Here is a 72,089-nt window from a genome sequence, read left to right as displayed (position 1 = left end):
GAATACAAAAAAAACCACTTTCAATGAAAGGAGGTTTATTTTCAGGCAACAGCTTTAGAAAAAAATGACTGAAGAAGAATAAAGCCTGAAATGTGCCACATGGAGTTCTCCACATTGTCCATTAGGTGGCAGCAGAGTGATGCGAGTGGCGGCTGAAGTATTGCAGTGTTGCACGATTGATAATACACATTCTGTATGTGTAGCTTCTTTTTTTAATTTTTTCGAAATGAATCATTTTTAAGTCCTCATTTTGAGGATGTAGATGTTTGTTTTTTTTGTAGAAAACATTGGACCGCATATGAAGGTCTTAGTTTCTAAAAGCTAAGTTGTTCTCCCCGATAGATTTTTCAATAAAGTGCCGGTCTTGCTTGTGGCCATCTATTATTTTTACACTCAAGACTTCAGCACTTAGTATTTGCAGAGATTGAAGGCTGCACCTGAATAGGAGGCTGCCATGAACAGATGACCATTGATTTCTCTCTCGGCACTAATGGCTCCGCTGATGCAGACTCCGGCTCAGCGTGGACACAAACTCGGATGAAGTTTGCTTGATGGGAGGAACTCTTTGCAGGCACTGAAAGTTCACCTCACAGTTGGTTTGTGTTGCAAATGGTACACAAGCAAAGGAAGTATAGACCACAGCCCCCTTTTGTTGCTTTACATTTAAGGTGGCGTGACATGTTGGATTGAAATCCATATATTTTAATCGTTGATGCCTTTTTATTCTAATTGCGTTTACAGTCTGTGAGTGGTAGTACATTTTCAGTTCATACATTTTCTGGATGAGAAGCTATTGATGGTAAAATGGAACAAAGTACCTTAAGTGCTACAGCTATTATTAGCTGGACTCCTAGTTATTTTTTGCTGATTAAAGTGTGGCACTTTGTAAAATACGCTTATTTGCTTTCTTGTTGAGAGTTAGACATTGAACATTGATGCATTTCTCTGTTCACAACGGTGTCGATCTTCTCATCTAACTCTGCAAGAAAATGCAAAAATGTCAAACTATACTCTAGGGATTCAACCTATGTAACCTATAATCTAGTATAACTGTTAGAGTTTAAACCACTGAAATACTTGAAAGTATTTCAAATGAGCCCCACTGCAACGTTGAAATACTGCGTCCCTAACAGTAATCCAGTGTTGTGATATGTTAAACAAGGGGCCTGCTGCTGCTGCACAATTTAACTTTTCTTACTTTAAGAAGTCTACATTCTGCAGATAATACTTTTGGACTTTGGACTTTTGCCTGTTGGACTCCTTCAAGTCGCGGCAGATATTTCATCTGCTCTGCTGCCCACAATTAATAACCAACTCATCCATCACAGCTTCAGGAGCGTTGAGCATGTGAAAAGTGAAAAAAGCGCGAGGCGTTCATAAAGAGCGCCTTCCTGTGATTGGTGGTCTGCTCTGGACCGGGATGAGTTTCTGCTCTTACATTGTCAGTTCCTGCACTTGAGCTCGCATTCATATTTTAATCGCACCAGTGATCTGGGCTGTCGCTGGTCAAAAAAAAAAAAACTTTTCAACATTGTGTGTGATTCAAGGACCAAAGTCTTGTCGCTTGATCTTCAGGTGGAACTGCAAAAAAAAAAAACTCCTGAAATTCCATCATGTATGAAGATGAGCGATACGTGGGAAAAGTAAGAAGTGCTCTCTGGTGTGTCTCTTTGATCTATTATCGAGCAGACTTCCAGGCCCTAATCCTGAGCACCCTTGAGGAGGAGAGCCCGTCCCCCCCCCGTCCCCCCGTCCCGTCCTGTTCCAAATGTGACGACATGGGTGAGTTTAGTGCTTCTTCTATGACATAAAACATCCTTAAAGCTGAAATGTTAGTCATACTCGCCTTAATATATATCTTTTTGTTGGTTTTTGGTTGCATTATGAATGAATATGTCACCTTTTAAGGTTTCAAATATATATATCACATCCGTTCTATCATGAAATCTTTTTCTTTGCTTGAAAGAAAAAGTCCTCTACCTTCAGAAAGGTAGAGGACTTTTAAACGGACCTCTTGATACTGTATTGCACTTCTTCTCACTTCCTTCCTTCCTGTGTTTGAGATGTCTGCCTTTGAATGGGGGGGGGGGTCATAAATGTCTCCCCAAAAAAAGCCATTTCCACTCACAGCTGCTTAAAGAAATCGTAAGTTGTGATGCATTCCTTCTGGACATAAACATTTCCAGGGAGGGCCAGGTGGTCGGAGGAGGAGGACAACAAGCAGAGCCAGATCAACGCGTCAGCTTTGGCAGAAGAGGACAGGTACTTTAAACAGTGTGAAAAAACCCGTCAAAGGGCTGTAAAATAAACTGTCATGAATTTAGTATTACGGCTCATTTCTTTCATCAGAGGTGGTTGTAAATCGCTCAGACAGCCACTGAGTGCAAAACAGTTTTTCACACTCTGTCACTGCAACCATACATTTCTGACCTTTGCTTTGTTTGCACACAATTCTCGCTATCCCATCAGTAAATGGCACTGAATGCCTTTAATGAAGTTAACTGATTGGCAAAGTATTGATATTTGGATTTGTTTTCCCGATGCAGGCATCTCTACACCGGCGACACTATTGACATCTTAAGTGAGTTTTTGATTCCTCAGCGCTGCTGCAGGCTTTCATCTTGTCTCTTGTTTAATTCTTTTTGTCTGCGCGACAGAAATGCAACACGATGGAGCGGATTGATCAGCCGTGTAACAAAGAACGACGCTTTGATTTGCCTTTCTGAATGCGACGTGATTATTTGCAAAGACATAACGAGGCTATTGTTGTGTCCCATGGGTGAAATCAATAGCAGAACTTTAGGGCAAATTCAGGTGGTAAGAGCCTCTGTGGGTGGTCGTGTGTTTCATCTTCTATTTTTTCTTTGTCTCTCTCAACAAAATGATGCAACATTTGAAGTGATTGCTCAAACTTACACATTCATTCCTGTTGGAGGTTTTTTTCCCACATTTCTTGAAAGCTTTGTCATCTTTTTTTTCCCTGGTTCTCATTTGTCATTTGAGTGTTCAGGGCGTTGTTTTTGTCTTTTTTTTTTGTCTATCTTGGGTTGTCAGGAAGCATTAACCTGACAGGTTCTTTTGTTGTTTCTTTAAGATTGAAAGCAGTAGTTTAAAAGCAGTCCTCGGGGGGCAGAAAAATAAGTATAATTTTGAGCCAATAGGCATGGCTGGGGTGAGAGAGCCAATAGCCCATAAAGGTCCTTTGATGGACAAAGGCACGCGACAGTATCTCCTGGCCTCCAACACAGAGCCAGTGCCTTTTATAACAAAGTCCTTCATAACGACGTGGGTTTCCCAATTTAGCAATGAGCGCCGAGTGTGATCTTGTGAATGCAAATAAGCAGCTATCAGCTTTTATGGTTCGGTAACAAAGACATTTAGCCATTGTTTCCCCAGCCCTGTTTCTGTGCCACTAACCCTAAACAAATGAATGTTTGCATGGTTTTAACCGTGCACATGGTGCCATGTATTCAAGCTGGAACAATTGCTCAATTGTTTGCTTTCATTCCATTTTGTTTCTTTTTTTTGTGGGATGCAAGTTGTGTTGGGGGGGACACTGGCTAAGTGTTTGCCTTGTGCCATCAGTTTTTTTTTAGCTCTGCATGGATACAGGATTTGTTTTTTTGTTGGTTTTTTTTATGCTCAGTTTTTGTGACAGCCTCTGGTCGTTCTCGCACGTCAGCATGTTGCTTTGTGTGTTTTCTCTATCCGGGGTTCTCATCGCTCGCAGTGCAGGACAGTCAGTTTTTTGTGTGGTTCGACATTTGTTTTCATTGCCAGCCTGCCATCGTAGAGCGATTCGATTGTTCTTCAGCAATAATTAAATTAACGCACGCTTGTGAGGAACTGGAATAGTAAAGCTGATGTAACAATACAGACAAATGGGGTTCAGTGGGGTTATGTGCACATTTGGAATGAGGCCATACTAGTTTAGGCAACAAACAAACAAAAACCATAAGCAGCTGGTGGGATCCACAATTCAAACATTTAACTTTTAAATTCATACGTATTTGTCACCTCAGTCAGTGGCCAGTCTTAAAACAGTGTCGCAATCAAACAAACCTATTTACAATTTTACAAATTCCTCTGGTTTCAACAGATGGCTGAGCAAGCAAAAATATTTTCTTTGTTAACACATGCCTTATCCTAAGAAAACAAACATGATGGGAATCTGATCTTTACAGACACAAGCCATTGTTGTGTGTCAGTGTGTGTGTGTGTGTGTCTGTGTGCATGTGTCTCTGCTTAAGTCTGTGTTTACCTTCCCTGCATTCAAAGCACTTAATGCGCACAAATACTGCTGCTGCCAAATTCATTCTTATGCAATCTGAAAACATTTTTAAAAAATAGAAGTGTGAGTCACATTAATCATTGTTGATACTCAAAGGATTAAGCCCAACACTGCAATGTTTTTACAGCATCAAATATATACTAATGTAATATATAAACGTATCATATATGTCTCTTGTTTACCATGTTGTTTCCCTGTTCTCAAACAAAGTGAGAATTTATAATTTCTCATGCAAACGGTCAAGAAATATTCTGAACGTCGTGAATGCTGTTTGGTTCATTAAGGTTGCATGTATATCCTTTTCATCGCTGGTGATGAGTCAGCACACCCCGACTCAGGAAATGTTTTCATTTTGATATGGCGTGGTGTTTTTTTGAGAATGGAGGCGATAGGGGATGGTGACGGGAGGAGGAAAAAAAAGATAAGATGAAAGCTGTGCTTTTTCAAGTATTACTGTTAGCGTAACTTATGTGCTTCCAAAAAAGATTCACTTCTCTTTTTGTTGGTACCAGTGAAAAAAATAAATTGTGCCTTCATCCCTATTGATGCCCATTCTTTCTTTCCCCTTAAATGAAGTTCTCTTTCTGCCACCATAATGTCCACCACATGATCTAAGTCATAGCCTGTCCATATTTGCTGTTTGTTTGACCCCATAAGGGCACGAACCCTGGCTGATCCTTCATCTGAGGACAAAGCTTATGTTTGCTGTGACATCATAAATGACTGTGCAAAGAAAACAATGGCTGATGAATTCAGTGGGAGTCGGGCACAGTGGACAGCAGAGACACAGGGACGTGGCCGAAACTTCCAGTGTCATGGAAAGTTTTTAGACAAGGACCCACACCTTGGCCAAACACACAGAAAAGCTCCCAAAATGAGGAGAAGCTGCAAGTCTGAAGGGATCGAATTGCGGGGCGGTTGTTTTAGAGACAGTGGCAGGGAGGGGTCTGGGCATTGCTCGGGGATCATCGGGTTATAACACTAAATGTTTATATGAAGCTCTGTGGCTGTTGGAGACAGTCAGAGATGGGACTCTGCTCCTTGGGGAAGAGAGACGCTTTGTTTTTATAGGCAGGCTGGAATGTGTTGAGGACTGTGGACATCTGCTTTATTAGCATATATGCGAATCCCCCCCCCAGCTATGAATCTGCTAGTGGTCAGATACTGCACCATACTGTGTCCTGGTATCTGTAAATACAGAACGTGTGAATGATTTACACCAGTTGATGAAGGGGTTTGGGTTCAGAGTCATATTGAAAAATGCGCTTTTTAACATGTGACTGAGACAGGAAGTGAGCTTTCTCAAAAGGCAGGTTTTTTTTTGAATAGAGTGTTTTGTTTTCAGTTGCACCACTCAGAGATTAGCACTATATGAATGTGTGGTGGTGGAAATTTTTAGTCTAGCTCTCCTGCAGCTTATGGGTGTGAAAATTCCTCAGAAGCATTCTCAGCTCATTACAGATGCATCCCACCCCTGCACTCATACTGGCTCATGGATTACCATTTCCTTTGTTGGGCTAATTGCATTATTGTGGCTTTTATTTTTTAAATCAAGCATAGGGGTCATTTGGGCCTATGCATGAATGTACAATCACGTATGGATGAGATACGTTTTCTTCAAATGGAAAGGAAAGCTTTTACTGCGGACACCAAAAGCTTTCTTGTGGCTTGCTTGAAATTTTTAAATTGATTGAATATTTTTATTAGCAATTAAAAAATACATCATCTCAACTCTTCCCCTGATATTAGCCTGGTTCACACAACTTTGGGGGAGTTTCCTGTTGTCACAGCTTCACACCAGATAATTAATTAGTTTATGAAGGACGCACCATTTCTCAAAAAGTGCAGTGATAAAGATCACATGGCAAAGTCCCTTCAGACAGATATCATCTATTAAATAGAGCAGGCCTGTGTAACCTAACACCTTTTAGGGAATGCACTCAATCAAGCCTATTGTTTCTGCTCACATACAGTTCCCTCTGTGAGATAAGTGTGGCCCGGCCACAGAGATAACAACAATGCATTAAAAGCACGGATGAGACGGTCACTGTCAACACCTCAGTCTGTAAGAATCCTGCACAGATCACTGTGCTAGTTCAGCTAAATCAGCCCATCATCTGAGAGGAAGGACATTATTGTAACTCTCAAAGTTATAGTGACTCTGCAGTAAGCCATTGTTGGCAGCATCACATTATCCCTGACTAATATTCAGAACGTTAGTCAGGATGAAATGAGGTGCGCTGGAGCCTGTGGTGTGATTCACATTGCAATTTGATGAGGGCAGCTCCTGAATGGGCAGCATAAATATTATGGCACGGAGGATGTGAGTCAGGACGGAGAGAATCCAGTTCATTGGGCCATTATTTGAGTTGAAAAGAAAGGAGAGGAAGTTGGTTTGAAGATTTGTCACCGGCAGATCTCTGTCTTTTAGGAAGGGGGTGGACACAGCTCTGGAATGTAAAAAACAAACAAAACAAACCTGGGTGTTGGCAGGTTTTTCATAAGTAAGACTAGTTACCAGATTGTCTGTGTAATTTCATATATTTTCAATTATGCGTTGCATCATCACGCCCGATAAAGCCTGTTGTTCCAGAAATACATATGCTTCATGTATGTCTTGAACAACAGGTTTAGTCCGCTTTCAGACATCTCAGAGCAACAGGTAAATCAGACACTGTCTGCATTCTCTTCGGTTATGATCTCCTCCGGCTGGCTCATTATTTCATTTCAAGTATTTCGACTGCATCCACATTCCTGCTAAAAGCTCATTTGACTGCAGTTGTCCTGCTCAGACACTCATCACAAGCGGTCGGAGGCTGATATATCCATCTGCGCCTGCGAAGGGCCGCTAATCCTTGACAACTGTGCCCCTCTGGCACCATATCCGTTGCACTGCTGGTTGTGTGATACAATAGACTCCCCTCTTTTGTCCTTGAAATTGTTTTAATTAGCCCCACGGCGGGGGGTGGGGTTGCAAACATAGGACGGACTCAATAGGATTGACAAAATCACAGGAGCATGATACTACGGGCTTGGAGATGACAGACGCGTGTTAGAAATAGACCATCTGTAATAAAATGGATAAAAGTGACAGTGCAGGCCTTTAACTCACAGTGACTCAGCTAGAATGCTAGATAAATACAGGTTATCAAAAAGAATATGAATCACCGTGGACATTCTTGAGTCTAAATCCATAAAGGTGTTTTAAAACAGTATTACCATGTCATCAGAATCTAATTGTCCTGAATTAAGTCATTTGTCTAATATGAGATGTGAACACTTTACTATGAATACACTTGTAGAGTGAACTTAAGGAAGGATTTAAGTGGGAAAGGATTCATATTTCCTGTATGAAAAAGACTTGCCGCAAAGCACACAATGAGACAACCCCCAAAACAAATTTCAGCATAGCATGGTCACTTGCAGCACTTATTGCAAAACTCTAAAACCTGTTATGCTTGCTGGCCCGTGGTTCACTAAACAAAGGCAATGCAGGTGTGTGTGTGTTTGTGTGTGTATGTGTGTTTGAACGTGCACATGTAGGGTCCGATAAGCCAAAGCCACATGCTTTTGCTTGTCCCACCACCACACTACTTGCAGCATGGACCACGCTTGGACCTCCCAGCAGCCAGCTGGCCCCGGCAGCAAGAGGTGACAAGAAGCCAAGTCTTTACCTGATCCAAGAGGGATCATGTGACCTGTAAAACGCCACTATAATCCAATGTCCATGTCTGCTGTGCAGGTCACCTTCTATTGGACAGTTAATTCAAGGAATCTCCGTGGAATGCCAGCCGCAGCATTAGCACCAGTTCTTGAAACGGGGGGAGAACAGCTGTTATTAAGAGCAAAGCTTGTCTGACAACAAAACAGTAACTCTCTGTGGGTGAAACTTGGAAGCAAAAAAAAAAAAAAACTTAGTTTGGCCTTTTATGTAAATGCTAATTCCCCCTTCCAAATTCAGCCCTCCTAAGTCAAACACACCCATCCCCCTCAAGTTCTCCTCGCCTCATGGGAGGAGGGGTGGTAGAGAGAGAGAGAGATCCCAAACCATCTGAATCCCTTTTAACTAAGTGGCCAGAGAGCAGTAAGGGCAATTATTCCACCATGATGCATTCCTTTTCAAAAGAGGATACCATCACTGTTCAACACATGGAATGCAAGCTGTGTTATGGGCACTGAAGGCATGTCACATCCTCCTACTGCTCGTGGAAAAGCAGAGCTGTGCGTCAGAAACAGCAAAACAGGTGCCCACAAAGTGCTGCATGCGCAGTGGGGTACAAAATATGTGTGTGTGTGTGTGTGTGTGTACGGGGTGCTTACATGTAAATGCTTTTACAGTATGCTTAGTGTGGTTATTTACTCTATGCTCAAGGGTTATCTATCAGAACAGCCAAGTGGATGTATGTTAGGGTGATAATCTGCAAATATGCGTGAGCAGGAATATTCAGAACTCGTCACCAAACGCATACACTAATTAATTTCACAGATTTGTTCATAACCAGGGTTTCCCTGCATAATCGGAGGGTGTAGCTGTGGAGTTTAATGCCGATTATATACGACTCTTCATGTACTATTTCACGTTTGTAAAAACAAAATTGTGTACTTGAGATCTGAATATAAATTGCTGATGTTGTAGGTGAGTTTCCTGCCACTATATACAGGCTTAATGATGACAAATACAGCTGCGGGACGTTTGAATGGAGAAGTCTACAAATGAACAAAGATTAATAATGGCGCGCTTGTGGCGAGGCGCCTCCTCATAGTGGCTCCCTGCAGGCAAAGGTTCTGTGAGGAAAAGTGTTTGTTTATTTTCACTCTTCATAGTCATGCTGATTATAAGAAACGGGAGACGTCGCATTCTTGTCTGCGTGGAATTTGAAGTGCCCCCCCCCCCCCCCCGTCACCTTTCATCATCAGTTCATTGAAAATGGAACAAAAGAGGGCATGTTGTTTTTTATAAGGCAAAATGATAAGGGGCATTGTATGTACTTTTAAGGCGGGACATCTACACCTACAGGCAAAGACTTGTTTTTTTTCATGCACTGATCAGTTCGAGATGTTGGGCTATTTTGCTTCCGTGGCATGTCTGTGTCAGAATAGTGGAAAGAAAACAAACACACACATTTAGGTGTTTATTTTACCACCATGTCTATTTACGTCTGAAGATTTCTCCTAAATTCACTAAACGTCATTCAAACTTTCTCAAAGTTTTCTCAAAACTTATAACACAAAAAATAATTGTAATCAACCAAGTCATTTTCATGATAATATCTATTAGTTAGTCTCAGAAGATTCACTTCTGTATGGCACTTACCGACACAAAACTTTCCAGTGTCATCCCCTCTGTATTCTGAAGGTTTTTACAGAGGAGTTTGTGTCCTTCAGAGCCTGATTTCGACTTCAGTCCTGAAAACATGGCGGAAAATTGATTTCTTTTTTTAATGGCTGAGTGATAAAAACACATATTTACAATCCCCTCTGTCAAAACCTTTTACTTTGAAATTTCAACAAAATGAAACAAGAATTTTGAACCTGACTGTATCAAGTGTGTAGATCTCTGTTCTGGAAAGTTCTGCGAGATCAGCACATATTTGATGAGATAATGCTTCATTTGCATATTCGAACACAACATTTCAGAAACTTCTAATACAAAGAAATGAATCCTCTTAAATGGCAGCATCGGTTAAAACTGGTACCCCACTCGCTTAGTGTCTCCCCCTAAATGTAACACATTCTACATATTACTAACTAATTACCTTTTTTTTGTTCTGCTGAGCTTTCATTTGCTCAAAATCATAAACTCCTGCATAACTGCCTTTAACATGATATAACGCACACTTTCCTTTGACCAAAGTGCTGTGTTGCCTCGCTCCTCATACCCCACCTGTAGCTCGTGCAGTGTTGATTGCTCCTGCGGACGCCACTTCCCCAGTGGTGTTTAATGGAGCTCATCGTGCCCTACCAATTCTCTCACCGTTTCCTCTGAAACTGGACACTTCTGCCCATGTTTCATCCAACGCCACCTTTCTTAGGAAGCGACTGGAGCATGGAGCGAGAGCTTTAACACTTCTGTTAAAAAGAGTACGACAATGAGCGCAAGACACATTTCCAACAGAGCAGCTGTGTGGTGGAAAACACTTGCTTTTGTCCGAACCTTCCCACATGTCGCATAGGGGCCGTCGTATGTTGAACATTTGTTTGACTGTTTCGGATGGGTTTTTGAATGCATGCGCGGTGGAACCAAACACATTCTTATGTGTGTGGAAGTCACTGGGCATAAAGACAGATGTAGCATTGCTCGACTACTACTTTCCAAACCTCATCTGTGATATTACTCCACCGTGACCTGGAAGAATCAGCTGGTGTGAAATCAGGTTTCAGATATGTGCTTTGTTTCCCCTCATGTAAGCACCTATGTTTTTCTCCAACATAAATATGAATCATCCATTTCACGTATTGGGAAATATGTTGATTTGCTGCTTTGTCTGTCAAAGCACTTTGTAAACTCTGTTTTTAAAAGTGCTATATAAATAGTTATTATTATTTGGCTATTATTCTGGCTAAAAGTTAGGAAATCGATTCATGTTCATGTCGGTGTGGTAAATATGAAGTTTCTGCCAACAGTTGGTTAACTTAGCTTAGCATAAACACCAGCAACAGGGGACAACCGTTAGCATGGCTCTGTGCAAAAGTAACAAAACCTATACCATCACCTCTTAAGCTCACAAATAACACAGCAGAGCCAGACCAGTTGTTTCTTTGTGCTAAAATAATCTCTCGCTTCAAGCTACATATTTACTCCACAGACATAAGAGTGGATGGATGTTCTCATCTAACTCAAGGAAACAAATTCGCGAAATTCCCAAAGTGTCAATCTTAACTCTGAAAAGCGGACATGTTTGCCATTTTAACGTTTGAAATAGAAGACATCGGTCAGAAATCGCCGTTGTCTTTGTCTCATATCGAACTTCACAGTGTCTGCGTCATGTGCTGACACACAGACAGCAGCCAGTTAAATGTGTCTGTGTGATAAGTCCGACTCGAGCCTTTCATCCTCTGGACGTTGGGACGGAGACACAGACGGGTCAGGGTTAATGACGGGTTGTCGGTGCACCTTTAATGTACTATGTGTTGAGTAAAGGGTGTTTATGGATAATGGTTTTGAAAAGAAAGAAGTCATATCTTATACATAAAAGGATTTTTGATAATCACATATTGAGAGAGCTGCAGATATCACTGGTTGATTGTTCAAATAAAAAAGGTATTGTCTGACTTATAATAAATCTCCCATCATACACCACAAAGGTGAGTTTATTTATCCCATATCTGTGCCACCTACCTCCCCTCTCTCCACACAACGACAGAGTGTGAGCAACATTTCCTTGAGATTAGTCCGACTGTAATGGAATACTTGTTAAAAAGGCAAGAATGTGCTTTAATTTGTCAAGGGGATCTGAGCTGACAACTTTAGTAAAGTCCACTATAACAACCTTCCAGGGCCCCTGACCTAGGGAGGGAGTGACCCCTGACCTTATTTGGGCCTCTTTTATGAGGACCTTTTTTTTTTGGCTCTGGCCAGATGGCTAAACTATCAAAGGGTTTTTTTATGAGAAAAATCTGCGGGCAAGAGAGGAGAAGTATATTTATCTCATTGTGTGGAAAACGAATCCTCTGTAACTTCCGACTCGGTGGGTCAAGAGAGGATCAGATATACACAGGGTGGGTGTGTGTGTGTGTGTGTGGGGGGGGGGGGGGGGGGTGCCAGCCTGCTCACCACTAAACATCTGAGGATATTTCACTTAGCCTCTCTTTCATAAATAATATCAGCGAGCGAGCTTTCCATTAAATTCACCTCCATATTTTTTTCATCTTTCAATGTCTGCTCTTTCCGATTCAAACCCGTTCATGCTCACAACATGGATATTGTTACAGTGTGATATCATTGCTGCAGATCTTTTTGCACAGTGTTTTGGATGGTCTTTGTGTCTCCATTATCAGCAGCTTACAATTGGCTCAGCTCTCCATATCCAGAAGCAGCAAACACGAAAAAAAAATATATATATTGATTTTATGTCTTTGCAACTGAAAATCAGCTGCTTGTCAATAGTTGCAATCAGACAGTTTAATTATATGAACCGCCTGTTGGTTGAATAAAGCTGCTGCTCTTTTCAAACAAACACGGTTATTTTTTTTACAGGTAATGTAAAAACATGACATCATAAACGCTACCCTGAAACTGATGCGACAGTCGCCCGAGATCACAGATGAGAGCAAAATCAGGGTAATTTGTGTGCTCGAGAACAGGGAAGAGTTGTGTGTCCCAGGGTCACTATTAACTCGCTCTGCTCACATCACTCATGTGGCGTCTTTATGAGCGATGGGCTGTTTTGTTGGATTAGGTTTCAGGGGAAGCATTTAGGGCCCGGCCTATTTGCAGAGCAATACAGGAACAGATTCAAGACCCCCGTAAATGTTTGCTGTGACGTTTGATATGCATATAATCCAACGCACATCTTTGCACGAGTCCCGACTTTGTGAATGATAGCAATGCTGCCGTATTTGTGTTGGCGGTGGAAACCCCGCTCAGCAGGAAGCGGGTGCCTTGTAATACTCAGGTGAGCAGTCACACACAGCTGTTATAAGCATTTACCTGTGTGTTGTCCTCTGCAGACACCAAATCAGCTGCTCCCTCTGAGCCTGCTCATCGTGCATCTTTTGACCTCTGCATGAACAGAAGCGAGATCATTTCCAGACATGTGTTCCCGCACGAGTGGCAGGGCGATAAACAAGAGTTTTAAAGTCAGTGTGCCACCAGATTCATCATGTACATGGTGAATGTACATGATTTTTTTTCATTTCCATTTAGTAGCTCAAATTATGTCACCAAAATAGGAAAATGTTGCATGTTTTGGGTGTTCATAGCCCTTCCGTAATTATTCCCGGAGACAACACGGATCAATCATTGATGCACATGAGAAGCTTTTTAGAGTTGTATCTAATCTTTCATAACTGGGGTAACCTAAGCTGTTGCTTGTTTTAATGTGGCCATTCCGTCTGCTGATTGCACTCAGAGGTCGCGCAAGATCTGAAGTCACTGGAAGCAGTTTAAAATAATAGGAGCTGACCATGTGTTTGAGGTTATGAGGAGGGGAGGGACTGCCCCTTTACACAGAGCCCAAACAGTCGCAGTGGAGACGGCTGCAGTTTGTCTCAGCGTTACTAGAACCTGGAGATTATATGATGATGAAACATCAGTATTGTCAACGCTGCAAGGGGGAGGGGGGGCATAACTGATTGAGCCAATTGTTATGATTGTATTCTCTCCTTCTACATCGGTTGCCATTTTTAACATCACCTACAGCTTCAGTTTTGATTTGCTGTTGATGATTCTTTAATTTATTAGTAGCCCCCAAAAGGTCATTTTACATTCTGATTTAGTATTCAACATAACTGTTGCGGAACACCTGAGCTAAATAAGATACAAGAGAGTAAACTGCAAGCCAGGCAAATCCAGGAATTGAACTTTATGCAAACATAGAAACTAAAAAAAAAAGAAATCAATAACAACTCAATTGGTTGTTCGTGTTTTGGTATGTGCATTCCCTACAGTCTGTACACACGGCCTGTTTACTTTCCCCTGCAAGGAAACGGCTCAGCACATGCACATGCACACACACTCGCCTGCTTTCAAAAATACTCACCCGCACACATGTACTCTACATATACCCCACCGCATAGCTGTCTCCACCCATTTTCATTCACAAAGAAGAGCGTGGTGAGGGGGGGCTGTGAAGCAGAGTCAGCTCACCAGGCATCTGCTGTGTGCTGCAGGGAAAGTCACTTGTCAGTCCAAGTGGTACTTTTATTGTGAAAAGAACCTCGACGCAAAATGTTTACCATGAAGATGCTTATCGGTGTGCTTTATGAGTACTTTGCTCCGTGCCATTTTGACTTCACAGTTGGATTTGTGTGTCTTGCAAATGAGCTAGAACCAGAATCATGAGGGGGATCCTTCACCTTCAGATTTTTTTTTTCCTCTCTCTCTCTGTTCCACTGTTAAATCTCCTGAAGTTTAAAACACAAAGACCCCTCGGCGCTAGCCAGCCCACCCTGCAGATGGCCGGAGGATCAGAGGCTGTCAGCACGCTTAAACGAGCCAAGAGTCGAGGCTTCAGCCCTGCGGGGGAGGACAGAGCATGAATGGGCTATTTCCACCAACTTCTATAGCCCCCCGCTGGGCATTTGTAATATGATTTGTGGCAAATTTGTTTAATCAATATGGATGCGGGGGTTTCGGATACCCTCCTCGGACAGAAGTCTTTCTTTCCCCCATTTTTTTCAGGCCTATAAATGCATCAGTGGTCACGATATGTGAGGATGAACTCAGTTTTTTTTTTTTTATAGTATCTGTGTGAGTATACAAACGTGAGTGGATGCATACCTGAGAGGAAAATTGGTGATATGGAGGGGAGTCGTCAAATGGCACAGGGATTCAAACAAGTAATACAAGTTTGGACACTTGACACGACAAAAGACTTCTCTACTACAAATATTGCATCGTCTGTTGCTCCACCTGACATTGTTTGTGATGCCAGTTGTTGTTGTTTTTGGGGGCGGGAGTCACACTTTTTAACTAAAATCCTTCCTCCATCATGTCGGGAAGCAACAGTCGTCTCTCTTTTCTCCAGACAGGCAGGTGGCTTCAATCCAATTCTACCGTGGCTGCTGTCCATGAGGAATCAAAGGACAAAAGGCACGATTGGGTTTTCTCCTTTTTGTCAAGCTTGTGATTTACAGTTGTGCCTCCCATAAAGTAAACCACCCTCTCCCTCTCACACGCACACACTTGTGCTCATTTTTCCTCGTCAGACAGGAGAGTGAGGTTGCTGTGGTTTTCACATCCGTTGAATTCATTCTTTCAGTGACTTCAGGAAATCAGAAAAGTCTGCATCGACTCTCACACCGACACATTTAACACACCCTGATCTTTGAAATATCTTACTTGTGTCTTAATTGTCTGCTTGTATGTTCTGCTTATTCACCTGTTGTGTTTATGTCCCATTAGATGTGACCAATAAAAGACAAAAAGGACACAAGAGAATCCTGGAAGCATACATATTCTACCTCTGCGTACCCCTCTTGCCATGTTATTATTTACAGATCATCCAGCTGGATGTTTCTGGCTCTTCCCTCCTGGAATTGTTTGCCGTTATAAGCTGTGCACAGCACATAAGAGCGTTTGTCACACACTTCTTCGAACCCCGTTGAATTGAATAACTTCAACGGGCCCTCGTATGTCTCTTTCCTCTTTCTTAACTTCCCATCAGATCCGCGTTACAGGAGCTTACTGCGGCACAGTTCCCGCACAGATGTTGGCAGGATTCCTAATTTCATTCTCATTCTCTGAGCCTGTCACTTTTGAAAGGGGGAAGCAGGACAGAAAATAATCGGCAGAACATCCCATAAGTCTGAATGTGGGGGCAGCAGATGTGGGTGTGGAGGGGGTTGCCACCGGGCCTCCCCACGGCCCATCTGACTATTGTTCAGCGTAGAAGCCATTTCTGTGGTTGCCATAGCAACCATAATACACTCTTATTCACGTCCCTGTGCTCGCGGTAGTACGAGCTCTGATTCTTTGAACTTTATTGACAAGAAGAAGCAATAACAAACATGTCTTTTAGTTTCTCTCTTTTTTTTTATGAACAAAATCGACCTTATTCTATATCAGGCGTTACGGGACCACGAAGCACGAGAACACCACCATATCAAATAATGGTGAGCAGATTTTTAGTGCGAGGGGGCGTGAATGTTGTTGAATACAGTAGGCAGAGGCTTTGGGGATTAAGAGTTTCCTTTCAGCGGTCACAGAGGGCAGTCATTACCTCTGAGGGCCGCGGCTGTCTTTGTCAATTGCCGCCGTAAACCTACATTGAAGAGCCTGAAAACCCACCAGGTGTCTTATAGTCTTTGAGCCCCGTGAAGAATGACCACATTCACTGTCAAGCGCTTTATGCTGCATGTTTCTTTTGTATTTTAGGAAGTTTTTACCCTTCAACACCCAAGGGCACGTTTGAGAGCTTTTTTGCTCACGCTTAATTCGAGGCGTTGACGGGCCCCAGCGCACGCTATTATCGCGGGCCGTAGTTACGTTGGCTGCGCTCCGGACGTCTCGGAGGTCCGAATTTTCCTTGTTGAAATTCCCAACTTCCAAGCGTTCCCGGTGCACAATGTGAAACATAAATAAAGACATGGCTGGTGTTATGGAAGAATTTTACCTCACAACAAGAGAGAAGGCCAGAGCACATGTGACTGCCATGTGGCCGGCTTTGTGCCGTCGACACACGCTGCGATAATAACGCTACCCAAACTGGTTTACAATTATAAGGAATTTAATTCCACTGATGTAAGTACATTTACAGTTATACATTGGAGTGTACACTCCTATGACATATTAAAACAATAAAACCCCATTTGCAAAAAACCTCAACTCAGCTTCTCAGGTGAAAAACACGTCCGTCCTCCGAGAGCCATGACACGAGAGAGGAAAAAGGCTTAAATTAAACCTCCCACATCTGTTCGATAACACCTCCTCTCCATTTATCTCGATTCCTATTGGCTAACTTCCAGGAGTGTATTCGGCTGTCTGCCCCTGAGTCTAACACATTCAATGACCGTCAGTTACGTTTTAACCCCTTCTATAATAATCCTTCAGTATGAAAGTTAAACTTCTGCAACTTGGCAGAAGCTTCATGCTTCTGCATGTATGTTTATGCTTATGTTTATCTTAATTATGCATTCTCAAAACCCTTATGATTATGACTAACTATGAATTATTAATTATGAATTATTAAACACTTTTATTATATCTACTAACTACAGTTTTTTACTCAAATTTCTTACAATTCCCCCCTAACTCACAGTTCACTGTGAGTTAGCTACTCAAATGTAGTTAGTTATTCAAATGTCCCTGGAGACCTCCCCCCTACTCAATCCAGGGAAAGGCTCCCTATCTATCTAAACCGAGGCAAAGAATTCATGCACACAGATATCATTTCAAGTATTTCTGTTCAGTTCGTTTCAAGATAGAGTGCGTTGAAGGTCACTGCCTTCCACGTCTTGGGGCTGGCAGGATCAGGATACAGCCTGTAGGCTAGAGAACACATACTGAGAAGCCTTGACTGTTCTTTTACACGTGACAAAATTACATTTCTTAATCTTTTCCACCCTAAAATCCCTTTATAACCCAATTAAACAAAAAATTGAATCTCCAAATACTCATCCAAAACAATCCGTCTATTTTCCAAACTTCCAACATCTCACTGGATGTTTTAGAAGTCCATCTGGGCCTCTATCAGGTCCTTCAGGATCTCCGAGAGGATGGTCAGGAACCGCTCGTGAAGTCCCTCTGGTGGCCTCATCTAGACTGTGGCCATCAGAAGCTCCAATTCGTCCTCATCCTCGTCACATAACTGGTTGCCTGGACTGGTGTCTGGCTCATCGGTGAAGCAATAAACCCCTGTAGAGGTCCACGGATGCAGGGGAACCCCCATCCACAGACAACTCGGAGGCTTATGATGACAGCACACAGAATAATTACGATTGCCAAAAATGTATGTTTTCACTGGCTAAGCATACTTCCCAACCAGTCGGTGAATGGATTCGTGACACCAGAGTTGTCTGCTAGCTCTTGGCTGAGTGCTGTCAGTCCCTCCAGAGCCCTGGTCACCGATCCATCAGGAGCTGTGTTATTTGGAATGAAAGTACAGCACGCAGACCCAAACATCTGGCACACGCCACTTTTCTCTGCTAAATCATCTCTAATGCCATTCTGTTCTGCAAGGTCATTAAACTAGTCTTCGCCAGCTGTGCATGCAGTCCTGATATGGCGTCACTGGTGAAGTTTACTAAACGCTGTTGGTTATAGTAAATGTAGTTGATCCAATCGACATTTTTATTAATCATCACCCTCTGAGAGAAAACAGATTCTAAATCTGCTGCTATTTGATTTCTGGCTTGAAAGTCATTAGACACCCCCCTTGGCAGTCTTATGTCATCTTATGTACACTTGGTCATCAAAGGCCCCCTTCGGGCCACCGGCATCTCTTTTGGATCTTCTGTTAGCATGTGGGCGTGGAGAGATGAGTTCTCCATAAGTTGCATCAGTGACAGGCAAGATATAGAATGACAATATGAGTTGCATCAACGCACATTTACCGGTCCAATCTTTATGCTGGATTGGATATATGGTTCTTCCTCCACACCACCACCATAAATCAGCTCTAGGTGCTGTCTGTCTTAACACACTGTTATATAGCTAGTCGCTAGCATTGTGACTGTTGCTACAATTTGCATTAATTTGCAATAATACTACCTACATTGGGCCCTTAGCGGTATCTGAGACTATACAATCAAATGGACCCTCTGAAACCTTGAACAGAGGTGGGGTATTATATTCTACAGGTGGGTAATGCCAGTGCAGCCTCTGACAAGTGTGTTGGAGGGGCAAAGTGTCATCAGTAAACAGAGTTAAAATACAACTAATTCAGGACTTAGGAGTCTGAATCTTGAAGGAACTGGTGTTGCTAGGGGTCTAGATCCTAAACACACAATACAATCTGTACTACTGGCTTGAAGCCGTATATTGTACCCACCATAAATTCCCATCTGCCATTCCGGTTTCCACCCCTTACCTCATTCTCTGCGTCAGTCGTATGTCGAACCTGGTCTTTTTACAGGCTTAACAATAATCCTAATGAGCCCTTGTGGGGCAGGACTATCAGTAGCCTTTCCCTGTACTACGTAAAGTCCTCAGTCAGTCAATTTAGGTAAGTCTTAAGGATTACATCTACCCACCCCCTTTGTACACATCACAGGCATAATATGATAACAGCTTCCCATGCTTATGTGTGGCAGGCCCACACTCGTCAGTTATGATGCACACGGTTTTGGTCATCCACCCGCAGGCGTGTTCATACTTGGGACTGGAAATTACTTCACAGAAGTCGAACTGGACCGTTGATGTTGTACCTTCTTTGAACATAAGAGTGAGAGTTACATTTTCATAGGTGAGTGTCGTCAGAGAAGCCTCTCTACGTGGTCTAAGATCGGTTTGATTAGCTACTGAGGCTAAATGTCGAATCCTGATGTAGTCATGCATGTGATCTGGTTCCTGTCTGTGGTTAATTCCACATACTAAGAGGGAAGCTACTGAAATCAGGAAGAAAGTAATTAGAGACTTCCATAACCCACTGACCCTAGAGTCTCCTAATGGACGCCCTCGCTTAAACTGTGGGGAAAACGTCATCTTCAGTACTGTCTAAACCCTCTTTTGAGGTGTCTTTAACTTCAAATTATCCTGTCTGATGTTCACTCCTGTCTCTGCGAGTGTCACACTTGTTACCTTCGCTGCTGCACAGTGAGTGAGGTGGTGTCAAGTTGCCAATACTACCTCCCATGGACCGGTCCACCTTGGTTCACTCCACTTGCGTTTGTGGACTTTTATCCACACCAGACTGCCTGGTGACACCTCAGCCTGCTTCCTTTCGTCAGCTGCTGCTTCTGCGTTTGTCACCTGAGGAAACAACACTCGGCTCATGTTAGTTAGAGCTCCCGTATATTTCTCAATTTCTAGAGTTAGCAAGTCTAGTTGTGGTTTATCATGACGTTATTAAATCTCAAAATTTGTGAGTAGCACCTTTACTGAAAACGATTCTAAATGTGGATCTACAAAAAATGTTTGACACCTTACCATAAATGTTTGACACCTTACCATATTCCCCCTTCACCTCGATATCTCTGCTGTAAGGGATCACATGGCAACCATCTATGTATCTTGGCTATACCCTGAACCTCCCCATGGTCCTGGTGACAGCATGGGCATCTGTTGATGTCTCACGGGAGGAGGTCCAGCTGGACCTGGTCGTAGGTACTGCTGATGTTGTGGTGGGAACGGAGCATGTTGTGGTGCTGCACTGATCTGTCTTCCTCTTCCCATTTGCCTTGGGCAGTCTCGGGCCCAATGGCCCCATCTCCCACATACGTAGCACTCACCAAACCTGTCAGGGTTTTCTCTGTTTCCTGGTTGGCCATATCCGCCTGCTTGGTAAGCTCTGCCTCTTCCATATTCTCTGCCTCTGTTGGATGCACGTGCACGTCCTCTGCCTCTATAATGTGGTGGAGGTTGGTAGTACACCACTGTGTGGGCTGGTACTGCTGGATTTGGTTGGTGCTGGGCTTCTGCTGCTATCATCTGTTTCTTGGCCTGAACTTTTCTATTTAATTCTCTGTCGACCTCTGCTATTTGAAGTTTCAGCAGCCGCCGCTGCATTCTCTTTATATCCTCGTCTTCTTTACTTTCTGCTCGTCTTTCCTCTATCTGCTGTTGCAAATCTTTTCTAATGCGTTCTACTTCTGTTACTTCACATTTTAGTCTTCTTACCAGTGCTCCTACTTCCTTACTCTGCTTCTTTAATGTAAACATTATGCAGCCTAGGAGTATTCAAATGTGTGTATTAAATGTGCATGCTTGTCATCACCTGAATCAAAGTCAACTCACCCTCTGTGCTGTATGGCGTGTGGCCGCTGACTCCAAAACTGGGATCCGCTGCTCCACTTCCCAGGTCTGGACCCTCAGCCACGCACCTTGACTGAAACAAACACAGAACTGCCAAAAGTTCAGCAGTAAATGTTAGCATACGTCTGTAGTGTAAGAGAGGTCAACGATCTCTCAAATATGTTGCGCCGTCCGTGTCAATATTGATTCTTAGGAACTATGTAAAATAGTAAATGTACCAAAATTAGTCAATACTGGATATGTGAAGGAATCTCGAATCCAAAATTGAAGCTGGAATTCCGAAATCAAACTCAACATCTAAATCAGAATCACGATCACAATCCAGTTCCAAATCAGAATTCGAAAGGTTTAAAATTGGAAGTAAAATGAAATTAAAAAACAATGAATAATTAATCAATTAAATATTAAATTCAACTTTAAAAATCAATAACTGTGTTCAAAGATATTCAACCAGAAATACCAAGGCAAGTCAAACTGTTGAACTGCACTTACACTCTGGTCTGCACAAGAATGAATCACAATTAAGTTCAAGAATTGAAGAACAACTGAAACCATTAATCTTTGTTAAAATGCTGAATTAAAACCAAAGTCAACAACTAAAGTTATACTGCTTAATTAAAACTAAAGTCAGGATGTAAGCACAAAGGTCATAGACAATGAATTTCTAAGACTGTTTTGTGTAATTTATCTAGGAAGCCACTGGGTGGCATAAAACTATGCTGTGATTGTCTCTCTAAGTCACCAGATGTCAGTCTCTTTTAGTACTAATGTAATGACAGATTCAAAACACTAGGTTTAATATTATTATTATCATTAACTAGCAGTTACTCCTTCTGTTTAATTGTTTTTAAATCTCCTTTTCTTTTGCCTTATGTTTTGATGCTTTTAATGGTTTTATGTGAAGCACTTTGAAATGTGCTATACAAATAAACTTGCCTTGCCGTCTGCGCCGAACCGGAAGTTGTTCTGCGCCAAACCGGAAGTTGTCATGAAACCGGCTTTTTTTACAGATATGCTATCCGCAATGCTAACGAAAAAACGGAGCTTCTGATAAAGCGTACGCACACACAAGTATCACCAAAATCCCACACTTTAATTCCACTCATACGCCTTCTGTCTCCTCTCTCAATCCAGCCGTTATTTTATTTTATAAGCACTTATTTTACATACAGAGTGCCGCAACGCCGGAGCTACACGTAGCTAGCGTTAGCTCCCCACAGCGCGGTCATGCAATAGCAATAATTTTAAACGTATTTCCACGCTGCTAAAACACAGACTAGTCACACGTATTATTGGACTTATTTAGTCATCATTTTAAACGTATTTCCACGCTGCTAAAACACAGACTAGTCACACGTATTATTGTTATTATTAACCCTTAAACCTCCGGTTAACGGGCTTTAGCTCCGCCGGACCTGAGCTCACTGTTACGTATATGAAACGCGAGTTACTCACTGCCAGCGCCACAACCACTCACCCAGTCTGTCTAGTTTCACCAAAGCCCTTATTCTACGTCTCTGAATCACCCACACGATCCACTAATTATACATTCACAGCCAAAACAAGCGAGTGTGTCTTTCCTGAAGCCTGCGGCCTCAGAAGCTAACTCCCGCTAGCCTAGCTCACTAAGCAGCGTATGCTCAAAGCCCGAAGATTCTTGGGCCACACAACAAAGGCTCGCACCCCTAAGTCGGAATGCCAAGATATTTCAGTCCGCCAAGTCACATACCTGCTTTAAACTAGCTATCTGCAGGCCTAACAATACTTATGTTGGGCCGAAGGAGACTCCCAGCATGAGCAAAGCAGTATCGCCCGTACCACAGCTTGTTTGATTCCAATGTGGTGATTTACTTACATACACAGCGCTGTCCGTCTTTAATTAATTCTTAGGATCCTTATACTCTTGACTAATCCCTTAAGTTCATCATACTTCAGACAGCAAATCGTACTTACCTCAGTGGACATGGCCTCCCTCGTGGAACGTACCCACCGGCAACACAGAGCTAGCCGTTAGCAACGCTTAGCCAAGCAGAGATTCCCCTAAGATCTAGTAGCTAACTCACAGATTTCATGAAACGGCTCTGCCGACCGATATTGTGGGCCCAGGATTGTCTGCTTGACTAACGTCGCCGTCAGCACACACAGCGAGGCCGGCAAGACTGTCCCATCTGGGGTTCCAAATTTGTTATGGAAGAATTTTACCTCACAACAAGAGAGAAGGCCAGAGCACATGTGACTGCCATGTGGCCGGCTTTGTGCCGTCGACACACGCTGCGATAATAACGCTACCCAAACTGGTTTACAATTATAAGGAATTTAATTCCACTGATGTAAGTACATTTACAGTTATACATTGGAGTGTACACTCCTATGACATATTAAAACAATAAAACCCCATTTGCAAAAAACCTCAACTCAGCTTCTCAGGTGAAAAACACGTCCGTCCTCCGAGAGCCATGACACGAGAGAGGAAAAAGGCTTAAATTAAACCTCCCACATCTGTTCGATAACACCTCCTCTCCATTTATCTCGATTCCTATTGGCTAACTTCCAGGAGTGTATTCGGCTGTCTGCCCCTGAGTCTAACACATTCAATGACCGTCAGTTACGTTTTAACCCCTTCTATAATAATCCTTCAGTATGAAAGTTAAACTTCTGCAACTTGGCAGAAGCTTCATGCTTCTGCATGTATGTTTATGCTTATGTTTATCTTAATTATGCATTCTCAAAACCCTTATGATTATGACTAACTATGAATTATTAATTATGAATTATTAAACACTTTTATTATATCTACTAACTACAGTTTTTTACTCAAATTTCTTACACTGGCGTGATGTTTTAACTTTCAGAGATTGTTTACCGTAACCAGCTACCTAACAGCGTTGGTGACATCGACAGGTTTTACTACACGATGCTGATGATAAGTGTGTGTTATTTTGATTACATACAGGTAAATATACTTCATGCTGCATTTAAATTGATGGATAACCATTTACAATGTGCCCTTCCATTGTTGCGTAACGGTAGACAACTGCTTCTTTGTGAAGTTCACAGGAGGGACTCCAGCTTGTGTGAGTGGCCTTCCATTGTTTTTGTAGGTGGTAGAAAAAGAATTATATTTCTAAGTTGTCTGGAGCGCCGCTTTATTGGCATGACTGCTCGCTCGCCTGACATTGGACAACATCAACATACATATTACCCTGTATATATCTGTACAAGACAATTAACTAATATATGTATTTATATATATATATATATATATATGTTACACTCTATTTGACCCATGCATCGTTGTGGAGGCCGCTCTAATACGGACATTCATTTAATATTTCATTTTCTGGACATTTCTTTTATTTTTGTCCGTGTAAATAAATGTGACAGAAATATGATCAATCAATATCTCCGACACACTTTCTGCTTCATTTGAAGTAGAGACGCTGTGTGTGAGTGTGTGCACATGTGTCAGCATGAGTTCATGTTCACATGGGAGTGTTACAATCATCAATGTTTCATCAGTGCCATACTTTACTCTGGTCGCTTTGCCATCTGGCTGCACTTTTCCACAAAACGTACTCCATCAATGTGAATGATCATATCCTCCTGCACCGTAAAACCACCTGCTATCATTTGATTTAAAATGCAACCAAACAATAACTAAATCTAATTTCTTATCTACAAAGTAGAAATATTTGACTCTTGAGATGATACTGAAGTTGTGTGGTAGATATAATCTACAAGAAAGAGCATCCGTTTGTAGTTTTAAGGTCATGTTTTCTGACGGCCATGCATGGATCTGATTGTTTTTATGCTGTTTGGTGAAACTCTCTATATATACATTTTATATGGACATTTTTGACATCGTCCTATTGTTTTGAATGGATTTCACCAGAAATCAACACTTGGAAATCACCAAAACAGGAGTTGGCAGTATGCTATTGTGTAAGTGGTTCATTCTCATAAGCTAATTAGAAGTGAGAAAGGACTGATATCCTGCAGGCCCTCTGGTCAGCACTTCCCGCCCTGTAAACGTTTATGACCCTGGCCCAGATTGCATCTCAGATTTGAAGGATTGGCCCCCCTGTTGACTCACAGCTTGATAGTGACTGCCAAGCTCTCCCTATCTCTTTGTTTATTGTGTCTCAAATTCTTCAAGTTTGACCTCTTCATCCCCAAAATTCATCTCGATAAATGAAGATAAAAAGAAATGTGTAAATTAACAGTGGTGGGGTTCTCTGATCTTAATACAAGCCTGAAAGTGTTATTGTGCTTTACTTTCGCTCTAAAGTGTGACTTCAGCTCTCCAGGCTCGTTATTGAACAGACTCAACATATGCTTCTTCGCTGCGTGGTTGATTAGAAGAGAATGGGGGAAAAGTGGACACAGTGGGGGTCTCTCTTCATACAGTGAGTCCTTGTTTGCCCCCCAACACTCTATTGTTTATTGATGGAGGTGCTTGTCATAGTCATGCAATAACAAAAGCCTGACTATTGGTGTGTTTACCTCTGCACAGGAACCACTGGGCAATTCTCCATTAAATTACAGCCATGTGTGGTGCCACTGATCTCTCCCCTCACCCGCCCGCCCCTGCACTCGACACACACTCGCACTGATCACACACTCAGGGCTGAGCAGGATATTAGACCGTTACCATCACTATAAACCAAGAAAATAAAACGCATCACGTCACACAATGAAATGTTAGAAACAAATGTGGCAAATAAACAGCGCTTACACTAATCTTGACAATAATTATTATCCAAAACAACATTTTAAGAAATCATGAGTGGAGCAGAAGTTGTCTGGGGAATGTCCCGAAGAAGGCCCAACCTCCCAGTCAACAACAGTGTGAGACAAACAAGCAGTCATCTTGTTACCTCTAAAGAAACAGAGTCATTTCTACTTCCTGATAGGTGTTACAGACATTTCTGGTTGAACCCTAACCCTGCAAATGGGTCGGTTACATTTGACTTTTGTATTTTGTTGTATTTTGTATTCAACGATCCCCTCCAGACACATAAGAATGCTCTACACACCCAAAATAAATGACCAAATGAAAATATCTGTGGTTCTGAAAATATTGAAGATGTCTCTCATCAGTATGTGTTGGGAGTTCAAGTTTCCACGTCACATGCGTGTAAATTGCATCCTGGCTGTGATGTCACAAAATCGCGTTTGTGCGAACGCGTCTTACACTCAGAGTGCTCGCCTTAAATCGAGGAACGTGACAACAGTCATTTAGTGTCAAACTCTCAGCCCGATCTCGCAGAAATACATGAAAATGACCACGGCACCACGTAGTGCGCTGTTACGAAGTTGTGGTCATTTCGCTTACTTCTGTGAGATCACGTTGCAAACTCTGCACAGACATCATTCTGCACAGTGAAGGCCAAACATCCAAGTGAAGTAACAATAAACACATTTGTCAGCGGAGGGGGGGGGGCTTTGAAAATCAATGTATCCCAGAAAATCCTCCGTAAATACATTTACAGTTGACTAGTAGGTGTATGTGGCATGCTTTTCAAAAGAGCTACATTCAATGGGGGTAACAAAACCACTGTATCGTCTTAACAGTGCTCTCATAGGAAAAGGTGGATTGATTGCCTACAAGCAAAGCTGATGTTGTGATATGATTAACATGTGTGTGGGGGGGAAACACAAACCCTATGTAGTTCTAAGTAACAACAAAAGGTCAGCGGGACTGTTTTCATTTGTGCTTGCCTATCCTCAGCATTACTTACCCTTTCCATGGGCATCAAATCTTGCATGAAAAAACAAACTTTTTCCCTTTGTCCAATGTGTGAGTTTAATGACGTTCTTTGTGACTACAAGGGAGGAAATGTTTTAAGGGGGCACCTGAAGAAAACCAACAGAGGATAAAATAATAAAACAGGATATAGGAAATAAGAAATCCGGGTTTCAGTGAGCAAGGAACTGGTCAACCATTAAAAGACTAATTCTGGTGTCCCACTGTTGAAGAATACACATCTGACATGGTGAGAAATGAACCACCTGGCTATGTTTTTAATGGCTCCTATCGGATGTGAAAATACTGTTTTTCATTATGTTTCTCCAGAAGGCAGTTAATGCAATCTTTGCAAGTGCAAAATTTGCAATCTGGCACTTATCAAGTGTGTGATTCAATGCAGGGAGTTTCGGAATACACTGTCATTATGAATGTTAAAAGATGACAGAGTTGTGGAGAGTTTCTGGGTACATTTTCCACCCATTGCCGATCATAAACTATTTGAGTTCAAGTATTTGTGAATTTCCCCTCCAGAAAGACAAATACAAATATTCAACTTTAAAGACTGTTTTATGTCTGTGGTTTCTCCACCCCAGATATTGCCAATAAACCGGTTTTAAAAATGTCTTTCATTCAGTCGAGAGTAGACCGATTTGTTTATATTTCAACAGTTGCAAAACACTACATGTCTCCTTCTTTACTGAAGCATCAATTATAAAGTTTCAGGTTTCCTCATCACACTTGTGTAAGTTGCATATTGAACCAGGATTTTAAGATATTTGTGACATCACTCAATCATGCCTGTACACACACACACGTCCGATTTAAGGCAGCTGTATTCCTTCTTCAGCAGATGAATGTGAACACAGCCTTCTAGTGTCAAACTATACTGACTTCTGCACAGCGAGGGTCAAACAGTGAGCGAAACACATTTATGAGTGAAGGGGGGGGGGGGGGGGGCGTTACGTTATTTTAGCCGATAGCTCAAGATTTAGCAAACTGAATAGTAAAGCTGGCTTTTTTTCATCAAAGAAATGGGCTGGTTTTGACAACGGTACTGATTGTCACACGTCTTCACAACTTCCCCGGTCGGTCGGTGCCTTTCATCTTTTACTGAGTGCTTAGAAAGCACATGTTCAATTCACAATGTCTCAGCAAGTGTTGAGGCCATTATTGTTTGTCCACTGCAAGGTCATCGTAAAACTCTGCAAATGACATGTGAGAAACGTAACGGCTCTCCGATCTCGCAGCGTCGTGTAAACTCCAGAGGGAATGCAGGAACGCTCAGGATGTCGTCAAATACTGAATAGTAACTGTCCATCAGTGAATATAGTCAATGTATTGTCAGATACATGACCTGGTCAAGCACGCAGTATATGTTATGGTTTCTGTGCTCACTGCAACACGTGGACAGTTTCCTCAAACAAGACATGGCCGACATCGACCGGCACAGAATGGTCACAACAATGGACCTCAGCAGCTGACAAACTATCACCACTTTAACAGCAGGCAGAGAAAGGGCCGAGGATCTCTCTCCGTCCATACGGTTTCTTGCTTTTTACAGAAGTACGAAGCAGCGACATGGATTTCTTTTCTTTCACCGTCTCCATTGATTGAGCACTCATTTTCGCGTTCAATTAACTTATCCATTGTATTGTCGTTATGTTTTTGTTATTTGAGATTGATTGTCTTTTTGTTTCATTTTCAAAAAAAAAGGTATGCCATGTGGCTGATGTGTCCATCTGGTTCCCACAACTGCACTTTTACAACCGCACACGGTTTGGCTTGTTTAGATTGAACGTAGAAGAAACAGCGTATTCAAGCATAGTTTCTTATTGGGGCAATAAAGCGTCTAGACAGCACTCCCCTCTTTTTCACCTTCACCCAGTCCCTTAAAGGGCATTTGTTTATCTGAATATATTGGCTTGTCTTTGTCTCGCACTTATCAGCTGTGGCATTATATAACACATGCGGAGGCCTTCCACACTGAAATACAACGATGAAAGGCCCAAATCATGTATATATCGGCTCATTTAAATGATCGGTGTAGAGTTTTAAATTTGCATTCTCAGCACATGTATGGATGACTCTTCCATGTACTATCACAAGTTGAGAGTCATAACTGAGAATGTGATTATTAATCTTGGGCGTTGGTGTTTTTTGTTTACATTGTTTACTCTCTGAAAGTCACGGAGGAGCTCGTCACATACAGAATATTCTCCTCTCTTCTTCTTCTTGTCCCGTGTATATAATACATTTGAATCCAAAAATACATTTTCCCACACTGCTATGATCTCAGCTGACCCCTCGGTTGCACACAGCTCGGTATGTCCTCAGTGTGTCACATTCCAAAAATACATTCCTGCCTGCATAAGGTAATGTGCGAACGAAGCACAAGTAAGGCGGCATACACGTCCTGCATATATATATTCATGCTCTGAACATCTATGAATCTTATAGTTGAGGTCTGGATTCTTATGTAAAGCCAAATCCGCACACATCCTGTTATCACTGAACATGTCGGGATCTTTACACTCACAGATTTTAGCGTTATCAGAAGATGTAATGTTGGGTTATTGATTAGTAGATAATCCATTCTGTTTTTCTACTATACCCGTCTAAACCACTTTAGTCACATTAAATCTGAAGGACCCTCACAAAGATGTTCACATTGCGTGAATTCTCTTCAGTGCCTGGAAGGTTTTTGGCACATCAACAATGGCCAAAAGGTGAACGTTAATCCAAAGCAGATATCTTCCTAATTTTCACAACACAACTACAGTGTAGCCGGTACTACATCAGCCCCAATACCGTTGAAGATTGGGGGGACATTTGTCGTTTTGTCTGACATGATGCTCCTAAAATAAACTCTAATGATAAGAGTATGTTTTTCGGCCATTAGAGCTCAGCACGTTGGCATGTAGGAAACACAGGACAAAGTATGTGACAAATTCAGCTTTACGAATAAATAATGCATCACTGCAAGTGGAAAAAAAATGCAAAACCCACCAGTGTGATTGCTTCTTTCTGTTTGCAGCAGCCTGAATATTCACAACATTTAAGTGATCTCTGTCTATAACACTAAAGGAAACATTTTTGGTTCCTGGGCACTGTTGTATATTTAAAAGTTGGTAAACAACAACTTCCATTCACAACAACAAACACCATAAACCATGTATTTTATTTCCATGTCTTGTTTGGTTCTTTAGTTTGTAATGTAAACATACTTTATGCCATAAATACTTCTGTATATAGCCTTAAAGAAGTGGTGCAAACAGAGTTGATGTGTGTGTGTGTGTGTGTGTGTGTGTGTGTATCCTCCATTACTGTACACTCCTGAGATAAAACTGCTCTAACTTTTTTTTTACTGTGTTTGGAAGAGTTTAGATGAACATTTATACGCTTTCTATTAATAAACAGCAATCCCATGATATTTGTTGTAAGAATATCCAAAGACATCTATAAATGCCCCTTGTGAGAAGATATCTATATATAACTGACCACCACATATGTCGACAGGAATATCATAAATACATAGTTTACTTCCACTTTAAAAGCACATCTATTTTTACGAAACCTATTTCCTATATTATTTCATATTTTCTATTGTACATTTTTCCAATTTTATATCATGTCTCTTGAGTTTGGCACGATGTTTATTGTTTACTGCACCAATCACCAAGACAAAGCCCTTATATGAGCAAACTAACTTGACAATAAAACTGTTTCTGACTCTTTGCTGTGAAACCGTAGGAGAATAAAGACATAAAATATGTATAATGTAAGTGTTGGGCATGAATCACTGCAACAGCAACAACAAAAAAAGCTATATACATACAAGATTAAAAAATGTACGTGTGAAAAAACTCATCGAGGATCTACTGGTTAATTAAATAAACACCACAAAGTGCGTGAGGCATTTCATGTTGTTTTAATGTGTCCAGTTAAAAGTGCCACAGATTATTAACAGACCAGTTTAAGATGATGTTGTTTGGCTGATCTTTCGGTCGCTTGTGTGTATCCGTGACACACATTTATTTTTTCTCAGGAACAAGGGAAAGAGCGATGAGTTGGGTGTTATTAACCCTGCCTCCATCCTTCCGTCCATCCACTAGCAGGGCTCCTCCCGCCCCCTCCCGGCACTCCGCTCCGCTCGTCGCTGGGGAGCGCATTTGAATAATGTGTGAGCACTTGGACTGGAGCCAATCAGCTGTCAGAGGACCGTGATAAATCGCAATGCATTATTGATAATAATAATTACGGGTGACATGCGCATTTCTACTTGAGGGGTTAATTTTCCCAAGCCGAAGAATTTGTTGGAGAAGGAGCGGAATATTGTTGGCAACTCTTTTGCTCCGGATGGTTGCACCATGTCGAGGCGCAAGCAAGCCAAACCGCAGCAGATCAACTCCGACGAGCCCGGTTCGTCCCAGAATGGTAAGTTTACACTAGGTGTGAGAGAGTTGGCTCCCTCAAAATGTGTCGAGTGGCTCCGCCATGCCATAATGCAAACTATCGACATTTTATCTCCCAGTTGGGGGCGGGGGGCAGCCTTTTACACTTTGACCTGTTGCTGTCCGTTTGAATTGACCAGGAGTAAAACTTAACCCCAGGCATGGCAGGCGACACATTTGGAAATATATATATTTAAAAACAAAATACAGGTGTTGCACAAGGAGGGGTTTAAAAAATGAAGACACTGTAACGATCATCTTTTACTTGGTTCATGGATCATTTGGCGTGTGTGTAACTTATTTACTGATTTGGTATTTAACTAATTAATCAATTTCATCATAAATCGATTACTTGTCGAGTGGCTCTTTTTTTTTTTATTGGGCAAAGTTGAAGTCGGCGACTCTGAACTTTTTTTTTTTTGGCTGCATTGACGCATATGTTGCTACCTGTTGGTTTGGGGATACTTTGTAGGAAGTCGTGTGGCAAAGAATGAGCCTTTGCTGGTCAGGATATCCGTTGTGTATCCTTTTTTTAAACTTTTTAAAATATCATTCCGATATCGCCAACTGGTCTCATTCATCACGTAACATCACTTTTAATCGGAGCAAATATTAATAGTACTTTCAAATCTCTTTAAAGGGGTAGCTTGTTGCTACTGTTGCCATTGTTTGAGTTCTAAATTGAATGATTAACATCTTTTCAATTTGTCATGTCGCTTTCTGTAATGTCACTACTTGCATATTTGGTCATTTCTCCTACTATTATGCTGTAATTTGTTTGTACGTGCGCGCATATGTTGAGGTTTTAAACAAAGATGCATACAAAAACCAACCGAATGAATGAAATGTGACTCTGGAGTAAGCTGGGCTAAAGGCAATAAATCCCCCCGTTTAATGCATGACTGTTTCCTTTCGTACATATGTGGGGGATGGAGCAGTGGCTTTTTTTTTTTTTTTTCCTGGTGGAGACTGGGTGGGGGTGCGTTTTGGTGTTGCCATATGCAAACTCCCGAAGCTGCTGGCGCAGACCTCACCTTAGGAAACCTTGTTAACACGGTGTTAGGAGAGACGCGGCACAGTATTATTATATATATTTGTTTTACCTTAACGCCGTTGTTCGACGAACTATTAAACATTTCGTGAATTGCACAGGATCATGTGTTGAATGTTGAAGTCTGACCTCGTGTCATGTACCCAACCAAAGGTGATCTGTACAGGTCACGCGCCGTCAAGTGGTAAACTACAGCGTTGCCCCCTTATTATTATTTAACTTATTATAATGGACAGCTTGTGATTTTTATTGGAAAGAATAGTAGTTTGAATATTTCCTCAGTTCCACCTTCTGTGTATTGTTCCTATCGAAGTTAATTATGTGATGAGTGACTATACTCTAGAGAGCAAATGAGCCCCGCCGACTGTTTTACTCACAAATCGGAGTGTAATGTAGTTAAAACCTTTCCCTTTTTTTTCTCTTGTGGCTTCAATACCTCCTGGTGAGCAATTAACAAGTCCAACAGTTTCCTTGGGCAAATGCAAACAGGTGGTCTACCCCCTTTTCTCAGGGGCATTAGCATTTAACAATACACCCAGTTGTGAAATGGCCTCTTGGTTAGCAGACAAATTAAAAAGCTCACTTGGAGCACTTATCAGGCTTTCACAGGCTGTGAAAATGCTTGAAGGTAATAAACATTAGATTTCCCATGCATATTTATTTTTTTCAGCCCATGTTTGCATAGCAAACTTAATCTTATAATTATATACCAACTGGGACATCAAATTCAGTTTAAAGAAATTCATGCTGATCATAAATTTACGTTTTTACTTTGTGTTTAGTTTGATATCATTCACACGTTTTGCCATGTCTCACTGGAAACTGATCTGAAGTATTTGGTGGAGTGTTTCAGAACCGGTAATTTAATGCTCATGGGTCTTTTGTCTTACTGGACATTGTTCTGGGTAATGTCAAAGGGAGATGATTGCCCTCTGCTGGCCCTGGAGGCACATTCAGAGTCCCTCACAGTGCAGTGACCCACAGGGAGTCGATTAAAGAAGAGGAGCGTCTTACAAGATATCCAATGAATACACTGCTAAAGATGCCACAGAATCAACTCTTTGTCACAGTGGCAACAAAAATTTAAACATTTTTCAATACCATCATTTTACTAATCTCAGCAGATTACCAAGAATACTGTTTTCTAAACTTGTTTTTTTTATTGTTTCATACATTTTATTTATTATTTTGATTGGTGAGATATTGTCATAACTATATGAAGTGCACTAATCAAAACCCTGTGTTCTCTCTTTTTTTAGGGGTTTCTCCCGGCGATGGGCAGGAATCTGCAAATGAAGGGAAGCGATTCCGAGTGGACGAGACCAGGGTCTGCAACAAGTGTTGTGCCGAGTTCTTTGATGAAGCAGAATTTCTTGAACACGAGAAGAATTGCACTAAAAGTCAGCAAGTGGTCATCATGAAAGACGGAGATGGCAATGAAGTGCCTGGGGAGTTTTCTCAGGGCTCTCCCGAAGGCCTTACCAGTGACCACGACGACAGCCAGTCCAGCAGCCATTCCCAATCGAACGTCAACACAGACCATCTGGAAAGAACGGAGGACGACTCGAGCATGAATGCAGAGGACTCTGGACAGCAGGATCACACGGAAATGCCTCTTAGCCCTGAGATGACTTTCCGCCCCCCACTGAAAATGCAAAATTCAAATGTCACTCTTGAAACCATGGCAGACACCAAAGTGGCGGTCTCCCAGCATTACTCAAACATTACATCTCTGACCTCGTCGCAAGAGGTCCTGCAGTCCATCCCGGTCATCTTGGAGAAGTTGGTGTTCCTCCAGCAGCAGCAGCTACAGCAAATCCAGCTCACAGAACAGATCCGAATCCAGGTAGCCACAATGACTCCACAGAGTCTCCAGGCATCGGTCGGGGACGCGATGGACCCTTTGAAAGCCCTCGGTGCACATCTCTCTCAACAGCTGTCTGCTGCAGCGGCTCTGATAGGAAAAAGGACCGGCAGTCAGAGCCTTTCTGACCAGACCATGAAGCAAGGCAAACGGCCGCTGACCGCTGGCATCCCTACCGCTCTACCCGGAGGACTGGAATCTATGACTCCTAAAACAGACATTTTGAAGGGCCTACCGGATCCAGCTAGCCGCTTACCAGCACAACTGCCACAGTCCCCAGGTGTCATGGGTTTCGCCAGCGCCTTCAATGGTACCCAGTCGGGGATCGAGTCCTCCAAAAAAGTGACGCCAAAGATGCTGAGCCCCCCGCCAGAATTAAAGAACGCAGACTCGTTATACAAGCACAAGTGTAAGTACTGCGGGAAGAGCTTTGGCAACGACAGCGCTCTCCAGATTCACTTGCGCTCTCACACCGGCGAGAGGCCCTTCAAGTGTAACATTTGCGGAAACCGCTTCACAACCAAAGGAAACCTCAAAGTGCATTTCCAGAGGCACAGGGACAAGTATCCTAACATTGGCATGAACCCACATCCTGTGCCAGAGCATCTTGACAACATCCCCACCAGCAGCGGCATTCCCTTTGGCATGTCTATGCCCATAGACGAGTCAAATATGACCGACGTTAAGCCTACGCTGGGTCATTCTGCTGCCGGCTTCCACCCGTCACCCGCACCAGGATTCAAGACGACGTTTGACAGCTTCGCAGGGGACCCATTTTCTCAGAGACCCTCTCCATCAACAAGTAATTGCTCCCCATCCGTTTCCTCTATTGCGTTTGGCCAAGAGAGGAGAGTGGAACCCATTCCGAGGGATGCTAAAGAACTGCTTGGAGCGCTGCATCATATGACTGGCAATGCCCTCATGGGAGAACACAGCTCTGGAACCGCAAAACTTCAGCAGATGGTGGACGGCCTGGACAAGAGGACCAGGGACCCCAACGAGTGTGTGATCTGCCATCGAGTGCTCAGTTGCCAGAGCTCACTCAAAATGCATTACCGCACGCACACCGGCGAGAGGCCCTACAAGTGCAAAATCTGTGGCCGCGCCTTCTCCACCAAGGGTAACCTGAAGGCCCATTACGGGGTGCACAGGGCTAACACCCCGCTTAAAATGCAGCACTCGTGTCCCATCTGCCAGAAGAAGTTCACCAACGCCGTGGTTCTGCAGCAGCACATTCGTATGCACATGGGCGGGCAGATCCCCAACACCCCGATGCCAGAAACCCAGTTCGAAGGAGAGGAAGTGATGGAGTCCTCTCTGTCAGAGGAGCAGTCTCTGGATATCAATGCTTTTGAAGCGAGCTTGGAGGATCATGAGCCAGAGGTGAACTCCCAGAAGCCAAACGATGCCTCGGATTCCCTCCCACCCGCCTTTGAGGAACAACCGCCGAAGCATGCCGCTCCCGCCGTTTTTTCCAGCCTCGAGGTTTTGAAGAATCTCACCTCCGCTCTCGCACTGACACGACAGAGTAGCACCGCTTCGGAAAGCGAGGGAACATCCAAAGAATCGTCATCGGCTCCCAGAGAGCAGGAATATCAGAATGGCCGCAGTCCTGCCATTTCTGACTCTGCCATGTCGTTTCACGCCTCTTCCCCACTGAACGGCAACATGAGTATTGGCAAGTCTCCCGAGTCTGCTGTTGATGAATTTGCTCACGGCCTGACTAAACTAGAGTCTGAATTTGGTGCTCAAGGTGGCACCGAGTCCAGCGGGGCCCTTGACCTCACCGCTTCCAGCAGCTTCACCCCCAAAGCGATCAAAGAAGAGCCCAGCATGCCATTCACAAATGGAGATTATGGTGAGTTTATTAGGAAGAAGTATATGACGCTGTCATGTTGGATGCGTTGATCTCATTTTCCACCTTCTTACTCAAAACAGTTCCCGGTAACATGACCTTCATGAGGATGCCGTCGAGTCTGGCCAGCCTGGAGATGAAGCTTCCTCCCGAGAATCCCATGGGCCCTCACGGTTTGTTCAGCTCCCACATGCCTCAGGGAACCGCCATGCCCTCCTCCATCTCCAGCGCACCGCGACGATCATCCAAACAGCACGTGTGTCACGCCTGCAGCAAGAACTTCTCATCCGCCAGCGCCTTGCAGATCCACGAGCGCACTCATACAGGGGAGAAGCCTTTCGCCTGCAATGTCTGTGGCAGGGCTTTCACCACCAAGGGAAATCTGAAGGTACGTCATTGTTGTTGTGCTGAATTGGCCATTTTTAAGCGTGTTCTTGGGGATAGTGTAACATCAAGTGTTGTGGTGGGACGGTAACTAACCGGGTCTTGTCTTTTTTTTTTAGGTGCATATCGGCACTCACATGTGGAACAACACGTCGCGGCGTGGCCAGCGCCTGTCCCTGGATAACCCCATGGCGCTGATGGCGATGAGCTCCGAGGCTAAGATGTTGCCAGAGATCCTGCACGCCCCCAAAGAACTGGGGGTTCCACCAATGAACTTTGACCAGTCTCTGTGGAACCAGTACGCTTCCGCCTTTAGCGGGGGCCTCACCATGAAGAACAATGAAATTTCCGTCATCCAGGGCGGTGGCATCCCGCTCCCCGGGAGTGCTGCCGGTGGGCCTCTGATTGGCTCCACCGGAGGCCTCATGAAGATGGATGGGTCCCACGCCGGCTTGCCCACCACCATGGCAGAAATTGAGAAGACCAGTTCCGACAGCGTGCCAAAATCTCAGTTCCCACATTTCATGGAGGAGGGTAAAATTGCAGTTAACTAGGTTTTTTTCTTTTCTTTTTTTTTTTGCCTTCAGTCAATTTACCACCTGAACTCACTTTTTGAATGTCTCTTTTTGAATGAGGTACAATCAATATTCACAGAGAACCTTGTAGAATGTGCTTAGATTGTTTGAATTTTTCCAGTAACTTCATCGCAGCTCTCTCTTCATTCTAAGTGTTATTTTTAGTTGAAATTGAGATAACTACTGTAGTTGTATTTGATGTTTTACTTTATATAAATATATATGCGGGTATTTCTTTCTTTTTACTTTTTGTTCTGTTTTGCTGTCTATCCAGAAGTTTGAATGTCTAACTTACTTGAAACTGCTTTAATTCAGACTGTCTGCCCGATACTTTTTTTTTTTTTTTTTTGAAGGATTTTGCCTTTAATAGGAGGTTTCAGGGCATGGCTTTTTTTAAGGACACCCTGTCTCAGTGTTCAGAAATAATGGTTTAGTTAACGTGTGTCTCTAAAATGACTACTTTCCCTCCGATTGTGTGCCATAGGTTTTATGACGTTGTACATTTTTGTAGTGGCAAAATGTCATTCGCATGTCTCATTGTGAAGGGGGTTTTGATCCGGCGGACAGATTATTCCGGTGTCTCGTCCATTAAATCAAGGTGCAACAGTTCACTCATCTGTTTTTGGATTATGTAGGTGACAAAATAGTCCATTGTTGCATCAGTGCTAAGATACAGTAGGTAATGACTCAGACCTCTTTGCCAAGTGCCTAAAATGAATTCTACAATGTTGCTGTTGTCCTTCACTGCACCATAGGTTTGTTATGAAGGCTCTGTTAGACTGATGGATTAGTGTGTTGAACCGTATAACATTGTAGCGTTGAAGTTCATGAAACCAATTTCTCTCTTCCCCCCCCCCCCCCCCCCCCAAACATATTCCACTTGTAAATCTGCAGATTCAAACTTAGTTGGCTGAGAGCTGAAGGCTATTATATGCTGAATGATCTCATGCCTGCACTTTATTTCAGGTTTGAGGACGTTTACATATTATAGTTCTACGTCACAGTTTTTTTTTTTTATTGTGACTGCTGAACTGGGGAAAGGGCAAATCGACAATTTTGTAAACTTTCCCTTCCTGTTAGATTTTGTGTGAAACAACTACCGGTAATCGTCAGAACTTTTTCTTTCTAGGTTATCGTATGGACTGTAGCGTCATTTATTTATAATTCACAAAATGCTTGAGTTTAGGGGGTGCGTTCTACCTCGTTTAGATTTTAGTTGTCCTCCTCGCCCCCGACGCTCAACGCAATGCTCTGTACATTCTCGGGTATACGATAAGAGTTTCATTCTCAACCTGCTGAGTTGAACAGTAATGAATGTATCACTGGACACTTTGCACAAGTCAGAATGGTCAGAGTACTTTGTAGGCCCCTGCTGTACATTCCTTATCGATACGCATTTGCCAAGTTGTGCCTTTCTTTAGCAAACCATGTCAAAACTGCTTTAAAGTTGGTCGCTGCAATTCAAGTGATGTTGAGCCTGTTTACAATGTAAATTGTTTTTTGTTCTTCAAATGTTTCCTACACCTAAATATTTTCTGATTTTTGAAAAATAAAATCAGGGTGACTTTTTCAATATTTTCCCTGTCATTATTTCGCCGCTGACGTTACTGTTGCCAAACTGATTTGAGCTGAGAACAAAGAAATGCATCGCCAACTGAGAGCGTACAGTGTAACACTAGCCACTGAAATGCAGCCTAGCTCCACGCTAACATCTACACCAGCACAGGCAAGTTTTCATATATGTTAACCCTAATTTACATCAATTCACCTTCAGATGACTCTTAAGTATTATTTGCTGTTGTCACGACTGACCAGTAGCCATGAATCCTTTCCGTTTTGCATCCTCCATGAATGACTATTTGCATCCACAACTGACGCATGCTTTCTCATCCTGTCCACATTCCATTTCAGGTGAACTATAAAGTGCTCTTTTACAATTTTGACACGATACAATGCTACTTGCATGTCATTACGGTACACTAAAATTAGTAGGTGTACAGTGAGTAATCACAGATCCCCTGAACTACAATATGTCTGCTCGACTATTCATACAACTATAGTCGGTGTTTACTTTTTGTTGTGTATCAGACTTCGATTTGTTTCTGTCTTGGACAACACACTTGTCCAGTCACAAAATAAAGAGACCCGGCCACACAAAGACTAAAATGAATTAAACTATGAGGTTTTATATATAAAATTGAAGCATGGCTCAGGATAGAAACCCTGAAATGTTAAATGCAACTGCTTTCATGATAGCAAAGACTGTCCCTCTTCTACATTACACACTGAAGACAAAGTTGTGCCATGCATTATACAAATAGTACATTTTTTGCTACAATAGCATACACTCACTCATCTCTTTCCATTTCCTTCAATACGCGTGTAGGCTACACCTGTTTTAGAAGCTTGTGTTAAGATGTTCCTTTGGCCCCCGCCAATGATTTAGAACCAAAGTACATATGTTTGTACAAGTCCAACCTGAGCAGATCTAATCAGCCACAAAAGACATGTCTTTGATTTAAGCAAATGTTTCATAATCCATTATATGCTGTTGATATGTCTTTGTAATGTGGAATCACTTGTAACTGTAGTTAAATAAATGTAGTGCAATATACAAATGTAGTGGTGTAGAAGTATGAAGTGGAAGAAAATGTTGGTTAAATGTAATGTAAATACTCCATTAACTAAAAACTGTAGTACTTTAGCCTATACTTCGTTGCTTACCACTGGTTTCCCCCAAAACAGCAACATATAAAGGCATGTTAAGTATTTCGGATGGTAGGGAATAATGTGAGGTAAACTACACTATAATTTGATGATAGCCTAATTTTATGAATAAACGTAGGCTTCAAAATACCAAAATATTTTATTGTCAAACGGGCCATGCTGAGGTAAGTGTGCCAGCTGAACCGTCCTGTGTGAGTGACAGCTGGGAAGCCTCCGCCCAGAACAGCGACAGCACAGGCGTGCTGCCCACAGCCTCCACCCGCTACCAGGAGCTGCAGGAATGACCGACAATATCGCTCTACAGCCCGTGAGGCGGCCGAAAAGGCAAGACAGTAAACACAGAAATGGGTAAGGGGGCTAAACGGCACTGAAAACAGTAAGAGGAAACCAGTTTGTCAACGTGTTTTGTCCGTCGCCTTCTGCTGATATCACAGTAGCCGTTCAATTGTTTACAAGAGCGCGTCGACATTGTCTCTATAACTAGCTTAGCGGTGGCGGAGCAGTCAGGGCAACAATAAACAGCGTCTAACAGACTAATACACGTTACTTTAAACATTATGTGGCAATTCACAGTAGCTTTATAGCAGCTAATGTTAGCAGTAGCGTCCAGGGGACATCCTTGTTCCGGGGTGCAGTCAGAGCAAGTGCATTTTGACGCCCATGTCAATATTGGCTCGGCAGATCCGGTGCTTGCCTGTCAAATAGCAGGAGAAGCACGCGGGCATGTAGGCCCTGCCATGAAGATGGAATGTGTGTACTAAATTTACCAAATTATGCTTTTTGTAGGTTGTTTATTTTGACCAGCACATAAAAGGGTCAGGCCTCATAAATGATGATGGAGACAGAAGACGTACAGGGCAGAGGGTTGATGGAGAAATGCAGCCATGAGTCTGGTCAGGCTGTCGCGATGACGTCACTTCCTGTAATAATCACAGAATTTAAAGACAAAAGATTTAAAGAAAATGCAGTACATTATTTTCTGTAGTTTGCAGTATAATTTATAGTCAAGCCTGATTCACCTGTTCATCGTAATACACTCAATTGCCAGTCTAGGTAAAGATAATCCTGTCAAATATAATAAATCCTACCCTTATGAAGGTTAATGTTGAGTTTACACCAATGATGGTATCGTAGATGAAATAAGAAGCAGGGTATGCTAAATATGAGAAACGCATCTCTTTGTAATAAAAACAGTTTCAACAAAAACAGAACGTTATAACCTTCATGGAGGTAGGATTTATTACAGGATTATTGTATTGAATTCATGCATTAGTTTATTAGACATTGTGACATGTCATAGCAGGAAAAGCACAGGTGTTACTAATTAGGCTGACAATGTTCCATTATCTTCAACCGTCGCAGTGAGTCAGCATGCGCAACCCTGAAACTGAAGCAGCTAAATGCAATTCAGCTGTCATTAACCTTATTATTTACACCTGTGTCTTTTCCTGCTGCTTCACGTCCAATGTGTAATCCAATTGTATTGACTGACAGAGCAATTGAATATGATTTGCGATATTAGAGGGAAGTATAATTTTTACATCACACAAAAATGTATATAGTATGATTTTTGTGGCAATGTTTTTCTTAAGTCTGTTGACTGTGATGTGAAGGCCAGGACAACTCTGCACCACAACCGTATATCATTAAAATGGTATTTTCACACATTTCCTGAAACAAATGTTGTGCATCCTGCTATTTGAGAATTGCTGTCGGCCATATTGTGCTTAGCTAAATCTTTGATAATTGTGCCGCCCTGCGTAGGATGCACTTCAGCTTCGCTGTCTCTCTGAGAGACTTCTGAGGTCCAAACAGAGCGAGACGTGATTATTTTACTAGATTACTTTACAGTGACGGAGCCCATTGTTGTCAGTGTTATTCTCCAACATACACAAGAAGTGATCTTTAAATACAGCAACAAGAATATCTCTTCATATTTAACTGCAGTAGAAAAGTTGTCGGGCCTTTTTAAAATGAAACTATTAGGAAGTTTATTTACTTGGAAATTAGTTCAGCTGTTAACCACGAGGTTGCTGGGCTCCTAGTTTATTGATTTGGAATGCTTTGTTTGGGTAGAGCGATGGGAGTGGCCACCCTATTCCAAATGTTAATATTTATCTTTGAAAGCATAATCTCTCCAGGCTCCATGATCATTGACCTTAAGCAACACATTAACGAAGAGCTGTGGCATGATCATGGACCTTAAGCAACACATTAACAAAGAGCTGTTGCAGGAAATCCATAAAAAATACAACATGCTGTCGTCATACTGCAGAATCTGCATGCTTCTTAATTATTTTGTTCCTTTTTTTCACGTAACAGTCTGTTTCTCAGCATGTCTGCTATTGAACCAAATGGTGAGATTGAATGTGCGGTATCTTCTTAACCCTTCGCCGTCTCTTCCTCTCAGGTGCTGCCCGTGGTCGAGATGCTGCGGCATGGGCGACTTCCGTCCCCGCACCGTGTGGCTCGGCCACCCAGAAAAGAGGGAGCAGAGGTACCCGAGGAACGTCATCAACAACCAGAAGTACAACTTCTTCACCTTCCTGCCTGCGGTTAGTGTCAGTCAAAGGTCACCCCACCACCCTCCCTTTAACCACCGCCCACCTCTCTCAGCCTGGCTCTGATTCGCTGTCGCTTGTCGGACACATTTTCCCATTAAGACAATCGTAATGTGAGGAATCTAGTCCTATTGTATCACCCACTTTACTAGCAGCAGTGGGTGGTCATTGTCCTGTTTGCCCCTTTTGAAATGGCCGTGGATCAGAGGACGACCATAGGGCTGATCTGTCGGTTATTTTCCAGCTAATTAGTAATGTAGTCTATAAATTATCAGGAAAACAATGAAAGATGCTCAGTAGAACCTCTCGGAGCTCAAGGTGGTGTCTATAAATCACACCAGGAAATTCTCCCATTTAAGAGACTGCGACCAGCAGATGTTTGTCATGTTGGCCTGCAAAGCGACTTATCAAAATACCAATCGACTACATATATAACTATATGACTTATGCCTGATATGTTGGTGAGGCTTCACTTCACATGCCGACAGTAGAACGAAGTCGTCAGTAATTCATAAATGGTGGAATGTCTCATGTTGAAATGAAGATCTTTTAATGATGGACAGATGTGGCAGCAGTTACTGACTTCTGTGTTTCCCGGCCTGATTTACATGTGCATTTGTTTTTCAGAGATTAGTTGTCTTAAGATCTTATGACTTTTTTTGTTGTTGTGTATGAAGTCAGACATTGAAAGTAGCTCACATTTGCTTGAAGAGCCGAAGACAAGAGCAGAGCCTTTTTGCATTGCAAATTGTGATGCTTTATATTTACTTTGGTTCATGTCAAGAAGTTCTTCTCATTAGAACATATTGTAGTCTGTATGTTTCTATTCGTCTATTCTACTCGGCAACAAATGATGTACAGAATAGCAACATGCACGGTTTCCACTGCTTGTGATCTTGCACACTGGTGGTAATGAAATGGGGCAAAGTTGAAGCATGAGTGTTTATTTAAAGAATGACTGGCAGAGGAAAGCTACTAAATATGTTTGGATATTGTTTCATATCTTTTTAATTTGTTTATAAGGCCAATATTGGAATCTTTTATTCTTGTTCTGTCAACACAATTAGATTCCCTAAGAGAGCAGCTTTAAATAAAGGAAACTTGTTAAAATGTTGCCTCAAAATAAAAAATAAAAAATAATTTTCTGTTTGTATCTGTTGAGATGACTTCTTCTCTAGGCCACTAAAAACATTCCTATAATAAGTTAAATGGAGACCAGTGGTGTCCAATACATTTTCTATCAAAATCAGTCATGGCCTCTCCGTACATGTCGGATACGCACAATAATAATAATAATAATAATAATATTTCACTCTGTGCTCTTTTGTTTTGTGTTCACAGGTGCTGTACAATCAGTTCAAGTACTTCTTCAACTTTTACTTCTTGCTGTTGGCCTGCTCTCAGTTCATCAAGGAGCTCCGGTTAGGACCGCTCTACACCTACTGGGTCCCTCTGGTATGTAGCATTTCACTGACTGTTCATTATTTTTGGTGAATCATCTTCATTTTTGTAATGTCTTTTTTTTTTGATGGAAATGTTCTGGTGTTTCCCACAGCACTCGCTTGTGTGACGTTGGTTTGTTGTTCTCTACTTTCAAGAAATAACTTATTTTTTTAAAAATTTTGACCTTTCACTCTCCAGGGTCTGGTTTTGGCAGTTACCATCATCAGAGAGGCAGTTGAAGAAATAAGATGCTACGTTCGAGACAATGAGATAAACTCTCAGATTTACAGCAAGCTTTCAACAAGAGGTGAGGATCGGAACACTGCTTATGTTTTGCTTGTGTAGGTTCTTAGCATCAGCGTCTATTAACTGTAGGAGGTTGGTGCTATTAAAACTTATTGGGGCTAGGGGAAATAGTGGGTAATTCAAAGCAGAGATGTAAAAGTGTACATAAGAGGCTGTGGTATAAAGTGCTACCAGCAATAAAAAGCAGGAGACCTCTTGTAGTTTCCATCACTTCTCCCCTTTGATGTGGCAGCTTGTTTCACCCATAAACACAACTGGTTGCCTCCATGATAGCGGCCCCCGTGCATATCTTGTGGTTTATAGAAGCGTTAGGGTGTCACAACTTAATGTGTTGTTTTCTAACAAAGAAAGACATTGATTGAAGTCATTTTGTTGAATAATATATTAATCATTTTGTCTATAAATTGTGGTGGAACTTGGTCGTTTTAATTTCCTACTGTTTAGGGAGATTTAAGCAAATCACATTTTTTTTTATTCGACCAACAGCCCAAAAAGGAAAAATATTCAGTGAACTGTCATACGAGGGCTACACAATTACGAAATCATATGGTCATACTTTTTTTTTTTTTTTTTTCTTCAATATTGAGATCATGATTAAAAATATGTTTATTGTAGTTTCACATTTAAATAGAATCAGAATCAGCTTTATTGGCCATGTATGCGTCCGCATACATGGCCAATACTGCTTCCATGTTTACTTCCATCTTCCATCTTCAATCATGTGCATCAAAATGAGACTGCTCCTTATTCACAGCGCATCTCCGAGAAGCAAGATAGAAACTGTACCAAAACTTTTTACCCAAAATGAAATCAACAGATTATTATGTTATGTTACATTCCTGCTAATTAACAAATCGTCAAAATAAGACTTCAACTGAATTCAGTGCTTTTTAGTTTTGCCCGTAAAAGATACAGTAGGCGGATTGATATGCAGCTGAGTTTTCTATGAGCAGAGCATGTATTTTAAACACCAGTATCGCAGTCAATCATGTCAATTTAATCGTAGGAAACCCAAATCGTGATTGAGATAAATATTAGATTCATTTTGCAGCCCTACGTCATACCTAACATAGAAAAGCACCAAAATCTTCATGTTTAAGAAGCTGGAACAAATTAATGTTTTGGTATTTGTTTCTCGAAAAATTAAAAGCAATGAATCGATGATTTTAATAGTTTTAGGCTAGTCTCCTATTAATCGACGAATCAGTTAAACAAATGAATTGTTGCAGCTCTGATCACATGAAACCAACGTACACGAGCTCTTCATATAAAAACTCTTTCTTATATTCATGAAAGCTGCATATTTGTTTCTTCATGGCGCTACATGCTGCTGTGTAAGAGCACTAACGTGAAGTCCCTTGAAGCCGACTGCAGAGCAATATTAATGTGCTTTAATGTCTTACATATGCAAAGCCCAAAGGTCAGGACACAGGTCAAGGGTCAGCGATCTCTTCCAAACAATTTTGCCCGTTCGTTCCAAAAGGAATGAGAGAAAAGGCTGAACTCCCCCAGCATTCTTTCAAATCTGCAAGGAAAACTACATTCCCAAATTCACCGAGGTGACTGGTGAGGCATGCAGAGCAGCAGTTCATTCAAAGAAGACTTTAATGTGTGTTTAGAGCACATTTCATGAAAAATAACTGTTTTTAGCTCTAGATGGTATTAGAATGGTCAGATTTGAACTACATAGCATAATATGGAATCCATCAAACAATACACAAAGTTACTGAACGCTCAATTAACTTGTGACTTTGTTCTGTGTATTTCAGGCACAGTGAAGGTGAAAAGCAGCGGTATACAAGTTGGAGATCTTATAATCGTGGAAAAGGTTTGTTGAAGATAGTTTCATCCACATCTGGGCATAGTTTTGCTTTTCAGGACTGTCGAGTTACCATTTATATGACAGAGAATAATGAGGGGGCTGTTTATCTTCCCTGCTCCGCTGGTGACTGAGGTGAAAGGAGTTGGTAAAGATTTTATAATCTTGTGATCAATGCGGAGCCTCAGCCTGTCAAACTCAATGCATGCACAGCACACGTGAACCCAATATGCCTTCAATTAGAGCTCACACACAAATTCAATTAACTACTGTTTATTGATAAAATCGTTTTCATCTTGAAAGCCTAATGATGTTCTTTAGTTGTTTAAAATATCTTTGTTAGTTTTCAGGCGTGGACACAGTGGATCCTCTGAGGTCTTCGTACATGAAACGTGAGAAGTGGGTCCTGTCTTCAGTTTCCAACTAAGGGCTTCCCTCTGAATCACTCATTTGAAAGCAGCTGAAGGAAAGGTCACACATGTTGTCCTAGTTCCACTAATATGACTGAGGGATTCAGAGTTCTGTGATTTACTATGAAGAAACTCCTCAGCGGTGGTGAAACCAGTAGCGGACAAAAAGAAAGCTTTAGAATTTCTAAATGAACCTCCATAATACATCTTTGTTAGACGATCGACGACTTAGCAATAATCCATGCACGGTTCACTGTTGTTGGGAAGCTGTCCAGATGAATTGAATGGAGAATTTGTCTAATGTGGTGGAGGGACCAGGTCAGGCAGAGTGTAAAACCCTGGTCAGGGTCCTGTTCAAGCCACGGCGGGATGATTTGCTGGAGGGCTTATTCTTTTGACTCACTGGCTGTTGGTAATGTGGCACATGAAAAGCCAAAAGTCTTCCTTTCCTACAGTTAAAGAGCAGAGGGAGGAGGAAAAGTGCAGGCTCAGGAAGCGATGCTGAAGTGATGTTTTTCTTTCTGCCTTTCTTTGTAGAACCAGCGTGTTCCTGCTGACATGATCTTTTTAAGGACCTCTGAAAGAAATGGTAAACATCTGCTGGTCATTCATCCAGATCTCCACAACAGGCTGGCTGGCTGGGGAAATGACTTGTTTAAAAAGGCGCTGAGGTGCAGGGATTAGCCCTGAGCCAGGACAGGAAGTCCTTCAATGTCTAAATTGTAATTAGGTCCAGTACTAAACTATCACTCAAAGCACGCTGTGGTGGAGAGCTACTGCTCCATGTAATGGTGAGATAAGCATTGTAGACAAAACATTGTTCTCTCTTCAACTTTGAGGACTCATTTTGTCTTTCAAATGAGCGGATCAAGCACACGGCAAAATCAAATGCAAAGAGAAACCAGGAGACGTGAGTGAAGGATGCTCATCTGAATAATCAAATACGGATTAAGACAAGATGCTAACACAAACTTGGCAAAATGCATTTCACCGTTTTATTTGCACATATACAAAATCCACACAAGTCCATTCAAAGCACATCAAAAATCACATCACATGGATGAGATGCTTTTATTTTCTACTTCCAGAAACCCAAATGTGACTGTCAGTGGAGCTAGGTGCAGCGTGTTGTTGTTGCGTCCTACTGTTGAGACAGAAAAAGCTTTGTTTCACTGCAAATAGTGTTTGCTTATCTCTCTTCCATGTGGAGGCCATTAGGTCGATTATGAAGAGCCTATAGGCCAGGATTTGTAGTTTTGGGCAGGATGATGCATGCGAGCCAGTGGGGGGGATGGGCTTTGTTTGGTGGATGCCTTCACTTCTACAACAGTAATATGCAGCTTAGTCCCATTCACAGAAGTTGCTGCAGTTCATTTGTGACTCCATGTTAAATTGTCATCAACTTGGAAACGTAGAGTATAACGTGTATTAGAACAAATGAAAAAAGCAATGGGGACAGTAGCCTTCAGTATCTATTGAAATCTGAGTGTTTTTTGATTTGTTCAAGCAATTTTGAGATCCTGGTATACCCCCTTTAACTAAAAGCCTCCTGTTGCCCCCTAGGGGTCAGTTTGTTTCCATCTGGCTTCATTGGCAGCTCTTGTCCTCCCCCTCCCCAGGCTCCTGTTTCCTGCGTACTGACCAGCTGGATGGAGAGACGGACTGGAAACTACGCCTCCCAGTGGCCTGCACGCAGAGACTGCCAACTGCTGCCGTGAGTCATGAGATAAAGAGGGAGAGGTCGTCAGGAGAAAATTGTACGTTTGTAACACCGCGTTCATGCCGCCGCTGTGCCTTGTAAGAACAGATGAATACAGGTAAGAGCGCATGCTGACTTTGGTCTCAAGAGAAGCAGGTCATTAGGACAAGAGTAGTCATTTGACCAGAGTACAGGGTGGCCGGGACATCAGAGAAGGACTAAAAGGTCAAAGGTTGCCCTCAGGCCCATATCTTTTGCTCTTGTAGTTCTTCCGTGTTAGACCAGTTTTAGGTTTTTAAAGGCAAATACTCACGCAGATAATTTTAGATTTCAAGTTGTCAATAAGTTGTAACAATGTTCAGTATGATGCAGTTGACTTCAATATTATAAAAATAAAGATGGTGATATTTCCATTGTCCATTGGTAAGCGGATATATTGGTCCAGAGCCTAAACGAGTCCATTGACAGAAAATTAATTTTGAAAATCTATTATTTATTCATAAAAAAATCACTGATTCTACTGATTCAAATGTGAACATTTGCTGTTTTTCTTAATCCTGAATATCTGTAAGTTAAGATGAAACAAGACAATAGTAATTGTGGCTCTGTGAAATTGTGACGGGCATCTTTATCTATTTTCTGACATTTTATACACTAATTTTATTGAGGAACCAAGATAATAATCAGCAGATTAATCAAAAATAAAAAGGATTGTTCGTTGCAGCCCAGGGTCCAACTCTACCTTAAAGTGCTGTTTCTGTCCTCTCCTGAGCTCCTGGTGACAGCTTGTGCCTCAGGACACACTGATTTGTAAAAATAAATTACTGGTAACATATTTGTCAAGCGTATACACAAAGATTCATGTTTTGAAGGTGTCAAACTGTCTACTGTCTAATTATAGGATATTTATGCAAACACTGCATAAACTGTGTAGGATTAAATGGATCTGGTCTCCATGCAAGTGATGTATTATTGGAGGTAGTTGCATAATGTTTCATAAGCATGTAAGGCAAAGCTTTGCTGCTTCTTGTCTTCTTCTCAACCGCCTGTCAATATTCAATCACTTCTTCCCCGTCAGTGATCCTAAACCATGCTTTTGATGTCCCACAGGACCTTCTACAAATCAGATCATATGTGTACGCAGAAGAACCAAACATTGATATCCATAACTTTATTGGAACTTTCACCAGGGTGAGTGCTTACATTACTATTCTGTTGAGCCCTAAGCCCCTCTATGTTCATCTGACGGCGATGTAACGTGTCCTTCTTATGTCTGAATACGCGTCTGAGTGTGATGAAGAAGATTAAGCCTTGTACCATCATACGAGCCATTGATTAAGGCTTAAATGGCAAAATACGTTTTAAAATCCATCAGTGATGCATCTTGCGTGAGAACAAACCAAAACATATAACGGATAGATGGAGCAGTAATGTTTACAAAACTTATTTTTTACAAACATAGCAATTATTTGACCAGTTTCTGTCTCCCCTCATCATTGTGAATATTTGTCGTCTTAATTGTTCCAGGAGGACGGAGACCCCCCAGTCAACGAGAGTCTCAGCATTGAGAACACCCTGTGGGCCAGCTCGGTTGTCGCCTCTGGTAAATAAGTGACTGGTTGTGCAGCTAATACCCAGGATGCAACACGGACCATCTTTTGCTCAAAGATGCATTGCTTCATTCACAACTGTTGATCTGTTGACTTGTCTGACCAAACGCACACAGAAGAAATAAAGAGGAAGTTATTTTTCGATAGCTCTGGGGCAGCTACCCATCATGGTAAAGAACCTTAACCCTAACCCACGCGGACATATGTCATCCATTAAGCAATTGGAAATCTGCATCCTGTATTCCAAATGTCATTGATCATTTGAAGAAGTCTATTCTTGTCAAGATTATGAGTCTGGGAAGCATCTCCTTGACATACTGTGTGTTTTATGTTGTTCCTTTTACTATATTGACCCGAGGCAGTTTTTTTTAGGTCTTTTTCTCTCTCATTCCAGGGACGGTGGTGGGGGTTGTGATTTACACAGGCAAGGAGCTGCGCAGTGTCATGAACACCTCCAACCCGAGACACAAGGTACAGTAGTGTGAACCCGAGCCTGTAGTTTGCATGAAGATGGAGGAGTCTTAGAAAGTCACCCTGAATTGATTGAGCAAGTTCTTAAACTTTTTTTTGATTGACTTAGACCTACATATTGCGCACACACACACGCACCATTTGTTTTCACATTCATTTGACTGATCATTTCTGCCTCTGTTGCTCGTGATAGGTGGGTTTGTTTGACTTGGAAGTGAACTGTTTGACTAAGATCCTGTTTGCGGCTCTTGTGGTGGTGTCACTGGTCATGGTGGCCCTCCAGCACTTTACCGGCCGTTGGTACCTCCAGTTCTTGCGCTTCCTGCTGCTCTTCTCTAACATTGTGCCGATCAGGTGCGACTTGAGCCTCTCTACTTCAAAGCCGTCTGCAGCGTTGCTCTGTATTCACACGTTGGGGGTTAAATCGTGTGCTGTTTTTTTATTTCATGCAGTTTGCGTGTCAATCTGGATATGGGAAAGATGGTTTTCAGTTGGATGATTAAGAAAGACTCCAAGATCCCTGGGACGATGGTGAGGTCGAGCACCATACCTGAACAGCTTGGACGCATCTCCTACCTGCTGACTGACAAAACAGGTCAGACTGAAGGAAATGGCGGTGAAAAGCAACGTACTTTATGTTGAAATAGCCTTGGTTGTGGCTAAAAAAAAATCCCAAAGGCCAGCGTGTGGAGTACTAAAATGAGGAGTTATAGTGCTGTGGATTTGCCAAGGAAGTATCCAATAGGACAGCGTTAAGTCGTTTCCTTCCCTTGGGGGGTTTTGCTCTGCGGTGGGGTTTCTGCTCCTGGAGTCCTGCTACTTATGGGACCATTAAATCATAAAAAAAAAGCCCCAAAGTCTCTCATCCATACACACCTTAAGAGCACAACACCTCCACCGCTGCACTTCCTCAGGCAGAGGTGTCACACATCAAATTTATAGCCCTCATGCCCAATAAACTGATCAGCCCTTTTCCCCATCCAGAGCGTGATAAGGCCGGTGGGGTCTGCAGTTCAGGCCAATGTACGTCCAAGACCCCCGAGGTCTTTTTGATATACTTGTGGAAAATGCTTTTAAAGTGAGTGTGAGGATACAGAGGCTGTGTGTAGTAAGGGAAGGCTGCTGGCTTCCTTACAATCACCATATGTGACATGCATCTCTTTTCAAGTAACTGATCACTGTTTGTACGTCCAAACCCATGAAAGATGTGGAAATACTTTTACAGATGTTGTCAAATGACATTAATGTAGAAGTCAATCATTATGCAGAATTATCACATGTTGCACAATATGCTGAAACTTTCAGTTGTAATTCTTTTTTTAAAGGATTTCCACGATTTGTCTGTAATTTAATCTTTACCAGGAACTCTTACTCAAAATGAAATGGTGTTCCGGCGCCTCCATCTTGGAACTGTGGCCTATGGGATGGACTCGATGGATGAAGTACAGAGCCTTGTGTTCAGCGCCTACACGCAGGTAAAAATAATAAAAACGAACATGCACGAGTCTTTGCAGGGCTCTGGGTCTGTCAAAGAGAAGCAGTGACTGAAATTCACTCACGCCATTTAGGAAGCAAAAGATTTAAATTCCTAAATCTCGGGAAAGTGCAGAACCAACAGGCACGAGCATTGTTTTAAGAAACATATCAGTTTGTGATTATTGTTTGGTTGAGTGCTTCCTGACCTCAGATGGCACTCTTTGTCCCCCTTGACACCAGAGGTTAGTGAAGCAGGAAACAGGATTAGCCCACAAGCAAAGCAATGACCGGACTTCTTAAATGACGCTACCATTAACCCCGGGAGCGCACAGGCTTCTAAAAATAGCAAGGCCACAACGCATAAGCAAATTGTTCATATTTACTTTACACATCTGGTCATGTTTACGGGCCACTATCACGGCAATCATTGAAACCGCCATTAGTGAAGCAGCTTGTTTCTACGATCAAAACCTCCTCCAGTTACTTATTGTTGTAGAATGAGCTTTATGAATGCGCGTCTTCTTTGTTTGTTGGGTCTAGGAATTGACATGTTCATACTGTAACAGCCCCCGGGGTGGTCAGGGGTGTTACTGGACAATATGCAATACTTATAAAGACACGGAGACTTAAAGACGTGGCAATCAAATACTTTACTGGGGTATTGGTAACGACACAGCAGCCACACAGCCAATACAAGTCCGTTAAGCAAGAGAAGGGTCTAGGTGCAGTTCCGGGGTCTGATACACAAGGCGCAATTCTCGTACGGTCCAGGGATTGGGCAGGGGCGTCGTTCTCCTCCAAGCAGGGGTCAGTAGCCGGGGGCAATCCAGTTGGGGTAGTCTTCCGTTCCAGGGTCGTTTGCTAAGTAGTCTCACAATATCTCACCGTCTTGAATAGTTTCACCTAAGGTACTTTTCCGACTTCACATCTTCCTTCTCCTTTTATATCCGCCCATGAAGCTCCACTGGCCGGCTCTCTCAGGTGTGCCTTGTGGCGCTGATTGCCTGCTGGCACTAAGGGAGCGTGTGCAAAGTGCAATCCATTTCTCTCTGGTAGTCTGTAGTATCTTCCTGCCATCACTACTCCCTGGGCTCGCCCACCCCGGCTGCCACACACCCCCCCCCTTAAATCTGACCTGGGGGGAGGACTGCTCCAGGAACACCAGGCGTCCCTGCGGGACAAGGCATCGGCGTTTCCGTGAGCGGCACCGGATCTGTGGACGACAGAGAAGGCATAGGGCTGCAGAGACAGAAACCAGCGGGTGACCCGGGCGTTATTTTCTTTATTTCTCGACATCCATACCAATGGGGCATGGTCGGTGACCAGAGTGAACTTTCGTCCCAATAAGTAATATTTGAGCTCGCCCAGGGCCCACTTGATGGCTAGGCATTCTTTTTCCACTGTGGAATATTTCTGTTCCCTGGGCAAGAGTTTTCTGCTGATGTATGTTATCGGGTGTTCCTCACCATTTTGTACTTGGGCCAGGACGGCGCCTACCCCGGTCTCTGATGCGTCGGTCTGGACCACCAACGGTTTCTCAAAGTCCGGGGTCACCAACACTGGTTCTGAACACAGCACCCTCTTGAGGTTCTCGAAGGCCTCCTCTGTCTCTGCTGTCCACTGGATCCGCTCTGGCAGCCGGTTTCCTGTTAGGTCCGTCAGGGGAGCTGCAAGGGAGGAAAAGTGGGGGACAAATCGCCTGTAATAGCTCGCCAGTCCAATAAATGCCCTTACTTGTTTCTTGGTGAGGGGGCGGGGCCATTCCCGGATCGCCTCGACCTTCCCTACCTGGGGCTTGACGCAACCTCGCCCAATGGTGTACCCCAGGTAATCCGCATCTCGGAGGCCGAGGCGACACTTTTTGGGGTTAGCTGTTAGCCCCGCTCCCCTCAGGGCTCGGAGCACGGCGTCGACCCGACGCAGGTGGGTCCCCCACTCCTCCCCATGTACGACGATGTCGTCTAGGTACGCCGCGGCATACTCTCGGTGGGGCCGAAGGACTTGGTCCATCAGCCTCTGGTAGGTAGGTGGGGCCCCGTGTAGACCGAAGGGGAGCCGTTTGTACTGGTACAGCCCCTCGGGGGTGGCGAAGGCTGTCTTCTCTCTGGCCTCGGGGGCCAAGGCCACTTGCCAGTAGCCCTTCGTGAGGTCCAGGGTGGTAATGAATCTGGCACTCCCTACCCGTTCGATCATCTCGTCCACTCGTGGCATCGGGTAGGCGTCGAATTTGGAGATCTGGTTGAGCTGGCGGAAGTCATTGCAGAACCTGACTGAGCCGTCAGGTTTGGGGACGAGGACGATGGGGCTACACCAATCGCTTCTGGAGGGCTCGATTATGTCCGCCTGCAACATTTTGCGCTCTTGGAGAGAGGGTGGCATCATAATTCCACTCATGAAATCGCTGCGCTTTTGTCAGAAGGGTCACCCCGCTACGCTGAAGCACTTCCTCCTTCAGTGCTGCGTAGGTGACGGGTGAAATATTGGCTAGGTCTTGGTAAGCCCGTTGCGCGGTGCCCGTCAAAAAAGGAGCGATCAAGTCTGCCCACCGTTCCTCGGGCCATTGTTCACGTTTTGCAGTGATTTCGAAAGTCAGAAGGAAAGCTTCCACTTCGTCACTGGCTGTTTGTTTAACCAGGAAGCGCGAGGGATTCACTCGCTCCAGTCGTTTCACTTCCTGTTGGTTGGTTTGCAACTCCATATATTTTTCCATTTGCTGGTGGTGTTGGTGTTGTGTTTGCTGTTGAAGTTGCAGCATTTGTACTTGCATCTGCATTGCCTCTTCGTGCCTCCTCTGAGTCTCCGCATTGCTGGCTATGAGACCTGCGAGAAGCTCCTGCACAGGGTTGGGCGCGGACATTTTGATGTCGATACGACGCGTAATATAAATATTAGATATTGTCCAGAAGCCGGTTAGTCTTCCCACATTCTCCACCACTGTAACAGCCCCCGGGGTGGTCAGGGGTGTTACTGGACAATATGCAATACTTATAAAGACACGGAGACTTAAAGACGTGGCAATCAAATACTTTACTGGGGTATTGGTAACGACACAGCAGCCACACAGCCAATACAAGTCCGTTAAGCAAGAGAAGGGTCTAGGTGCAGTTCCGGGGTCTGATACACAAGGCGCAATTCTCGTACGGTCCAGGGATTGGGCAGGGGCGTCGTTCTCCTCCAAGCAGGGGTCAGTAGCCGGGGGCAATCCAGTTGGGGTAGTCTTCCGTTCCAGGGTCGTTTGCTAAGTAGTCTCACAATATCTCACCGTCTTGAATGGTTTCACCTAAGGTACTTTTCCGACTTCACATCTTCCTTCTCCTTTTATATCCGCCCATGAAGCTCCACTGGCCGGCTCTCTCAGGTGTGCCTTGTGGCGCTGATTGCCTGCTGGCACTAAGGGAGCGTGTGCAAAGTGCAATCCATTTCTCTCTGGTAGTCTGTAGTATCTTCCTGCCATCACTACTCCCTGGGCTCGCCCACCCCGGCTGCCACAATACGTACAGATTATTAATTATGCTGGCTACAATAGCTGCCCCCTTGACCACAGTGAAAGAGAGGTTCTAACTCTTGAGATTCCCGTCTGCCATTGTTTTCATCTCAGTACCTTCTGTTATTGTCTTCAGCCCGCCCATGACCTCCCAGCCTCCAGGGCTCCAGCGGCCACTAAGGTCCGCAAGACCATCATCAGTAAAGTTCACGAGGCTGTGAAGGCCATCGCCCTGGTGCACAACGTGACCCCCGTATACGAGGCCAACGGTGTGACGGACCAGGCCGAGGCTGAACAGCACTACGAAGACACATGCAGAGTCTACCAGGCTTCCAGCCCGGATGAGGTACGACAGAACCCTCTGCATGTTCCTCCACTTTTAGTGGCACTCGGGAAACCCACAGGGCTGATATGAAAAATGTATGGTACCAATTATCTTTATTTGTATACTGGTAGAACCTTTCCAACAAGAAATGCAGCTCAAAGTTCAAAAAGAAAATCAAGCAATTTAAAATATAAAAAAAAAAATGAAATGTGTTGAAAATATATATATATATATATATATTTTTTTTTCATCTGTGTGGAAACATACTTGTAGACTTGCACGTTTCCCACATTTATTATACAAACAGCTGCAGTATATCCATCCCATGATATACGTAAATACCTACATGCTGCTGTACGTCGTCTTGACATGTTGGGAAATGTACACGTAATCCACTCAAACACCATGTTCTCGAGGACAAACACGGAAGGCCTGACAGGAGAACAGACTTCCGATCTCAAGATGAGAGTTCTTGGTGTAGATCAGTGAAGGTCATGATCTCCAGTGTCTTCCCTGCTTTCGTTCATGAAGGGGAACATTCACAAGTCAAAAGGCATTCTACGTTCATGTCCTTGATCTGTATGAATTCTTTGAACATCAGGAAGAGGGCTGTGGAATTCGACTTCGATCCATTTCCTGCGGTGTAAATACGGATTTCCTTAATGTGCTCCCCAGCCCATTGCACTTATCCCCTTTTGAATTTCCTCTTTGATAGCATATTGTAATAGAGCCACGTACATCTGCTGTGATTAGAGACCTGTACTTTATGTTGTGGGAAGGAAATTGAGCCGTTTTTATTGTTTTGGGGTCAAACTGGATAAACATTGACTGTTTTTTGTTTTTTTTGTTGCTGTGCCCTGAATGGTATATTTGATCAGTTTGAGTCAATCTAGCAAGATTCAGTTTGCTTTCCCTGCAGCTCTCAGGAAGTCTTAACATAGGTGTATCTGGGTGACTGTTTTTACCAATGCTGTCAAAACTGACTTTTTACTGCACACTTGTCCCTGCATCACACAAACTTAGAGATGCTTCAATTGTCTTAGCAGATATTCGACAAATATAATCAAACTGAAAATGAATTGCAGTATATCCCACTTTGTGCGTGTGTGTGCGTGTAACTGTGACGTTAAACGATCGTGTTTGACCAGCAAAAAGTCTGGAATATATAAGACTGATCTCATATGTCAGATTGTTGGCAGATTACTCCGTACATCTCTAATTAAAATTATCTTATGCAAAAGTACAGATAATGAAAAGGATGTCTATATATATATATATATATATATATATATATATATATATATATATATATATATATATATATATATATATATATATATATATATATATATATATATATATATATATATATATATATATATATATATATATATATATATATATATATATATATATATATATATATATATATATATATATATATATATATATATATATATATATATATATATATAAGTATGTCATGTGTAATTCACCACAGAGAGTTGATATCTGAATCACTTTCAGCCACGTGGAGGTTCTGAGTCAAGCCAACTGGACCCAGCATTATTCAGTCCAGTTACAAATCTGCAGCCAACCCAGATGCGATTAAAAGGTGCTGCTGTGACAGACGCCAGATCCCAGAATGCCCCCACAGTGAATATTTCTAGACTGTGACTAACCACGTCTTTATATTTCCCAAACCTCTATTACAAACATTACAGTAATCAGAGCTTGTCTGACGTTAAAGTGCTCCTTCCAGGCATTGTCAGACTACATGGTCATGTATTTCCAAAATAAGTAATTCCCCCTTCTACGAAACCTGTGGTTTCAAAGTTGGACCGTGGCAATCTTTGTTGTTTTCTCTCATCTGTGTCCATTTGGCCACTCTGCCATTAGTCCTGTCAGAAAATGGATGATGAATGTGATCTGACTTCTGGTCTGGAAGTTATTGGGGAAATGTCGTCTTCCCTCCTTTTCTCCCCACACAGACTCGCACACGTTAACGTTGTATTAATGGATGCCATCTGTCTGTTGTGTCCATCAAGAAAAGAGCAAAAAGTACATTTTCTGTTCAGAAATGGACATTTCCCCAATTTATCAATCAATAGTCTTGAGTGTGGAAAATGTTTGAGCTGTTGATTAAGACTAAATGGTCACTGTGCTCTCTGTCCAAAGTGCCCTTCACTGTTTGTTTTGTAGTTCAAGTAATGGAACATCATATTGACATAATGGCTTCACCATGAGAACAATAACGCAGTCGTCCCTTCTCTCCCTGGATGTACCTCAATGATGATTGTTTTATTTAGGAAAGACATAAAATATTAGCAGTTCGAGACATTTTGCAGCCTGACTATTTCCCCCCCCCCCTCACAATGACCATCCATTAAAGCCTTTACACTGGTGTTGATAGGTGTCGCTCGTGCAGTGGACTGAGAGTGTCGGTCTGACACTGGTGGGAAGAGACCAGTCCTCCATGCAGCTGCGGACCCCTACTGGCCAAATACTGAACTTCACCATCCTGCAGATATTTCCCTTCACCTATGAGAGCAAGAGGATGGGCATCATAGTGCGAGTGAGTGCCAAGATAACTTTGTTACTCTTCTGTCCGTTAGATTGCTGGAGCTGTTGTGCATTTTGTTCTCTTATGCTCTTCAAAGAAATTGGTTTTTGATTTCCTACTTTCCAATTGCTGAAGTACTTCTTTCAGTAACTATGTAGGTCAGTGCTTGTTGCTAGGAGGGCGACTTGACACTAGCTTTAACAAGACAAAGAAAAGAAAAAACAGATTATTATTATTAAAGCACAGTATCTGTGAAAAAGCTCACCTTATCACCGCTGACTAGTTCCGATGACTAACTTTACTTTTGTTGGCCGGGCTACAACTCAGGAAGCCTGGGATTTTTAAACTTCCTCGTGATAATATTTGCAAACGCTTTGTGAATACCAAAATAAGTTTAGCATTTCTAGGCAACGCAAAGTCATAAAATAGTGCATGTGCCCCTTTGCTCACACGGGTATGGACTGGAAATCCTGTCTGTGCGAAACCTACTGGGGTAACGTAAGATGTAACCGCTTTTCTTTCCTGTTTTTAAAATCTGAATGAACTGTCGATTGTTGTTTTCAAGGACGAGTCTACGGGAGAGATCACTTTCTACATGAAGGGTGCTGATGTGGTGATGGCCGGCATCGTCCAGTATAACGACTGGCTGGAAGAGGAGGTAGATCGCCTCCTTTTTTCACAAGATGTGATGAAGATGTAACAACAGTGATTGTACCCCTGTTATAAATAACTCACCGACTAACCTGCTGAATCCAGATGTTGCTCACTCTGTTTTCAGTGCGGGAACATGGCGAGGGAAGGCCTGAGGGTCCTCGTGGTCTCAAAGAAGTCTCTCACAGATGAACAGTATCAAGATTTTGAGGCAAGCACCGTCTGATGACATTAACACGCAGCGATCTGAGGCTTAGCTCTCATTCATGCTAGTACAAGACACTACTTACACTCTTATAGTTTGTCGGCCTTATGTGTGATGAAGCCATTGGAGCTGGTAAACCACAGAAATATCAACAATGTGTTCCATATCTCCCATGTGCCGATTGCGCGCCAAATGCAGAATGATATATTTATGCAGCCATGTTCAGTATTTCTAAATGTCAAAGTGTGTTGCTGAGTAATTAAAGTGACCTCTGACCCCCCCACCCCCTTCCAGTCCACACACCCCACCCTCCCAGACACACACACACACCCCACTCATTGTTCGAGCAGGGCGGGGCTGTCTCCCCTGCAGTCCTCAGCCCCAGGCCCATTACTGGAGTGTATAAGTGTGTGAGCAGAGCTGGTGGGCAGCAGTGAGTCACCAACTGAGTCACACACAGAGTTTGTGTTCCTGTATGAGTCACTCTCAGATTGTTTTTGCTTTATCTCCCTCGCTGATTGCCCTGGAGCTGAGAAGCTGGAGATGGGCGTTAGCATGGCTTTCTAAAACATAGTAGCTTTAACGGCTGCTTGCAGGCAAATACCTGAAAGTTTATATGTGAACTAAAACTTTGATATCTGATATGGATGTTTCTGGGGGGGTGTCATTCATGCTTGAGGGTGCAAAAAAATCTTCATGGATGTATGAACCATCCCGGTTACAGTTTTTTATACTTTTCTCTCTTGTGTTTGTCATGACTTCCTTGGCTGGTTTACTTCTTTGTTCTTACAGTGATTCTACTTCATTTAAAGTATTTTCATCTCCTCTCACTCAAAATATTCCGAATCCTCTTCTGCTCCCCAGGCACGGTACGTCCAGGCCAAGCTCAGCGTCCATGACCGCTCCCTGAAGGTGGCCACAGTGATTGAGAGTCTGGAGATGGAGATGGAGCTGCTGTGTCTGACTGGGGTAGAGGACCAACTCCAGACTGACGTGAGGCCCACCCTGGAGATCCTCCGCAACGCAGGAATCAAGGTGTGTGGGGGGGGGGGGGGACAGACAGACACCTAGCTCACAGTAGCAACAAACTTAAGAAAACAAAAACATAGAGGCAAGACGAGTACATGTGTTTTTCATGTCTACCGACAAGAACAAGCCTCATCCAAGTGCCTCCCTTTAGTAGATAAAACAGGATTATAAGGACATTTGAAGCAGTTTGGTTAGCACACTTTAGATGGTTGATGTGAACTATTCTTTTCATTTTTTTTTATGGAAACAAGAATGTGGTTTTGTGCAAGGGAAGCAGAAAGCTGATCAGTTACAGAAGTAAAAGTTGGGCTGATCGTCCCCTTTGCTCTTCTTAGTTTAAAGAGCTGACTCGCCACGAATGTGTAAACACACGTTTACTCACTTGGCTCCAGTGGTATCCAGCAGTGCAGATCGGTTAAGTGTGGAGGTCGAATGGGATTTCAGTTGCTCACATACTTTAAAAAGTGATCAATAGCTGTTCCTTCCGCTTTGAGGGAATTTCTTCAAATTCGGCAGAAACGTCCACTCAAGAATGAAGTCATTAGAATTTGGTGGTCAAAGGTCAGTTTTTTTTGGCAATACAGATATGCTTAATGTCAAAACTTTCACACAGATGTCGAGTGGGATAAAATGGAGTGAGGTGATGAGCTTTCCTGGTTGGCAGATGCGTACAACCGCGAGGCAGTAATTCTATTTTTTATGTAATTTTCTTTTTTTAACTCCATAAGCAGCATCCGTTAAGAATCAATCCGAGACAGAATGTGGATGCTGTGATACCAATCTGTATGATTACTGGTGTTTGTCTTCTGTTTGAAGCACAAGCACCACGATGAAGTAAACCATGTTTGATCGTATGATAAGTTCACAAACTTATCCCAGACAGAGCGCTTACAGGTAGCTTGACGTCAGTGATTAGGGTCTTTGATCCCTGGAATTTAGCTTTTGTTAAAACCGGTTATGGAAACATTGTGTGTCATGCAGTAATGCGTTTGAGTGAAAAATGATCTTTCGCTACATGTCACTTTCTGGTGTCTGTGTAGGTTTGGATGCTAACGGGAGACAAGCTTGAGACGGCGACATGCACCGCTAAGAACGCCCATCTGATCACCCGCAACCAGGACATCCATACCTTCAGATCCGTAAGTGCAGGACATGGACCTGTCTTCCTCTGGTGTGGCTAATAGTTGATTTTAGTACCACAGGGTGCTTCCCGGTTCAATGCAGCGCTGACAGTTTCCCGACTCCCTCGACCCACGGGCATCCCTCCTCTGTGTGACTGAGGCCCATTAGCCCGTGGTCATACAGCCCCACACAACTACGCATGCAGCCCCAGTCAGCACCCACACAATAAATCACCTCCCCACCAGCGAAAGCATCCAAGCCGCTGTCAATGAGAACAAACAGGCCTTCGCTCAAACAGAAAGGCAAAACCAGCCGAACCACTCCCAGAGGGAACACGCAGAGGGCTCACTTCCTAATTTGTTTTGCAGGTTTCGGGCTCTTTCGCCGCTTTGATAGTCTCCTTCTGCCTTCCCCTCTGGAACCGGGCCAGAGCAGAAGGAGCGGCTGCCATATGGGAAGGTTACAACTTGCGTACAACTGCGGTCACTGGAAGGGAATAACAATGGTTGGCACGGCTTGAAAACCTCTGTCCCAGTGGATGGGGGGGGGGGGGGGGGGTTGCTGACTGGGCCTGCAACACATACATCTGGATTAGCTTCCTGGTGGCCACCAATGGCCTGATCTGGATTGACGTATGAATAGTCAGCGGCTGAAGGATATTCATACCAGAGCATAGCTCTTGTTGACAGATTAACACCATGCCCTGTCAGTGCTACATTTTAACTCTATATTTGAACTCTGAATTGAATTTTATAACACTGTGCTTTCTTTCACTTCCCAATTCCCCATTCCAAGTTAGATTTGAATGACTTAATCCCTCTCTAAAAGCACTCCATCAACATTCACCAAATGGTTTATAACACACTATAATCTTTTTATACACCAATCTAAATACATTTTAAGTGTTTTAAAACTATTCTGCATTTTTAATGGTCATATACTTCTGATAAATGCGAAATTAAAGTGTTACTGCAATTTAGTATGGATATTTATTGTTTCTCTTGTGGGCGCATTACTCAGTTAATATAGCGCTTATTCAATTGTATCATCTTATTGAGTTGACAGGGGAAGTATGTCATGAAATTGTTTTACAAAATTATGACATTTGAAGTCATGTTTCCAGGCAAATAGTAGCAGCAGGTAATATTTTGTGTGTTTTTGCCTGAATGTCCCACATGTTGGTAAAAAGGACTCTGATCCGATCTCAATGAGTTCCATGCAGTCAGTCGTGTTTTTTTAGATCACAATGGCTATCAGGAGAGAAAAGGTCTGACTTGTACATCCACAGTTGATATGTGGAACAATACTCTGTCATATCACGTCCCATCATCCTCATCAGTTGGTTATTAGTTGGATGTTCGGCGGGTATTCGGTTGTTCTAACGCTTTGCCATCGTTGCACCTGGAGGGAAACACGCTGCTATTGTTTGAGGCTACCTGTCTGATAACAATCAGGACGCAAAGGCTGACAGATTGTCATCCTTGATAACTTATCAATGCGAGTGTGTTTTTATACTTTCTTTTCAAATGCGGTTTCCATTGCCATAGGTGACAACCCGAGGGGAAGCCCACCTGGAGCTCAACGCTTTTAGGAGAAAACACGACTGCGCGCTGGTGATATCAGGAGACTCGCTTGAGGTAAACTCTTGAGTGCGTCTGTACATGTCTAACCCTCCTCCCACCGACTTATCTCTCCGTATGAAACTCTGCCATGTTTTCTGTGTGATGCGTGATAATATCGCTGCAACGGATGCATCTCTGGAAGTGGTATCTGTGGTTAGTCGCTTTCTAAAAAGCAGTAGGAGTTCAACTGTAAGCTACGACGAGGGGTTGAAGACTCGCAGCTGAGATCCGTTATATTCGGTGGCCTAAGTTTCTCACTCGTCCATTTGGTGGCTTTCTTGCAGGTTTGTCTGAAGTACTACGAGTATGAATTCATGGAGCTCGCGTGTCAGTGTCCCGCTGTGGTTTGCTGCCGCTGTACCCCCACTCAGAAGGCTCAGATAGTCCGACTGCTGCAAGAGCGCACAGGGAAACTCACCTGTGCTGTAGGTGAGTCGAAAATAGAAACCGTCCCAACAGCTTTTCCGTGGTGGGATTCAGTCTGTACAGCTTCTTTTTTTAAATTTATTTTTATTTTTTTTTCAACATTTAACAAATTCTATCCACCTCCTCCTCAAAACATATTTATTTGTTGCCGCCACAAACCTCTCTCACTCACTTCTACTCATCTCTCCAGTACTCCCAGTAACACTGATACAAAGCATTGATGCTAATATGCTATGTATCACTTGATGATGACAGCCATGGCTGGGTGATTAATCATACTGTTGTTGTTGCCTTTAAATAGAATCATAGCAAGTTATTTTGCTACAAAGTTCTGACTGACATCAGTGATTTGTAGAAAGTTGTGACTGAAAAATAAATGATTGAGGTTTTTCACACATGTAGAGAGTTTTGTAATCGAACACAGCTCACTGAACTGAACAGCAATCATTCTATTGCGTCATTGGAATGTTATTTTTTATTGTGTTTTACAGTCATAGCCCCTTTATCTCGCCCATTATGTAGCAAATTCCCCTCACCTGTCTGTGGCCATAGTTCTGATCTCTTAATCGGGCCAAATGAAGGGTGTGTGCCGTGAAATGCATGCACAACACTCTCACTAAAAGGTTGTATTGGCAAGTCACTGATGTGAATCCCGACACTTCCATGGCTTTTGTTTTCTCTTAGGGGACGGAGGAAACGACGTCAGCATGATCCAGGAAGCCGACTGTGGCGTGGGAGTGGAGGGAAAAGTAAGACTCGCTCTACATCTCATCGCCTCACATTGACGTGTCGCTCGCACAGATTTTTACTTTGGGTTTCCTGTCAAGATCTCTGTCAAGTTCAGAGACATGTAGAGAGACATGCACACAGATGATTCCTCTTGACGAGGATCCATTGTCTGAGTAGAGGAAACAAAGATGACAGGATGCCTTTGTGCTGAAGCAAAAGTCTCTCTCTCGCTCGCTCTCGCTCTCTCTGTGTGTGTGTGTGTGTGTGTGTGTGTGTGTGTGTGTGTGTGTGTGTGTGTGTGTGTGTGTGTGTGTGTGTGTGTGTGTGTGTGTGTGTGTGTGTGTGTGTGTGTGTGTGTGTGTGTGTGTGTGTGTGTGTGTGTGTGTGTGTGTGTAAATTCCCCGTCGATGTTTACTTTGCTCAATTTTTATTCTTACTCCCTTTCTTGTGAGAATTAGTTGATGAGATTGACGCCACACTTATGTCCGTCAATTAAAGATAGCAGCTTAGCTTATCATAAAGCCGAGCAACCTGTGAAGCTGAGAATATTTTCACATTTTATTACTCTTTTATGTCTATATATTGAATTTCTTTTCAGTTAATCAACAAACTGAGAAATCAGCAGAATATAATTTATTATGGCATATTCAAAGTCACATTTCCATGCACGTCATGTCTGCAGTATTTGTCCACCATCTGTCTGATTTCCTTCTAAACAAGCAATTTATCTGTCACTGAAGGATCACAATAAACAGCCCACAGCCTGCTTGTAGCTTGTAGCTTGTCCTCACTGGCCTCTGTGCTGTGTGTTTGACAGGAAGGAAAGCAGGCCTCGCTGGCTGCCGACTTCTCCGTGACTCAGTTCAAACATTTAGGCCGTCTCCTCATGGTCCACGGTCGGAACAGCTATAAACGGTCTGCAGCCCTCAGCCAGTTCGTCATCCACAGGAGCCTGTGCATCACCACCATGCAGGTAGAGCACAACTAACACATGGTGCCCTTTAGGTCTTCATCAGACATGTTTTAATCACGCATTGGAATCAAGTATTTTTTAAATTGCTTTGACTCTGTATTTTACAACAATCAAAAGTCTGACCATGAAATACTACCTCAAAACTTTACATAGCGCATAACATGTATCAAATGAAGATAAAACATCACGTAATGAGAATAATAACCGTTATGTTTAACCATGAACTTTACCACAAAATTATACAATTAGAAAAAAAATTCTATTTGCAGGTCAGTTTTTTAAAAATTGATGCAGAGTAAGAATGACTTTTATTTAGTTTGTTTAATAAGATCTATTACTATAAACACAGAAGATAAAGTCCAGAGTCTGACTTAGCAGTAAATCATTCATTCAAGGCAGGGTTGAGATTTTACTCAGTTTACTTTTTTTGTTCTGTATCAACGATAATGTTTGTTTTTATGTTCAACCTTAGATGTTCCAATCACGAGTAAGTTTTGTCATCTAAACTATTTTAATAGACATAACATTTTCATAATAACTTAAATAAAGTAATCCCTAATATGTTCCCCCTTCCCACCACTGCCATACATAATACATGATGAGAGGTTTTAATTGTTTACGTTACTATCTATCGCTGAACACAATGGTGAGTGAGCCTGTGGCCTGGCGTGTCTGTGGCGACATTCCCAGGAATTCCCGTCACTTTTTGGATGCCTGGTAAGTGAGAACCAAAGAGAACAAAACTGAGGTTTTCTAGATTGTAACTTTAAAGTTTGGTTCAGGGAGATATCGTTTGTTTATCCACAACCCCTAAAATGTGAGGAGGAAACGATTGGGGCGAGGCAGGGCAAAGTTTTCGGGGTGGTCATGCAAGGGTGGGGTGCGCGATGAGTCAGTCAGTGGTGCCCTTCTGAGCCGGCCCCCACACATACCCAACACCGTCCCCATGTCCAGTTCCCATGTCCCAGGCCAACCTCAGCCCCCGCCACGGAGGGACAGCCCATGAGTCACTGCACGTGGACTTTGGGGTTTTAGGGAGGCCCTCCTCCACATGTCTCACATTAACACCAACCACAGCTGTGACCCGTGTGGTTTGGGGCTGCCTGGACGGTAGGCAGACCAGATGACAGGCCAACATCGGTAAGATCCATAAGTTCAAGACACATGCTCGAATAAATCAGTGAAGCTCCCATTCTCCGGCAGTAGCACTTTGGTAGAATGAGGGTTCTGTAGAATTTGGAAAGTGATACCCCTGCTTTCTTGCATCATCATCTGTTATGGCATTTGGAATATTGATATGAAAATCATTTTATGTTTCCCCAGGCGGTGTTCTCTTCTGTTTTCTACTTCGCCTCAGTCTCACTCTACCAAGGATTTCTGATTATTGGGTGAGATAAAAGCTCTGCATGGCTGTGACTTATCAAGAGAGCCTTTGGCTGCTTTGTCTCCCTGGCATTTCCTCTTTGTCAACGCACTGTTGAAATGCGAGAAGGGGAAAATGTGACCGTCTTGGCTGGACTGATGTATTTCACTGCTGAATCTAACAATGAAATGTGTGAAACGTCTCGTACATGTGCACTTTCACACTAAAGGCACGTGATTTTGTCTTGTTTCAGCTACTCGACCGTCTACACAATGTTCCCCGTCTTCTCCCTGGTGTTGGACAAAGACGTTAAGTCAGAGGTGGCCATGTTATACCCCGAATTATACAAGGATCTCTTGAAGGTATTGAATGAATGACAACACACTGACTGCCAGAGTGTAGCATGATATCCTATACAGAAACATACATGGAAAATGGTAAATATGATGTGATGTTACTGTTTTCTTTCCTCAGGGGCGACCACTATCTTTCAAGACATTTCTAATATGGGTCATAATAAGTATCTATCAAGGTAAGGACGTTTGTACAAACTTCTAATATTCAGAGTCAATGACTCCAGCTGTTTGTGGGAGAGAAACGTTAAACGTTGCTGCTCATTCTTGCAAAGTGTTGGTCTCATTCTCAGGCCGTGCCCTCTGTTTTCCCCCCACAGGGGGCATCATCATGTACGGGGCGTTGCTGCTCTTCGAGTCCGAGTTTGTCCATATCGTTGCTATTTCCTTCACCTCTCTCATCCTGACTGAGCTGCTGATGGTGGCCCTGACCATACAGACGTGGCACTGGCTCATGATAGTCGGCGAGTTCCTGAGCTTGTCCTGCTACATGGCCTCACTCGTCTTCCTGCACGAGTTCATAGGTGAGCACAAACACTGATATTTCACCCGCACAGGAGGCGACTCTGAGCCCGTGGCGGCATATTTAATTGAGCCCAAAAAAACAAATGCAGTCTGCGTTCAATCCACTGCAGCCTGATCGATGTTATTGTGCTTTTGCCGACCTTGAAATAGTGCGTCAGCAGTCTGGTGAACATGTTTGTTCATATTGTGCCTCTGGTGTACAATTAGCTGGTATGAGGAAGGCGAAAGGTGAGTGCATTGCCAAAGGGTCCTAATGTGGACGAAGCTCAGGCATGCCGTAGTATCAGAGGAAATGCCATCAGTCCTGTTAGTTTCCTGTGGACCGCAAAGGTTTGTGTTTATCTCAGTGAAGGTGAAGGAAACACTCTACCTACTGTTGGATGGAAGCACATTCATAACCATTACAAGGCTGAAACAGAAACAACTTTTCAAGAGGATTGTTGGTGTTTATGTTACTCTAGCACAGCCTGCATGTTGCCAGGCAATTGGAAAAAAAAAAGCCAATTTTAGTTGTGCCATATTAAGACTTGTGACATATACAATACCCTAACCAAGAGCTTTCCAAGCCTTTATTCTCAGCTTTATGTGGGGTGTGGAGTTCCATTTTCAGCCTACAATGTGGACCACTGAGGACCATGACTGGCATGTGGTCAAGTGTACCCTTTCTGGTCACTTTTCCTCCCTCCTTGAAGTCAGACTGGAATAGATTTTAAAGGATATTCTTCTGTTGCATGTGCAGTTTACACAGTTAATTGGACACTTTACTACAACATTAGGTTGAAACTGTAATGGTTCATTTTTTCTGCCTCCTGCGTTCGAGGATTGATACGGTTCAAACTAAAGAGAGGCATTATATTTGACTTATTACCGACTTTCCACATGGACAGTCTGTGAGGATACTGTGCGAGGGGAAGTTCCATTCTGGGCTCCTGTAGAAACATGGCGGTGCAACACGGCAGACTCCGTAGAAGAGGACCGGCTCCCTATGTAGATGTGAAGGGCTCATTATACACTGATGAAAACATCATATTTAATTCCTGCCAATAGAGCACTCTAGATCCTACACACTGGACCTTAAGCACGTGTGTGTGCCTCCAGCCTTAAACAGTGTATTAATGTATGTCTGTGTCCTACAACCTCATTCTGATCGTTTCCCCTTCGTCCATGCCAGACGTATACTTCATCACCACACTGTCGTTCCTGTGGAAGGTGACTGTCATCACGCTGGTGAGCTGTCTGCCCCTCTACATCCTCAAGTACCTCCGCAGACGCTTCTCCCCGCCCAGCTACTCCAAGCTCAGCTCCTAAAGACTGAGCGGAGACTCCGGCTTCATTTGCTACTGGAAACCCAACAGGAAGGCGCCCCGGTCTTCATCCAGCAGAGCCTGCGCTTCGCCCAGAGAATCAAACATGGATTCATCCCCCTTTAATTTGTTCCAAAATGTTCCACTTGGAAATGATAAGGACCGACAATTTATGTCAGGGACCGGTTGTTTACTGAGAGTTTGTGTTGAAAAGCAGTGTTACTTGCGACACGTGTTTGATGCAAAGACTAACTCATGATTTCTCTATGTGGAGAACACCTGCAGTGAGTTGTAGGTTGAGTTAGTTTAACTGACCTATTTACTCTCAGTGGACTTAAAAAAATGTCAGTGTCCTGAACATAAATGTAAATATGTTATGTAAAAAACCTGCGGCTATTTAGCCTGTGTTTAATAAATGAAGGGACGGAATCGGTACATCTAATTATGCAGATCCAGTTTGTTTTATAATGTCAAAGATCACATTATGGAAAGTCTCTTACTCGGCTTTGTAGATGTGTCATTTGGGCTGGAAACCTAATTTCTGTCATTTCTACTTCCACCTGAAATAGACAAACCGTTGTTGTTGGACTCTGAAATTGACGTAGCATTCTCACTCAGGACTTGATTCACGCTCTCCTTAAACGGTGATTTCTAAATGGAGTTTGAGAATTATATGGTCAAAAGAAAAACACATCTACTGGCTAGACTTTGCATAGAACACACGTCTGCAAGTTTGTGTATTTGTTTATGCGTCACTGCGATGCTCCAGCCCGACACGGCGGAGGTGGGTGCGGTTGTTTCTTTTGGCATGAGCCGTGGTGTCTGATGTTAAATCTGTCTTTGTCTCTTTGTATGGACACTGAGTTGTTAGTGTTTTGGGGAGCGCGGTCCAACAACGGCCACGAAGGAGTGTTGGTTATTTGCAGCCCGAAAACCTTCCGCCGGGGCTCCCGACAGGCCGTGCGTCCGCAGGGGAATGTGCAGCCATAACTGAAAACACCCCCGTGACCTGCAGCTGCCCACGTTCATGTCGTCTAACCCAGGGCCCTGTCACTTCTGCTAACACCCCACAGTTCAGCTGTGAAAAAAAAGGGATCAAATCATCTCTCTTCTGTTGTATACAATGTGAATAGTGTCAATAAATATTACAACTGCCCATTGAGAGAAAAGAAACTGATACCACAGCTCTGGTGTTTCATTTCTCTGGCGGTGTGACGGTGGAGATACTGTAGATAATCAACAACTAACAATGACACGACTACACTGACACTTATTTCAAATCACTTTAGAAATCTGTCACTTTCCTCATGTTGCTTGGTGTCAAACGGAGCATCCAGGACGCCATCATTTCTCAAATATGTTCAACTAAAGTTGTAATCCCCACTGAATTCAGTAAGCTGCACTGAATTTTGTTTTGTACAACCGATTATTACATTTTCACGTTGTAATGGAATCGCAAAACATAAATAATGCTAAATTGAGTTTGCTGCTTGTAAATAACACGTTCTTTAATTTATTAACATGTTTCATTTCACGGTGTTGATTGCACTCAAATGAGTGGAACAAAAAGGGAGAATTGTGTTGATGTCAGTGTTGTGATGATGATTAATAAATCTCATGTTTTCTTTTCCTGTGACTTTTTTTCTTCTGTGACAATAAAAAAAAAAAAAAAAAGGCTTTATGGCCAAACAGCTTGACGGACGAGGCTGCTGTTGTGTTTTTCCTCATCGTCGCTCAAGAAAACACCAAATGGATTGTTCCGTCTGCATTTCCCTAGCTTGTCTGCAGCACTCGGTCCCAAGCCACGAGTCGTACCTCAAAGAGAGGAACGTCTTTATGACCAAGTTACAAAAATATGTATTTTCTTAAAGGCTCAGTAACTTCCTTAAAAAGCTGAGTATTGTAGTTTTTACCAAACATGACTAAAACGTTAGGAAAAAAAGTGCGTTTATTTGAGCCTTTTTTCCCCCTGAGGATTATTTGGTACTCCAGTGAGTATTTGGGGCCGCAGGACGGTGTATGTGGGTTTGACTCAAACTACTGTGTGTGTGTGTGTGTTCATGGTAAAGAAGGAACATGTATTGTGTATGTCCCCATTGATTTTATGTATACCCATGTGATTGGTATGAGATTTTTGAGAACTTTGATGTCATTTGGTGAAACAAAGCCACAACATGTAGTAATTGAGCTTTTGATCTTACCATGAATGATAAAAGTGTAACTAGTTGAGCTTAATGTGGCCTCAAACTAAGTCTGAATTCAATTAAAAGCAAGGGTGGCCTGTAATGTGGTCGTTGACATGCCGCTTCCATAAGAACAGCAAAGAAATCAAATGTTTGTGAATGAAACTTAACTACTAGTTTCCTTTTCCCAGGACATTTCCCATACATGGAAACTTGATTTGGACTGAAACCATCAATCACAGTTTGGCTGCAAAAACAATTACAGCTGTTGTGGTTGTGTTCCTCCTCAGTGCAGTTTGTGATGAGGTGTGAGCTACACAGAACATGCTGTTAGGCACACCGAGGAGTCTGGGTGTTTGACGCGCTCTCACCAGAGGAGGGAGTCCCTGAGGTCCGGTGATGCCGCTGCGTTTTCTCACTCTCCCACTCACAGTCACATCCTAAATGAAGAACCACAAACTAGTACCGGCATGTAACTTCATTCGAAATGAATTAAACCTTTATTAAATCGCTAAAAGTTACAACTCTACAGACATTTTTTTCCTTTCTTGGAAGTCAATGTCCACATTTAGTTTGAATTTGAGTTTTCAGAAGGAACTTTGTTAATTATCCACGCAGGTTTCAAGTTATAAAAGTGTTGACGCTTACATGTTTTACTTGGATTCGATTCTCAGTCATAAATTATTTTCCTTTTTTTTTAAACATGCAGCCAAGCACCTCAGTACTGCATGTTCGAATTAAAACTACAGCGCATGTCCAACTTTTTTTCCTGTCTTGTTCCATTGCCCAAATGCGTAAGTTATACCATTAAAAGAAACCATTTAACTTAATCAGTGCCATGAAAAGTGAAATTCCACTCCAGAATCAACAGAGCTGCCTGCTAACCTTAACATCCGTGGTCTTTCCTCCTCTTGAAGCCAGCCATGGAGCCCCCGCTTGCTGGTCCTCTGCCAAATCCACAATCCAATCAGAGTCAAAGTAAGTTTTGAAATGTACTTTGCATTTTACAAGCTTGGGATTTTCAGCCTTTGAAAAGAGGGAGCTTACTGTTGCGCAACGTATCCAACCTAATTATCACGAGGTCGGTGCATTTTTAATCTTTGGCACTTCAAGACAGGAATCTGTTTCCAGCTTGGAAACATCTTACAACGCTGCTGCCAATGGAACAATGCGCGCGAGAGAGGGAGAGACTACCATGAATGTGCTACAGAGTATATACCGCAAACTGTCACAGGGTCCTGACGTATGCAATGCAAATGATAGCAAGGAAACCATGTGGGATCCAGATCCAACCGTTCGGGCCAAGGCGACCACATCGACGAGGTCACTGGGCCTTGGCCCATTTCCTGGACTCCTGCTGCAAAGTCTGAGGGCCCGAGGTCAGCTGTGCTTCCTGCGTCGCATCTCGTTGGTTTAGAGGCCTAATGAACTAAAACTCGCAATAACTTGCATAATGCTCCGAGGATTATATGCCACATTAAACTTGTCAGCTTGATGCAGTTTTGAAATAACAGAAACCCTTGATGGATGACACCAAATAATGAACGACATAGTGCAGATGAAGTGTTTACTACACCCTGTTATGGCTCCGTGTAAACACTGGATTTTGGCAATGGCAGGCCCTTTACAGAAACATGGCACACCCTCCTCTGGCACTATTTATAGCTCTGTGGGCCTGGAATGCTTTGATTTGTCTTAGCACCCATGACTGTTAAAGAAGGGTTTCAGGTATGTTTTTCCATTCTCTGCCCATGATCTCTATTGACACTAATGCTTCCCAAAACAACTGAACGAAACCGCCCACATGACTTTAAGACTGGCTGGCTTAAAGACATTTCTTTAACTGGTGCAACGCGTGATTACTTGTGATTGTTGAGGCTGAAATACAGTCAGTCGTTACGAATGAAGCCGCAATGG

At 42.8% G+C, this 72,089-nt stretch overlaps 3 protein-coding genes across 4 annotated transcripts in view; all 3 read left to right on the top strand.

Annotated features, from left to right (window-relative positions):
• Positions 1-189, top strand: part of zfp64 (zinc finger protein 64 homolog (mouse)) — a 3,342-nt gene extending 3,153 nt beyond the window's left edge. For both annotated transcript variants that reach the window (XM_079273171.1, XM_079273170.1), the window contains exon 6: positions 1-189. This exon is cut by the window's left edge and continues 1,694 nt beyond it. The gene's annotated coding sequence lies outside the window, so the exon portion shown is untranslated.
• A 30,791-nt stretch (positions 190-30,980) lies between these two features.
• On the top strand, positions 30,981-36,772 carry sall4 (spalt-like transcription factor 4; the record flags this gene model as incomplete). Its single annotated transcript, XM_079272834.1, has 4 exons — positions 30,981-31,047; positions 33,375-35,837; positions 35,918-36,222; positions 36,338-36,772. The coding sequence occupies 4 exons, from the start codon at positions 30,981-30,983 to the stop codon at positions 36,770-36,772; spliced, it is 3,270 nt and encodes a 1,089-aa protein (XP_079128960.1).
• Positions 36,773-39,799: 3,027 nt separating this feature from the next.
• On the top strand, positions 39,800-69,618 carry atp9a (ATPase phospholipid transporting 9A). The gene is made up of 28 exons (XM_079273562.1): positions 39,800-39,868; positions 41,931-42,075; positions 43,423-43,536; positions 43,723-43,831; positions 45,600-45,658; positions 46,597-46,648; positions 47,679-47,773; positions 48,869-48,949; positions 49,286-49,361; positions 49,763-49,839; positions 50,033-50,193; positions 50,292-50,434; positions 51,202-51,314; positions 54,936-55,145; positions 57,538-57,699; positions 58,253-58,345; positions 58,466-58,549; positions 59,408-59,578; positions 60,613-60,711; positions 62,242-62,331; positions 62,601-62,745; positions 63,427-63,491; positions 64,289-64,444; positions 65,768-65,832; positions 66,061-66,169; positions 66,282-66,339; positions 66,481-66,684; positions 67,857-69,618. The coding sequence occupies exons 1-28, from the start codon at positions 39,801-39,803 to the stop codon at positions 67,991-67,993; spliced, it is 3,141 nt and encodes a 1,046-aa protein (XP_079129688.1). The 5' UTR covers position 39,800; the 3' UTR covers positions 67,994-69,618.
• The last annotated feature ends 2,471 nt before the right edge of the window (positions 69,619-72,089 follow it).

The sequence above is a fragment of the Melanostigma gelatinosum genome, assembly GCF_949748355.1.
Source record: "Melanostigma gelatinosum genome assembly, chromosome: 8".
Classification (NCBI taxonomy): Eukaryota; Metazoa; Chordata; class Actinopteri; order Perciformes; family Zoarcidae; genus Melanostigma; species Melanostigma gelatinosum.
The sequence above is the reverse complement of the archived record's forward strand: the minus strand, read 5'-3'. Positions and strand labels throughout refer to the sequence as shown.

Excerpts from the sequence above, each read along its gene's own strand:
- atp9a (XM_079273562.1), top strand. The coding sequence starts at position 39,801 with ATGACCGACAATATCGCTCTACAGCCCGTGAGGCGGCCGAAAAGGCAA. Across the intron at positions 39,869-41,930 it reads GACAGTAAACACAGAAATGG|GTGCTGCCCGTGGTCGAGAT; the intron begins GTAAGGGGGCTA and ends TCTTCCTCTCAG. Across the intron at positions 42,076-43,422 it reads TCTTCACCTTCCTGCCTGCG|GTGCTGTACAATCAGTTCAA; the intron begins GTTAGTGTCAGT and ends TTGTGTTCACAG.